The sequence below is a fragment of the Mercurialis annua genome, linkage group LG1-X (assembly GCF_937616625.2).
Source record: "Mercurialis annua linkage group LG1-X, ddMerAnnu1.2, whole genome shotgun sequence".
Lineage (NCBI taxonomy): Eukaryota > Viridiplantae > Streptophyta > Magnoliopsida > Malpighiales > Euphorbiaceae > Mercurialis > Mercurialis annua.
In genome coordinates, this window is record NC_065570.1 from 29338717 (window position 1) to 29403967 (window position 65251).

At 35.3% G+C, this 65251-nt stretch overlaps 1 protein-coding gene across 1 annotated transcript; it reads right to left on the bottom strand.

The window, feature by feature from the left end:
• Positions 1 to 26841: 26841 nt before the first annotated feature.
• LOC130015005 (uncharacterized) lies at positions 26842 to 56852 on the bottom strand. The gene is made up of 8 exons (XM_056104333.1): positions 56472 to 56852; positions 56322 to 56401; positions 41553 to 41871; positions 41271 to 41519; positions 41042 to 41201; positions 40953 to 40969; positions 40740 to 40898; positions 26842 to 26922 (listed from the first exon to the last, which is right to left on the bottom strand). The coding sequence occupies exons 1-8, from the start codon at positions 56850 to 56852 to the stop codon at positions 26842 to 26844; spliced, it is 1446 nt and encodes a 481-aa protein (XP_055960308.1).
• Positions 56853 to 65251: the final 8399 nt, after the last annotated feature.

Here is a 65251-nt window from a genome sequence, read left to right on the forward strand (position 1 = left end):
GCTAAGTAGCTTCTTAGCAGTACTGTGAGTTTAGCTGTTTACTTTTGAATATAAGTATTCAACTGTTTTAAATCCATAAATCGCAGTAGTATAAATTTAACCAAGAAAGGTCCATTGGAACGAGCTACCTATTGGGCAGCAATAGGGTTGCATGATCACCAACACTGATTTCTAGATGTACTTCTGTCGAGGTATAGAGGTATGTCTGTCGTGTAAGTTATTGGGAAAGTAGATGCCCTGACTTCACGGGTAAACCCTGAGACGACAGTAATACAGTTACGGTCGCGGGTCAAACCGCGATGGCAGTTTCATGATTACGGTCCAGGTACCGGAGATACATAAGTGGACGACAGTGACTCGGGTCACGGTCCTTATTCTGTTGTCTATAAGCTCGTAAGATAAGCGTGTCTGTTAGGACAATTGTGGACTAGAGTTTCATATGGATCGACATATTGGTAACATATTTTATATATATAACTGTTTTATATATATGATGCGATTTTGGTATTTACCTGTATACTGTTTACTCACTCAGAAATATTTATATTTCTGACCCCGTTGTTGTTTCCCATTTTTCAGGAAACGAGCTTTGAGGTTAGTCGAGCTTCCAAATCCCTTCTTCAGGAAAGCTCTTCTTTGGTAATGTACATAGGATTTTGTACTCTTAGTATGCTGCAATAGTACAAGTGTGATATGCCAGCAGCCGTGCCACTAGTCCTCTGTTTAGATACTCTGATAGGATCTAGTGCATGTGTATATCTTTTGGGTGGCTGCTTAGTGGCATATTGTATTTAGTTACCGAGTCGGCCTGTTGAGTTATGAGGGTTAAAAACATAATGTTTTTCTATACGCCGGCTATGTGTAACCGGTCCGCTGTGTATTTTAATGTGTTTAATACCACCGTTGCGAGACGCAAAGGTGTCCGCATTATTTTATTAAACATATTAACGGTGGCGTGTGGATTGGAACAGGGCTGCCTATGTGTTAAGGAAAGCGAGACATAAGTCCCTGGTTTCCATTGCTACCACGCCAGGTTTTCAGAAAGAAGCGAGGGTTGAGATAACGAGGTTATCCAACCAGTAATTTTGAAAACCAGATTTCGCTTATATGAATATTTTTAGAAATCGTGTTACGTTAAAAGAGAAAAGTTTTGACGGTATTTTCTGAAAACGGATCGTACGCGAGGTGCAATCTTCTAATAACATTTGCGAAAAATTTCTAGAGATTCTAGGCTTGCTACGGGTTTCGGAACAACCATTCCCATTCCCTAGCGCCGGTCGTGACTTGCATTAGGGTGGAATTCGGGTCGTGACAAACGTGGTATCAGAGCAACTTTTTGAGTACTCGACCATCCGAAGTACTGTTGCTGATACTGTTAAGTAAGTTGTGTCAGAAATTATGGGGATTCCTAGTAGACTATTGCAGCAACATAGGATTCGAGTCATGTCTTGATCAGTTTTCAGTTGTTGAAAACATTCAGCTATAAGTAGCAACTCGTATACGTCTGTAGAGTATATGTGATGTTTGATCAGGAACATATGAGATGTTCTTGTGTTTGAAACACGATACTAACAAGGGAACATGTGAGATGTTCCTGTGTTCGAGACGCTCTATTAGAGTAGTACGCAATGGTCAGATCAATTGACCAATATTTAAAGAAGTTGATTCTGTTCGAATACAGAACAAGGCGAAGATTCTAGAAGAATCGTTTGTTCGAGAAATAGTTATATTTCTCTGAACTATATGTGTAATTGTTGTGTGCTTTGTTCTATGTGTTCATGTTGTGTTACTTGTTATATGAAAAATGTGTTTTATTGAGAGATTTGTGAGAGGCTTGGGTCCAAAGTTCGAGGAACTGTTGGCGGAGCAATCTGACTCAGCGATGTATTTGGCTGGACGTGCCAGACAGATTGAGCAGCGATTGAGCTAGTCGCCTATGAGCTGCCGCCAAGTGGAACAACCCTTTCTCTGTACAACGAGGAGGGAAAGGAAAACTTGCGCGTAGATGCGGACAAGGAAAAAGGTTAGATGATTCGAGAGGCACTACCGCCTCGACAATCATCCTCAGGTAACATTTAGATATGTGTCTTATGTTTAAGTTAAGTACGTTTATGTGTTTTAGTATAAAATACTAAAACTAGAAAACATAAAGCACAGATAGAGAATATCCTTAAACAAGAACACACATAGCTAATGAATAATAATTGTTAATAAACAGCCTGATAATGAATAATAACATAAAATGTTGAATAAAGAATGATAAATCCTAATGTGAGGATTAGGAAACCTTGAAATGACACAGAGAAGTAGTTTGAAAAGAAACTTGTTAAAGTTTTATTTTACAGTTGAACGTATAATTGTGCTCAGATGCATTAAAGGTGCATGTTGCGAAAATCACTATAGAAGAAGCATACCTGAATTTTTTATATATGATATATATACATAAAATGATTTTGATTAGGGCATGCATCATATATATTGATATATCAGTATATCAATAAAAAGTGAATTGAAATAGCAACTCCTTGGGGATGAGAGGTGTCATCACCCTGAAGCACAATTGTATGAAAAAGTTTTGAACCGTGAATTTGAGAATTCACAATTTGTTTGAAAAGTGAGATTTAAAAAGGCATGCAGGCAGGACAAATTATAATTGTCTCAGATGAGATAAATTATATTTATCTACCAAATTGATTTGAAATTGTTGAGCGTCAGTGTACGCGAGACAAAACTGTATTTGTTCAAATAAAAACTCTGTGATAGTGACAAGGTAGATGGACAAAAAAGGAATAAGGAATAACGGTTTTTATTATAAGAATAAATAATAAAGATATAAAGTTCTAATGTTTCATACCGAGACATTGGAGATTAATGAAAGCATGGGAAAACTAGAAGAAGTGAGAATTTATATTCTTACTCAGGAATAGACTGATATAAGTCCAGTGATGAACTTTTATAGTAAGTAAAAGTTCGAGAGTAGACGATAGAAATTGTCGTGATTAAGATAAGAGAGAGTAGGATCTAATTGAACACGACTCGTTTTGTTTGACTTTAAGTAGCTATATGTGAACGAAGTCATACGTACGTGTTTAATTAAACGGATTGGAGATCAGTCCTACAGACAGAACAGATGTCAGTAATGGACATATCTCCTAAATCCATACGAGTGGTTAGATAGAACCAGAATTCATAAGTCTGAGAAGAGTAAACCTCAGCACTTAAACAATAAATAACAATGAAACATCTAAGAGAAAGATTATGAAAGGAAGTATGAGTATTTTCGGAACCGAGTAGATACACTACTAGTTCTTATATGAATGAAGAGGATCAATGAATATGTTAACGACTGATGTAGTTGTCAAGTCGTGTTAACAGATATTCATTAAGAAAATGATTAATAAAACAAATAATGACTAAATAATATACTTAAAAAGTATATCAAACCTTGAACCAACATTAGATGAAAATGTTATCAAGGTGTAACGAAGATGGAGATAGTAAATTGGACAAGTGAGTTTCAGAAGTTATCTGGAAACTAGCAGGGTATAGTAAAACCCTAATAACTTGTGATCGAGCCGTTAGATCGGTTTGATATTGGGATATGATAGTCCCAAGACGGTTGTCTATGTTTTAGCCGTTGCGATCAACGAATTACGGAGAGTTAGATGATGTTCGACGATGAAAGCATTGTTGTAAAACTTGTGTGAAATTTTGGCAGTAAGCCAAAAGTGCAAGTAACAACGATAAGAAGTATAAACTTTAATTAACTTGGAATTATCAATATGAGCTCCATATATGTTTGTAATGAGTTTGAAAACTGTGTTGAGACAGAAATTTCAAAAGAAGAAAATTCCGAGAACCGAGCCATATGATTGTGAGGTCTTGGCTGGCTGGTAACGGAATATACATGTAGTGGACATGTATTTTAAATGTCGAGCCAGAAAAAAATATAAAGTATGGCCGATTAAAAGTGGAAAATGTTTAATGAACATTTTGTTTTCAAAATGAAATGTTTTGAAACGAAGCTAAAGTTGATAATCAGTTAATTAAATACGATAGTAACAGCTAAAGTACAGTTATGATAATTGTTAGCTGTGAACAAGGAAGTAGATGCGTGTGGAAAAGAGGTTAAGAATTCTAATTAACCTTGAAAATACCGAAAGCTAGTAACGGGAGTATAGTTTTGCGTGATTGTGGAGTAAGTGAGAAGGTGTTTCACGGTGAGATAATTAGGTTGTAACCTACCCTTACACCTGTACGACCACATCATTAATGAGAGGAAACCACTAATTCAATCTATAACAGGAAGTTACTATGGATTGATAAGGAATTAGTAGACATTCTATACAAGATATAGAACCATGAGAAGATAAAAGATATTCTATACAAGATATAGAATCATAAGAGAGTGTAAAGGATGTTAAGGAAGAGTAGTCTGTTTATGGAACAGGATTTCCAACAGATGAAGATGGTAAGGTTAGAGATTGAAAATACTTAACCAATATTACCCTAAAACGAGTAAAAGATGTGAAACAAATTTATAATAAGATTAAAAATCTTAATTATAAAAGGTACTATAAAATGTACAACCAATAATTAATATTGAACTAGAAAGTTCAAAAAAAAATATTAAAAGAGAAAGTAAAAATTCAAAGGTGATATCGTAAAACTTGGTAGTAAGTTGATATCATTGAGATGAGTTGAAAACCTGTACTGTCTATAAAGAAGTAAAACGAAAAGGAAAAGTAATAAGATGTAATAAGAATACAAGTTTGGCTAGTAGCCAACTTCAAGGACGATTTCGGAAACCGAAAAGAGGTCGGATTACGTTCGACTCTTCACGGAAGTTGTAGATTGGATGTCAAAATATGGGAATTTGAAATAATATTTGAAAAAAGACTGGTTTAAATGCTTGGTTCATTGGCTTCAATAACAGCCATGACATCAGTTTTGCAGTCTTTCAAAATTAGATCGAAGAGGCAACTTTGAGGTCGATTTCCGAGACATTCGAGAAAGAATCTCAACTCGAAGTCTAAACGGAAGTTGTAGAACGCATTGTCAACTATAAGAATATCAAATTTATTTGGTAAACGGACGCTTCGAGATAAGCGATCCGGGTAGCCGAAGTAGGCTCAGAAAGAAGTAACATAAGGGAATAACCCGAGGTTAATAAATATCAAGACTTCTGATAACAGAAATTAAGGTTATAGGTTAGGAACCTATAAGCGAAATTACAGTAAGATGAGATGTAAAATGATTGAGAGATATGAGATGCAGTTAGAGGAGAACTGCAAAATGCTAATATCAGCATTTATATACTAGTAAAGGAAAGTATACGGTCTAAAAGGACCAGTAAAGCAGAAGTAGAAAAATTGATAGACAAAAGGTAGTAAGTTGACAATAGTGCACAACTGTGCAGTTGAGCCATAGACGACATCAACTGTGCCATAGATGGCAGCAGTTATGCCACAGACAACAACAGATATGTTTATGCTGTGAAAAGCATAGAACATGAAATGCAAGAGTATTCTTTTGTTGTATAAGTAAAACAAGAGTATAAGTAAATTCGAGGACAATTTATATATGGGGGAGAGAATGTAATACCCCGTATTTTATAAGGTACGTGTAAAATTTTTATTAGCCGGGAACACGTAAATTGAATTTAAGCGTAAATTGAATTTAAGCGTAAATTTAATTTAAGCGTAAATTTAATTTATAAGTATCCCTAAAAGTATATCGTAATAATAGAAGTTTAAAATTTAAATCGGGGATTTAAATTTTAATAAAGGGATATGAGCGGCATTAATAGAACAGAAAATACGACTGGAGTCGTAAGATAAGATTATATTGATAATTAATATATCAATATACCACTCTTATCGGAGAGTTTAATATTTCAGATAAAACCCCGATACTAAAATGTCGAAACTCGGAAGTCTCGACGTGTAGGTAACGAAAATAAGTTAAGATATATATATATAAATATATTATATATATATTAATAAAATAAATAAATAAATAATAAAAAAAATATAAGATGATAAAAAGAGAGTGAGCGTGAGAGTGGAGGTCACGGTAAGGAAAAAGGGCAACTTTAATCCCTAAATTTTTACTTCAATTAGTTATTAATTATAAACTAATTAAGTATTATTCGTTAGTTCAAATTAAAATAAAATAAATTATAAGTCCCGAGCGAATAATTTTGGTGTCATTATTCGCGAAATAATTTGACGAAGCTATCGTCAAAGTTTCATGAAATTTGGACGTAAAAAGTTTAATCAAGTGGGACTGATTTATACCTAATAAATCTTTAGAGATTTATTAAGAATAAAATATAAGTCGGATAAGAATAAAAATTATATTTTTATTCTTTTTATACTTTATAGGATTTTTGGATAAATTTTCACGAAACTCGAAAGTCGTTTCCGTTTGAGCTACGAAAGACTAGTTTAGAAGTTGGTTTAAAGTGCATGATTGAGCTAGTACTAAAGAGTACTTTAGCCAACATTATATATATAACATTTCATATGTAAATTAGGGCATCAGAGCCCATTCTTTCAAGTGAAAGAAAAGAAATGAGCAGCTTGCTCACAGTGGCGACGACGAAATTGAGTTTCGATCCGTTTCGTCCGTTTCTCGATTCTAACTCCGTTTCTTCAATGATTACTTGAGTAATCGAAGTATTAATCCCGTATTAAACGTTTATTTTAATATATTTTGATATATATCGAATATATACATTTATAAACGGTTACCGTATCGAATCGAACGTATACCTATTATTTTTACGTTTCGAATGTGAATTTGGATAGATTGGATTTTGTATACGTGTTAGGAGCGGAAAAACGAGGTTAAAAGCACGTCGGAATGGCCCGGAAATCGATTTCCCGGGGGCTGGCCTGCTGTGCGCCCGCACAGAAGAGGCTGTGCGAACGCACAGCCAGTCAGCTGTGCGAACGCACAGCCAGTCATGTGCGGACGCACAGTGACTTAGCGGCACGTGTGCGTAGGTACTTTTCCGGACTTTTTCGGCGGACTTTCGAAGGGCGATTCTGAAATGTTTTCGCCTAGTAACTCGATGTGTTGTCTGACCGAAACTAAAATATTTTAAATAAATATTTTTAAACCTAAGTCAAAGACTTTTAAAATGAGATTTTAAAAGTAAAGTTAAACGTTTGGAAAGAAATTAAAAAGAGTTAAAGTCGACGTTTAACCAGTTTAAAAGATTTAGCAAACGATGTTTCTAAATAATTAGTATACGACTATGAATTGTTTTGGCAATCAAGTCTATACTATTAAATGATTTTAATTAGGTATTGTTATACCTAAAAGGACTTCTAGAGTAAAGTTTAAATGTTTTCTTGAGATGAAAACAATTTAAATAATTTTAAAAAGAACGAGACCATACGTGTTAAGTGTTACATGTTAGCCTAAACCTAGGTTTCAGAACCTATATATTTATATTGGAAACAAGTATTGATGTGTTGTCTTGTGTGTTTTGTATGTTTGGTCCGACTAGCTGTCCAGCAGTCAGACCAGGACTCTAGGGAGTCTGTCACACATACGGCAGGACAAAGTAGTTACTTAGCAGTACTGTGAGTTTACCTGTTTACTTTTGAATATCAGTATTCAACTTTTTTAAATCCATAAATCGCAGTAGTATAAATTTAACCAAGAAAGGTCCATTGGAACGAGCTACCTATTGGGCAGCAATAGGGTTGCGTGATCACCAACACTGATTTCTAGATGTACTTCTGTCGAGGTATAGAGGTATGTCTGTCGTGTAAGTCATTGGGAAAGTAGATGGTCTGACTTCACGGGTAAACCCTGATACGACAGTAATACAGTTACGGTCGCGGGTCAAACCGCGATGGCAGTTTCATGATTACGGTCCAGGTACCAGAGATACAGAAGTGGACGGCAGTGACTCGGGTCACGGTCTTTATTCTGTTGTCTAGAAGCTCGTAAGATAAGCGTGTCTGTTAGGACAATTGTGGACTAGGGTTTCATATGGATCGACATATTGGTAACATATTTTATATATATATCTGTTTTATATATATGATGCGATTTTGGTATTTACCTGTATACTGTTTACTCACTCAGAAATATTTATATTTCTGACCCCGTTGTTGTTTCCCATTTTTCAGGAAACGAGCTTTGAGGTTAGTCGAACTTCCAAATCCTTTCTTCAGGGAAGCTCTTCTTTGGTAATGTACATAGGATTTTGTACTCTTAGTATGTTGCAATAGTACAAGTGTGATATGCCAGCAGCCGTGCCACTAGTCCTCTGTTTAGATACTCTGATAGGATCTAGTGCATGTGTATATCTTTTGGGTGGCTGCTTAGTGGCATATTGTATTTAGTTATCGAGTCGGCCTCTTGAGTTTTTATGAGGGTTAAAAACATAATGATTTATATACGCCGGCTTTATGTAACCGGTCCGCTGTGTATTTTAATGTGTTTAATACCACCGTTGCGAGACGCAAAGGTGTCCGCATTATTTTATTAAACATATTAACTGTGGCGTGTGGATTGGAACAGGGCTGCCTATGTGTTAAGGCAAGCGAGACATAAGTCCCTGGTTTCCATTGCTACCACGCCAGGTTTTCAGAAAGAAGCGAGGGTTGAGATAACGAGGTTATCCAACCAGTAATTTTGAAAACCAGATTTCGCTTATATGAATATTTTCAGAAATCGTGTTACGTTAAAAGAGAAAAGTTTTGACGGTATTTTCTGAAAACGGATCGTACGCGAGGTGCAATCTTCTAATAACATTTGCGAAAAATTTCTAGAGGTTCTAGGCTCGCTACGGGTTTCGGAACAACCATTCCCATTCCCTAGCGCCGGTCGTGACTTGCATTAGGGTGGAATTCGGGTCGTGACAAAAACAAACGTTTACAAACATTACGAAATAAATCCAAACGTTTCGCCTTTTTAGCAATTCAAGCCAAACGTTACAATATGAATCCAAACGTTTCGCCTTTTTAGCGATTTAAGCCAAATGTTTACAAACATTACGAAAAAAATCCAAGGGTTTCAGCTTTTTAGCGATTTAAGTCAAACGTTTACAAACGTTACAAAAAACAAATCAAACGCTTACAACTGTTATGAAACAAAACCAAACGTTTCACTTTTTTAGCTATTTAAGCTAAACGTTTACAAACGTTACAAAACAAATCCAAACGTTTCACCATTTTAGGAATTTTAGCCAAACGTTTACAAACATTACGAAAGAAATCCAAAAGTTTCCCATTTTACCAATTTAAGCCAAACGAGTACAAACGTTATGAAACAAATCGAAGTGTTTCACCTTTTTAACAATTTAAGCCAAACGCTTACAAACGTAACAAAACAAAACCAAATGTTTCACATTTTTAGCGATTTAAGCCAAACGTTAATAAACGTTACGAAACAAAGCCAAACATTTCACCTTTTTAGCGATTTAAGTCAAACGTTTGTAAATGTTACCAAAGAAATCGAATGGTTTCAACTTTTTAGCGATTTAAGACAAATGTTTGCAAACGTTACCAAACAAATCCAACGGTTTCACCTTTTTAGCGAATTAAGCCAAACGTTTACAAACGTTATGGAACAGAACCAAACGTTTTGCATATTTTGCGATTTAAGCCAAACGTTTACAAACGTTACGAAACAAATCCAAATGTTTCCCGTTTTAGCGATTTAAGCCAAACGTTTACGAACGTTATAATACAAATCCAAGCGTTTCCCCATTTTAGCGATTCAAGCCAAACGTTTACAAACGTTACGAAAAAAATCATAACGTTTCAAATTTGTAGCGATTTAAGCCAAACGTTTACAAACGTTACGAAACAAATCCAAACGTTTCACCTTATTAGCAATTTAAGCCAAACGTTTACAATCGTTACAAAACAAAACTAAACGTTTACAAACGTTACAAAACAAACCAAACATTTAACCTTTTTAGCGATTTAAGCCAACCGTTTACAAACGTGATGAAACAAATCCAAACGTTTCAGCTTTTTAGCGATTTAAGCCAAACGTTTACAAACATTACAAAAAAAACAAAACGTTACAAAACAGATCCAAACGTTTCACCTTTTTAGCAATTTAAGCCAAACGTATGCAAACGTTACGAAACAAATCTAAATGTTTCACCTTTTTAGCAATTTAAGCCAAACGCTTATAAACGTTACGAAACAAAACCTAACGTTCAAAACGTTACGAAACAACTCCAAACGTTTCACTTTTTTTAGTGGTTTAAGCCAAACACTTACAAACGTTACGAAACAAATCCAAGCGTTTCACCTATTTAGCAATTTAAACCAAACGTTTACAAACGTTACGAAACAAATCAAAATGTTTTTCATTTTTATCGATTGAAGCCAAACGTTTACAAACGTTACGAAACAAAACTAAATGTTTCACCTTTTTAGCAATTTAAGCCAAATGTTTACAAACATTACGAAGCAAATCCAAACGTTTCGCCTTTTTAGCAATGTAAGCCAAACATTACAATACAAATCCAAACGTTTCACCTTTTTAGCGATTTAAGCCAAACATTTACAAACGTTATGAAACAAATCCAAGAGTTTCACCTTTTTAGCGATTTAAGCCAAACGTTTACAAACGTTACGAAACGAATCCAAACGTTTCCCTTTTTTAGCGATTTAAGCCAAACGTTTACAAACGTTACAAAACAAATCAAATCGTTTCACCTTTTTAGAATTTTAAGCCAAACGTTTACAAACGTTACGAAACAAATCCAAACGTTTCCCCTTTTTAGTGATTTAAGCCAAATGTTTACAAACATTACAAAACAAATCCAAAAGTTTCACCATTTTAACAATTTAAGCCAAACGTGTACAAGCATTACGAAACAAATCCAAGCGTTTCACCTTTTTAGCAATTTAAGCCAAACGTTTACAAACGTTACGAAACAAAATCAAATGTTTCCCATTTTTAGTGATTTAAGCCAAACGTTAATAAACGTTTCGAAACAAAACCAAACATTTCACCTTTTTAGCGATTTAAGCTAAACGTTTGTAAACGTTAGGAAACAAATCCAGCGGTTTCACCTTTTTTTAGCGATTTATGGCAAACGTTTACAAACGTTACGAAACAAAACCAAACATTTTGCATTTTTTGCGATTTAAGCCAAACGTTTACAAACATTACGAAACAAATCCAAATGTTTCCACTTTTAGCGATTAAAGACAAACGTTTACAAACGTTACGAAATAAATCCAAGCGTTTCCCTATTTTAGCGATTCAAGCCAAACGTTTACAAACGTTACGAAACAAATCCAAGCGTTTTCCCATTTTAGCGATTCAAGCCATATGTTTACAAACGCTACGAAACATATCCAAACGTTTCACATTTTTAGCGATTTAAGCCAAACGTTTACAAACCTTACGATACAAATCCAAATGTTTCCCCATTTTAGCGATTTAAGCCAAACATTTACAAAGGTTACAAATAAATCCAAACGTTTAACCTTTTTAGCGACTTTATCCAAACCTTTACAAACATTACGAAGCAAATCCAAACGTTTCCCCTTTGAAGCAATTTAACCCAAACGTTTACAAACGTTACGAAACAAATCCAAATGTTTCACATTTTTAGCGATTTATCCAAACATTACAAACGTTTCGAAAAAAATCCAAGCGTTTCACCTTTTTAGCAATTTAAGCCGAACGTTTACAAACGTTATGAAATAAATCTAAACGTTTCACCTTTTTCTTGATTGCAACCAAACGTTTACAAATGTTACGAAACAAATGCAAACATTTTATGTTTTTAGTGATTTAAGCCAACCGTTTACAAAAGTTACGAAACAAATCCAAACGTTTCACATTTTTAGTGATTTAAGCTAAACATTTACGAAGGTTACAAAATTAAATCCAAGAGTTTCCCCTTTTAGAAATTAAAGCCGAACGTTTACAAATATTATGAAACAAATGCAAACGTTTAAACTTCTAAGGAATTGAAGCCAAATGTTTACAAACGTTAGGAAACAAATCCAAACGTTACACCTTTTTAGCGATTTAAGCCAAACGTTTCACCTTTTAGCGATTGAAGCCAAACGTTTACGAACATTACGAAACAAAACGAAACATTGAAAATGTTTCAAAACAAATCCAAACACTTTACCTTTTTTGAAATTTAAGCCAAACGTTTACAAACGTTACGAAACAAATCCATGCGTTTTACCTTTTTAGCAATTTAAGCCAAAGGCTTACAAACATTACGAAAAGAAACCTAACGTTTAAAACGTTACGAAACAAATCGAATCGTTGCACTTTTTTTAGCGATTTAAGCCAAACATTTACAAACGTAACGAAACAAATCCAAGCGTTTCACCGTTTTAGCAATTTAAGACAAACGTTTACAAACGTTACGAAACAAATCCAAACATTTCACAATTTTATCGAGTGAGGCCAAACGTTTAAAAATGTTATGAAACAAAACAAAACGTTTCACCTTTTTAGCAATTTAAGCAAAACGTTTACAAACATTACAAAACAAATCCAAATGTTTCCCCTTTTTAGCAATTTAAACCAAACGTTTACAAACGTTTCAAAGCAAATCCAAATGTTTCCCCTTTTTAGTGATTCAAGCCAAACGTTTACTATCATTACGAATCAAATCCAAACGTTTCACCTTTTTAGCGATTGACGTTAAACGTTTATAAACGTTATGAAATAAAACCAAACGTTTAAAACGTTACGTTTTTAGCGATTTATGCCAAATGTTTGCAAATGTTACGAAAAGAATCCAAGCGTTTCACCTTATTAGTAAATTAAGCCAAACGTTTACAAAAGTTACGAAATAAATCCAAACGTTACACCTTTTTATCGGTCGAAGCCAAACGTTAAAAAACGTTATGAAGCAAAACCAAACGTTTTACCTTTTTAGCAATTTAATCCAAACGTTTACAAACATTAAAAAACAAATCCAAACGTTTCCCTTTTTTAGCGATTTAAGCCAAATATTTACAAACGTTACGAAAAAAATCCAAGCATTTCATCTTTTTAGCAATTTAAGCCAAACGTTTAGAAACGTTATAAAACAAATCCAAACGTTTTCCTTTTTTAGCGATTCAAGCCAAACATTTACAAACATTACGAAACAAATAAAAGTGTTTCATCTTTTTAGCAATTTAAACCAAACGTTTACAAATGTTACGAAACAAATCCGAACATTTCATCTTTTTAGCGACAGAAGCCAAACGTTTACGAACATTTCGAAACAAAACCAAACGTTTATAAACGTTACGAAACAAATCTAAATGTTTAACCTTTTTAGCGATTTAAGCCAAACGTTTACAAACGTTACGAAACAAAACCAAACATTTCATCTTTTTTGCGATTTAAGCCAAACGTTTATAAACGTTACAAAACAAATCCAAACGTTTACCCATTTTATCGATTTAATCCAAACATTTAAAACGTTACAAAACAAATCCAAGTGTTTCACCTTTTTAGCAATTTAAGCCAAACGTTTACAAACATAACGAAACAAAACCAAACGTTTCACCTTTTTAGCGATTTAAGCTAAACGTTTATAAACTTTAGGAAACAAATCCAATCGTTTCCCCATGTTAGCGATTTAACCCAAACGTGTACAAACCCTGCGAAATAAATCCAAACGTTTCACCTTTTTAGCAATTTAAACCAAACGAGTACAAACATTACGAAACAAATCAAATCGTTCACCTTTTTAACAATTGATGACAAACGTTTACAAACGTTACGAAACAAATCCAAACAATTCCCCTTTTTAGCAATTTAAGCGAAACGTTTACAAACGTTACGAAACAAATCCAAACGTTTCCCCTTTTTTAGCGATTTAAGCCAAACGTTTACAAACATTTCAAAACAAATCCTAACGTTTCCCCATTTTAGCAATTTAGGCCAAACGTTTATAAACATTACGAAAAAAATTTAAATGTTTTCCCATTTTAAAAATATATGCCAAACGTGTACAAGTGTTACGAAACAAATACAAGTGTTTCACCGTTTTAGCTATTTAAGCAAAACGTTTACAAACATTACGAAACAAAACCAAACGTTTCCCATTTTTAGTGATTTAAGCCAAACATTAATAAACGTTTGGAAACAAAACTTAACATTTTACCTTTTTAGCGATTTAAGCCAAATGTTTGTAAACGTTACCAAACAAATCCAATGGTTTCACCTTTTTAGCGATTTAAGCCAAACGTTTACAAACGTTACGAAACAAATCCAAATGTTTCCCCTTTTAGCGATTAAAGCCAAACGTTTACAAACGTTACGAAACAACTCCAAGCGTTTCCCCATTTTAGCGATCCAAGCCAAACGTTTACAAACATTATGAAACAAATCCAAGCGTTTCCCCATTTTAGCGATTCAAGCCAAACGTTTACAAACGCTAAGAAACAAATCCAAATGTTTCACCTTTTTAGCGATTTAAACCAAACGTTTACAAACATTACGATACAAATCGAAACGTTTCCCCATTTTAGCGATTTAAGCCAAACGTTTACAAAGGTTACAAACAAATCCAAACGTTTAACCTTTTTAAAGACATTAGCCAAACGTCTACAAACGTTACGAAGCAAATCCAAATGTTTCCCCTTTTTAGCAATTTAAACAAAACATTTACAAACGTTACGAAACAAATCCAAATGTTTCATATTTTTAGCGATTTATCCAAACGTTACAAACGTTACGAAACAAATCCAAGAGTTTCACCTTTTTAACAATTTAAGCCGAACGTATACTAACGTTATGAAACAAATCTAAACGTTTCACCTTTTTCGTGATTGCAGCCAAACGTTTACAAACGTTACGAAACAAATGCATACGTTTCACCTTTTTAGTGATTTAAGCCAACCGTTTACAAACGTTACAAAACCAATCCAAACGTTTCACCTTTTTAGTGATTTAAGCCAAACATTTACGAACGTTACGAAACTAATCCAAGAGTTTAACCTTTTTAGAAATTTAAGCCGATCGTCTACAAACGTTATGAAACAAATCCAAATGTTTAAACTTTTTAGGGATTGAAGCCAAACGTTTACAAACTTTACGAAACAAATCCAAACGTTTCCCCTTTTTAGCGATTTAAGCCAAACGTTTCACCTTTTAACGATTGAAGCCAAACGTTTACAAACGTTTTGAGACAAAACAAAACGTTTAAAACGTTACAAAACAAATCCAAACGTTTCACCTTGTTAGAAACTTAATCCAAACGTTTACAAACGTTACGAAATAAATCCATGCGTTTTACCTTTTTAGCAATTTAAGCCAAACACTTACAAACATTACGAAAACAAACCTAACGTTTAGAAAGTTACAAAACAAATGCAATCGTTTCACTTTTTTTAGTGATTTAATCCAAACATTTACAAACGTTACGAAACAAATCCAAGCGTTTCACCTTTTTAGCAATATAATCCAAATGTTTACAAACGTTACGAAACAAATTTAAACGTTTCACCATTTTATCGATTGAAGCCAAACGTTTGAAAACGTTATGAAACAAAAATAAACGTTTCACCTTTTTAGCAATTTAATCCAAACGCTTACAAACATTACGAAACAAATCCAAACGTTTCCCCTTTTTAGCTATTTAAGCCAAACGTTTCACCTTTTTAGTGATTTAAGCCAAACGTTTACTATTGTTACGAAACAAATCCAAACGTTTCACCTTTTTAGCGATTGAAGTCAAACGTTTATAAACGTTACGAAACAAAACAAAACGTTACGTTTTTACCGATTTAAGCCAAATGTTTACAAATGTTACGAAAACAATCCAAGCGTTTCACCTTATTAGGAATTTAAGCCACGTTTAGATACAAAACAAGAGCAAACGTTTCCCCTTTTTAGCAATTGAAGCCAAACGTTTACGAAATTTACGAAACAAAACCAAACGTTTATAAAGGTTACGAAACAAACACAAATGTTTCCCCGTTTAGCGATTGAAGCCAAACGTTTACAAACGTTACGAAACAAATCCAAATGTATCCCCATTTTAACGATTCAAGCCAAACGGTACGAAACAAATCAAAATGTTTTACCTTTTAAGCGATTTAAGACAAACGTTTACAAACGTTACGAAACAAATCCAAATGTTTCCCCATTTTAGCGATTTACACCAAACGTTTACAAACGTTATGATACAAATCCAAACGTTTCCCCATTTTAGAGATTTAAGCCAAACATTTACAAAGGTTACAAACAAATTCAAACGTTTAACATTTTTGAAGACTTTAGCCAAATGTTTACAAACGTTACGAAGTAAATCCAAACGTTTCCCCTTTTTAGCAATTTAAACAAAATATTTCCAAACGTTACGAAACAAATCCAAATGTTTTATATTTTTAGCAATTTATCTAAACGTTACAAACGCTACGAAACAAATCCAAGAGTTTCACCTTTTTAGCAATTTAACCTGGACGTTTACAAATGTTATGAAACAAATCTAAACGTTTCACCTTTTTCGTGATTGCAGCCAAACGTTTACAAACGTTACAAAACAAATGCATACGCTTCACCTTTTTAGTGATTTAAGCCAACCGTTTACAAACGTTTCAAAACAAATTTAAACGTTTCACCTTTTTAGTGATTTAAGCCAAACATTTACAAACGTTACGAAACTAATCCAAGAGTTTCACCTTTTTAGAAATTTAAGCCGAACGTTTACAAACGTTATGAAACAAATCCAAACGTTTAAACTTTTTAGTGATTGAAGCCAAACGTTACGAAAAAAATCCAAATGTTTCACCTTTTTAGCGATTTAAGCCAAACGTTTCACCTTTTAGCGATTGAAGCCAAACGTTTACAAACATTATGAAACAAAACGAAACATTGAAAATGTTTCAAAACAAATCCAAACACTTCACCTTTTTTGAAATTTAAGCCAAACGTTTACAAACGTTACGAAACAAATCCATGCGTTTTACCTTTTTAGCAATTTAAGCCAAACGCTTACAAACATTACGAAAAGAAACCTAACGTTTAAAATGTTACGAAACAAATCGAATCGTTTCACTCTTTTTAGCGATTTAAGCTAAACATTTACAAACGTTACGAAACAAATCCAAGCGTTTCACCTTTTTAGCAATTTAAGCCAAACGTTTACAAACGTTATGAAAAAATTCAAACATTTCACCATTTTATCGATTGAAGCCAAACGTTTAAAAACGTTATGAAACAAAACTAAACGTTTCCCCTTTTTAGCAATTTAAGCCAAACTCTTACAAACATTACGAAACAAATCCAAACGTTTCCCTTTTTTAACTATTTAAGCCAAACGTTTACAAACGTTACAAAACAAATCCAAACGTTTAACATTTTTAGTGATTTAAGTCAAACGTTTATTATCGTTACGAAACAAATCCAAATATTTCACCTTTTTAGCGATTGAAGTTAAACGTTTATAAACGTAACGAAATAAAACAAAACGTTTAAAACGTTACGTTTTTAGCCATTTAAGCCAAATGTTTACAAATGTTACCACAAAAATATAAGCGTTTCACCTTATTAGGAACTGAAGCCACGTTTACATACGAAACAAGAACAAACGTTTCCCCTTTTTAGCGATTGAAGCCAAACATTTATGAATGTTATGAAACAAAACCAAACGTTTATAAAGGTTTCGAAACAAATTCAAATATTTCCCGTTTTAGCGATTGGAGCCAATTGTTTACAAACGTTATGAAACAAATCCAAACGTTTTCCCATTTTAGCGATTCAAGCCAAACGGTATGAAACAAATCAAAACGTTTTACCTTTTTAGCGATTTAAGACGGACGTTTACAAACGTTACGAAACAAATCCAAACATTTCCCCATTTGAGCGATTTAAGCCAAAAGGTTGCAAAGGTTACAAACAAATCTAAACGTTTCACCTTTTTAGCGATTTAAGCCAAACGTTTACAAACGTTACGAAACAAATCCAAACGTTTCCCCTTTTAAGTGATTTAAGCCAAATGTTTACAAATGTTACAAAACAAATCCAAATGTTTCACATTTTTAGCTATTTAATACAATACGAAACAAATCCAAGAGTTTCACCTTTTTAGCAATTTAAGCCGAACGTTTACAAACGTTAATAAACAAATCTAAACGTGTCCCGTTTTTAGTGATTGCAGCCAAACGTTTACAAATATTACGAAACAAATGCAACATTTCCCCTTTTTAGCGATTTAAGCCAAGCGTTTATAAATGTTACGAAACAAATCCAAACGTTTCAACTTTTTAGCGATTTAAGCCAAACGTTTACAAACGTTACGAAACAAATCCAAGAGTTTCATCTTTTTAGCCATTTAAGCCGAACGTTTACAAACGTTATGAAACAAATCCAAACGTTTAAAATTTTTAGGGATTGAAGTCAAACGTTTACAAACGTTGCGAAACAAATCCAAACGTTTCACCTTTTTAGCGATTTAAGCCAAACGTTAAAAAACAAATCCTAACGTTTCACCTTTTTAGCGATTTAAGCCAAACGTTTATGTAATACCCCGAATATTTAAAATAAATTATATCGTGTCATGTGTCGTAAGTTCCGACAGATGGATTTATTTTAATAATGTCGGAAATTTAGAATAATTTTATTGAACGAATTTAATGGGATTTAAGGAAAAACTTAAAAAAATTTATATAAAATAATAAATATATCCCGTGATAGAAATTATTTCGCTAATGTCCGTGAAATATTTTATAGTATCAATGGTAAAAGTTTCGTGTCAATTGGAGACTATTTAAAAGTTGGGCGCGGATAGGTTTTGGGCTAAATTGTAATTTTTAAAGAGTCCAAGGACAAAAGTGAAAATTAGCCATTATATATATAATGAATCATTCAGAAGATGACGGAAAAGAAATTGACGGAAAAATATTAATCCTTGTAGTCGTATTATTTATTGGATATAAATAATACGTACGTAATTGAGTTAAAGTGAATAATTAGTTGTTTGGTTAAAAGAATAAGTTTGAAAGAGAAATGGTTTAAGTTAAAGAAATGAACGACTAAAGTGGCTAATTAGCCAAACTATATATATATGAGAATCAAATGAATCAGATGATTCAGGAATAGGGTGGAAGCTTACATAAGAAAGAAAAACGAAGGAAAATGACGATCATTTCGATCCGCCGCCGTTTCGCCGTTTCTCGTCCGAATCGAGTAATTATCGCGCTGATGGATTAAGGATTTGATTCTCTATCATCTCTAAGCTTCGAATCCAGGTAAGAGTTGAAGTTTTAGGGCTAAAATCGATGAAATAAGGGGTGTATTGTTTATTCACTTTACGTTCAGATAGTATTCATCGTAACTAGGTCGATGTTGGTGTTTTCGGAAAAAACAAATGCGGGTATTGTGTAAAAGGATGTTTTGTGCGTGTAGGGATGTCGGAGCGGCCCGGAGAGCAAGGTGTGTGATCGCACACAAGGTTGTGCAAATGCACAGGGCCTTTTGTGCGCTCGCACAGCCAGCGAATTTGCCTGCTTGGATATTTTCGCCCCGTTACGACCTAGTATCCGACATTAAGAGTGTCGGACATTGAAAAGGAAACACGAACCCTGAAAATATGAAATTTGGATATCGAACATGACGTGTACGATTAGTGTTTTGATGTATAAGGAACCTATGATTGGAAATCGATAAAAAGGAAATATAACAAGTGTCTCGACTAAGTACAAGAACACGATTAAAGTAAAAAGATGTATTTAGAATAAGATCGTGTTAACCTAAGTTTGTAACTTAGGGTTTCGACGTGGAGTTTACATTTATGAATTAAGCGTATAAGTGACTTGAATTGGTGATTGACGTAACGACGAGCTACCAGGCCGATGAGATGGAATAGCTACGAGATCGAACGACGCATGGAACCTGCGCGATCGATTGATAATGTTGCGATTTTTGGGTTAGCGATTCCGGTAAGTTGCATTGTACTTTCGCTTATTATTTATAAAAGCTAATTTAATATATGATAAGTATTCCTGTCAAATACATCGCATTTATATGATTTGTTTGTATGGGATTTTGTTATGTTTGATTGCTTTGATATATCAACCTGGTGGTGAAGTTTATGGTCTGTATGAGATATGAGATTAGTTTGTGTGAGTTGAATCGGATACATCGGTTGGCTTCGCTATAAATATCAGGCATATAGGATACATCGGTTGGCTTCGCTATCGATGTCAAGCGGATGAGGTTAAGTATGATAGTTATGAATTGAAAAATCATGAATTATATTTTGAGTATTGCGATGTTATAATTTTAATTATAAAATTAATAATTTGCAAACTCACTCAGTATTTCCCAAAATATTGACCCCCTCACTCTGATGTTTTTCAGGTAGACAGTCGGATCAGACAAACCATCTTCGTTGTGCCAGAAGTCGATTGACTTGCACAGAGTATGAGTTCCTAGAGCTGCAGTAGTCAGTAGGTGTCAGTATAAGATTTGTGATTGATTTTAAACAGTTTACTTTGAATGTAAATTCTGATATAATATTTTAATATCTATAATTGTATTATCGAAAAGAGTTTTCTGAAAACATTTTATATATGATATTATGTTTTTATTTGCGAAATCTTTTAGTAGTTTTAGGCTTGCTACGGGTTTCGAAGCTACCACTCCCATTCCCTAGCGCCGGTCTCGGCCAATAAATTGGGTCGTGACAATTATGGTATTAGAGCAGTTGGTCCAGTTACCTCTGCTAAGATACGTTTTGTCGGTTAAGTAACCTAGGAACTATTGCAGATATAGAGTTGAGTTCTGTCTGATCCAAATAGTTTGTATTGTCTTTTTTGCGATAAGTGTGATAGGTTGGTATGTGAAATGATTGTCTTTTTTGCGATGTGCATATGCGACAGGCATATCTATATGAAACCATTAGGAGACGTAATGCCTCCTATGAATAGCATATAGTTGATATGGCTACGATTCGATAGTAAAACATATGTGCTTAGCATCGAATGACACGAGAGATGCTATTGAAGTCTATCGATTGAGACGTCAAAATGTGTATGAGAACTTTCCGGGTACAAAGTTTAAAGGTCTAGAGAACTTACAAAATTCAAAGTTTATAACTTTTTAAAGCTATTTTGTTTAAATGATTTTGAAAGCATAATTGTGCCTAGACCCGCGATAGACATTGATAATCGCAACAACATTGATAGAAATGCATCACTACATACATCAATACATGCATTAATAGGACATGCATCATATGAATTATGATCAGACAAATAGGTGAGATGTGGCAACTCTTTGGGGATGAGAGACGTCATCACCCTAGTGCACAATTTTGCTAAGAATTAAACAGAATTTTGAATTACATTTCAAAATGAGTTGTTTTATTTGAAAGAGTTTTCAAGAGTTTTGCTTTTAATGTGAGTATACCTAGACCAGAACTCTGTAACAGAAGTGAAAATTCTCTAGAGCAAATTGCGATCAAAGCCACGAGAAGAACGAATACGTATTAACGCGAGAACATAAAATCTATGTTTCTAGTATATGTAGTTAATCTTGATTGAGCGAGTTAAAATACAGTTAGAATAGCACATGTGTTCGGATAATAGTGCATATCAGAGTAGCAACAAGTTAAAACATAAACTCCCTTCTTGGTCGAGATGTCGAGGGCATCAAACTACGAGATAAGAGGAGAAGTATATATACAACGACATAAACGAAGTATTGACAGGTGTATATCATAGTACATGGGACATGCGTAGTTTGCTATGCATCGTCGTGATAAGCTTTAGATATGATCTACGAATTATGAAGGTTTAGTAAAACCGTGATAACTCCCTACTGAGCCGTTGGATCGAGTTTTCATTGAAACGCGATGTTCCTAAGACGGTTACCCGAGTATTAACCGTTGCGATCGTCAAACCGAGAACTTGAATTAGTTTTCGTAAGAGTATGAATGATGGATATATATGGATAAAATCGACGAGCCAAGAAGGCGTGCAATGAGAATATGAAATACAGAGTATAGAATTGGATTCACTTAGCATAGTTAATGTCAGTTTCGCATGGGAATTAAATAGTTTAAAGTGTAAGATCTGGCTTGCTAAGTACAGCTAACACCAACCCCGCATGACGATGAATAGTCTGAGAAATATGATAAGAAAGATCGAGAGATAAACGACAAGAGTTTCAACAAGGGAATTAAGAGTTGGAACTTCCATCGCAAGATTGCAATTATGAAATGGGTTAATAGACCACACGAAAGGTATATATGTAATGAATGTGTGTGGAGTGTTAATCTCAAATTTCAAGTTCAGCTAATAAAGAGTAAAACGCATGATACAATTAAGATGAAATATTGATAATAATCCTTGAAAGAAAATGTAGATACTGTTTGCGAACAGTTAAGAAGTGGTATACGGCATCGAACGTATCAAACATATGATTGAAGTTTTGTATATCAGAGTATTAAAGAGGATGTAAAGAAGGGACCGAGTATGAGAGTTGAGCCATACTGAAGGAAGTGATATCGGATAGACCGAAATAGAAGAGAAGAGATAAAATAAGATATATCAAAGGTATAACACATGTATGATAAGGTATAAGAATTCAAAGGTAGATTAAGAATACTAAAAGATCAGTTAAAGTAATAAGTATCAAGAAAGTACGAATAACATGCGTATGTCGCAAGGAACTCGATAAGAGTGATCGAGGAAAGAAAAAGAGAAAAGTCATGTGGCGAGTTGACAAAGAGATTAGAGGAATTGAACCCTATGTAGTCGCGGATGCATAGAAACAAAAAGGGATAAAGATGATACCAACATATGATCGGCTTTACTGACAATCATGAGTTAGCGCAAATACAATAGGACGTACGTATGCGATTGAGAACGCACTACATCGAGGGATCCAGGCGGAGTGGATTACAACTCTCTACCAATAATCGATGTTATGAGTACATCTAATAGATCAGAAGACATATAGAGTACAAAAGAAACATACGAATGTATTAGAAAATAATAGAAAAGTATGATAAGAGCATGAACATGGAAAACAAGAAGAGTACCATAGGATTATAGCATTAAGGCTATTAATCCTATCGGTTGAATAAGGACAAGAAGTCAAAGATGAAACGTGAAGAAATATATCTATGGTATGAATAAGAACAAAGGAGAAATGAGTAGAAATAGCGAGATTGAAGATAGTAAGATTATAGATAGTAATGAAAGGTAAACATAAGACCACATGACAGTAAACGGAGTCAATTGAAAAATGAAGAGCTAAAGTAAGATCGAATATTGGGAAGGAAAAATAAATCTGGGATAACTAGATTATAACGATGAATGCTAAAAGCATCTTTGAAGGTCGAAAGACGATCCACGTCGAGATGACGGTAAAAGAGAGAAGAGCACAGTTGAGATGATATAAGAAGATGAATAAAAAGTTAAAGACAAGTATAACCTAAGAGTTAATACCAAAGTTTAATATTGAAGTTCCAAAAGAAAATGGATCACGACAAGACGAATAGTGAGAAACTCTCTAAAAAGAGAAAGTAGTATCGAAGGAAAGTTAATACAGATAGATGATGAGTGCCAAATATGGCAACAAGGATTTGGGTATTGTAGTACCTACAAAGATCAACACATCGTAAAGGAAGTTTACGTTCATGATAAGGATAGGTAAAGGACTTCGCAAGGATGCGGAAATAAGTTTGGTTAGATAAGAGGATGGATTAATGAACTTGAAAATCAATGAGACACTGCCAATAGTAACATACTGTTGGTGCAGCGGGACGTGAGGGTCCGAATCGTATATTTCAATTCAAAATTGGAATTCCAACAATTCGGATCCAGAAATTGATCATATCAATAAAAAATGGATCGTCGTATCATCTAGTAATTAAAGCATGCATCTAGAAACCGTAAGAAGAATACCTATGTCGATTCTCCAACGATTCTTGTAGTCCCGATGGTACGGCGACCTCAAGCTCGTCCACACGAGTATGCGTCCGATTGAATCCTCGCCTTGAAGTAATCTGCAAGAGTTTCTCTTGCTGAGCAACCCTAAGCTCAAACTCTCGCCTCGATTACGTCTTTGCTGGGATGTATGAAAAACTTTCTCCAAGTTTTTCTGTGATTGATGACTACTTGAACTCCTTCAAATATGCTCTCTTATGTGTGGTGTGTTTAGAATGAGCAAAGGCAACCTCTATTTATAGGGTAGAGCTTTGCTTAAGAATGCAACACCTCACATGCTAGGTGTCACACGCCAAGCAAAGGTGTTGCCACCATTCGACACCTCACATGCTAGGTGTCACACACCAAGCATAGGTGTTGCCACCATTCGACATATCATATGCTAGGTGTAACACATCAAGCATAGGTGTTGCCACCTTCTGACACGTCGGATGCTAGGTGTCACGCACAGAGACATACATGACATCATCACGTGACATCATCAGATGACATCATCGTGACATCATCACATGACATCATCGTGACATCATCACATGACATCATCGTGACATCATCACATGACATCATCGTGACATCATCACATTAACTTGGATAAAATACAATTAGGTGCCTACTAATTTATAACTCTTACAAATTAGTCCCTAATTTATACTTGTTTTTCATCTTAGATTAATTTCCGAGATATGCTAGTATCTATATGAAATCGATCTCTCGTAAACTCAATCGGTTGCACACCCTATTGTGTGTGACTAACTAGGTTCACATCTATATGGCAACGAGAGTCATAAGAAACGCCTTTCTTATATTAAATAATTAAATCCCATTAATTATTAATTCTCGTAGATCGTGAGTGACGTCTAGCAACATATCACGACCCCCAAATAGATATGAATGTTTCGATACATTCTTTATGAACCAATGTTCATAATTACCGTACACTCAAAATTCCCTTCATCTAAGATTCCGATCTCGACTAGTGTCACGGTTAAGTCAAACACTGTTTGTCTTAATCATATGACCTCATCTCAGTTCTTATTCTTGATAAATATGACTTCCACTAGAAACAACTTTCTAAGTAAGTCATATACACCCGCACAGGTTTTATCATCCATCAAGAACAATTTGAGATAGCATAGAATCTTTTCTCCGTTCATCCGGAGTGATAAATCCTCTCTTGGTTAAACCCCTATCTCCATATACAACTAACTAGAGCCAACACATCCCGCGACCCTAGCTCATGAAAGATCTAGGGATAAGGAGTATCAAACTCTAATCACCTATATACAAGATAGTGTCACCGCAAGTCAAAGGACATATGTACAATTATGAACTAGATGACATTAAATTGACTTTGATGAAATACCATGTATAAGTCATCTAGCGTCACTTGTTCAACCCACTCAACATCTTGAGTGTCCACATGTTTATCCTGATCTCCATCAAGTAGTATGAGACTCACTACTTCCTATAATTAGTAACTCCTTACTAATCAGGAGAATAAACAGAGGTGACAATCTTTCCGGGATAATACGACGCCCTTATTTGTAGGACCCCATCGATCATGAACTGTTATTTAGATCACATGTATAATAAAATCTGTAACTCATATTCTTAACACCTTAAGAATAGATTCTACCACAATGTGATAAGGACAATACGTAATAAATGAACACTTAGTTGATGAGACACTTAGTTCAATTAGAACATATATATCTTTGCCATTGGGATTAGTTCTACAAATATACATGATCAAATGGCCCTAGGGCACATACTACTAACACATACGACGAAAAAAGTTGAGAGAATCAAGAATCCTCATTGGAAATGAGTAAAAGAGGTGCATCAAATGAATCGGAAGACGTGTAAAATACAAATAAGAAGATTGAGCATAGAATAAGTAACGGTGCCACTAGAGAACATTATAGTATGTGTAAATAAATAGAAAAGGATTGAAGAGTCTCAATTAAATAAGTGAGCAAGATAATTTAAGCATAAGAAGCTTATCAAAGTACTGATCACACCTTATCTTAATAAAATAAGGATCTAACGACTAATATAGCGACCCTATCTGGTTGTAACCAGATTGGTGAAACCGATCGATGTAAAGCAAAGAAAAGACTAGAAGTTTCAAGAACAGTGCGTCACGCTTAAGAAAAAGAAAGTAGATCAATGGATATACAACGAATAAAGAAGTATACGAGAAGTAAAGACGCAAGAAGAAGATCAATTCAGTCTCTACAAGGAAAGCAAAGACCATATAAGGGTACGCCATGAGAATTCATCTCAAGGATGACCATCGATGAACAACGAAAGTAAAAAGGGGGCTGTATAAGAAAAGTTAAACGACAAGACATAAGAGAATAGCGAATAACGGGACAAAGATCCCAACACAATGATAAATAAGGATCAGATCGCGATGATGGCCATACGAAAGAGACTACGTAAATAGTGAAGTACGAGTTATTCAAGTGTACACATCATCCAAATTAATAATAGGATTAAATGTGTTGGATAAAGGGAAGGAATCAAGAATACAACTAATATTGTCACAAAACACGATGTTGGAGATCAAGATCAAATCGTGACAACGACCAAACAAATAAGATTAAGAGATACGAGCTAATGGATTGTCTACATCATTCAACGACGAATGAGGAAGCCTAGTGACGAGGATTATCGTCCCTAGTGATAAAGTATCACTAGAGCGAACCACCATTGGTTATCAGTATTAAACTAAAAGTTTAATTAAAAGGATCAGGGTTCACGGTATTAACTATCAGACAAAGAACAGATAAAAGAGTGCGTATATAGGATAAAGAGAAGATGCAAGGAGGAGAAATCTAAGGTAATAAGTCATGTTGCACAAAAGGACAACCGATATGATTGTAGAAAAGACAATAATATGAAGGTCGTCAATAACAGTTCACGCCACTGCATTAGAAGTGCAAGAGCTAGAATGACGATTCCACGCGCCGAAAAGCGACGTAAGATGAATACGGTGTACCTATTATTAATGAAGTTCAAAATGTTAAGGGATTAAGATAAGTCAATGAGTTATATGAAGATTCGAGGACGAATTTTTATAAAGGGGGGAAGAATGTAATACCCCGAATATTTAAAATAAATTATATCGTGCCACGTGTCGGAAGTTCCGACAAATTAAATTAAGATGGATTTAATTTAATAATGTCGGAAATTTTGAATAATTTTATTGAACGGATTTAACGGGATTTAAGGAAAAACTTAGAAAATTTATATAAAATAATATATATATATCACGTGATAGAAATTATTCTGTCAAAGTCCGCGTAATATTTTATAGTATTTATGGGCTAAAATACAATTTTTGAAGAGTCCAAGGACTAAAGTGAAAATTAGCCATTTTATATATATATATATATATATATATATATATATATATATATATATATATATATATATATATATATATATATATATATATATATATATATATATATATATATATATATATATATATATATATATATATATATATATAATGAATCATTCAGAAGATGACAGAAAAATGTTAATCCTTGGAGTCGTATTATTTATTGTATATAAATAATACGTACGTAATTGAGTTAAAGTGAATAATTAGCCGTTTGGTTAAAAGAATAAGTTTAAGTTAAAGAAATTAAGGACAAAAGTGGCTAATTAGCGAAACTATACATATATGAGAATAAAATGAATCAGATGATTTAGGATTAGGGTGGAAGCTTACAGAAGAAAGAAAAAGAAAGGAAAATAACGATCATTTTGATACGCCGACGTTTCGCCATTTCTCGCGCGAATCGAGTAATTCTCGCGCTGATTGATAAAGGATTTGATTCTCTATCATCTCTAAGCTTCGAACCAAGGTAAGAGGTAAAGTTTTAGAGCTGAAATCGATGAAATAAGGGCTGTATTGTATATTCACTTTACGTTTATATCGATTTCATCGTAACTAGGTCGCTGGTGGTATTTTCGGAAAAAACTAAAATGCGGGTACTGTGTAAAATGATGTTTTGTGCGTGTAGGGATGTCGGAGCGGCCCGGAAATGGATTCTAGGGCTGTGCGTATGTGCGAGCGCACACAAGGCTGTGGGAACGCACAGGGCCTTTTCTGCGCTCGCACAGCCAACAAATGTGCCTGCTTGGATATTTTCGCCCTGTTACGACCTACTTTCCAACATTAGGAGTGTCCGGCATTAAAAAGGAAACATGGACCCCGAAAATATTAAATTTGGATATCGAACATGTAGTGTACGATTAGGGTTTCGATGTATAAGGAACCTATGATTGGAAATCGATAAAAAGGAAATATAACAAGTGTCTCGACTAAGTTTAAGAAAACGATCAAAGTTAAAAGACGTACTTAGAATAAGATCGTGTTAACCTAAGTTTGTAACTTAGGGTTTCGGCGTGGAGTTTACGTTTATAAATTAAACGTATAAGTGTCCTGAATAGGTGATTGACGTACCGACGAGCTACCAGGCCGACAAGCTGGAATAGCTACGAGATCGAACGACGCATGGAACCTGCGTGATCGATTGATAACGTTGCGGTTTTTGGGTTAGCGATTCCGGTGAGTTGCATTTTACTTTCACGTATTATTTATAAAATCTAATTTCATATATGATAAGTATTCTTGTCAAATACATCGCCTTTATATGATTTGTCTGTATAGGATTTTGTTATGTTTGATTGCTTTTATATATCAACCTTGTAGTGATGTTTATGGTCTGTATGAGATATGAGATTGGTTTGTGTGAGTTGAATCGGATACATCGGTTTGCTTCGCTGTCAATGTGAGGCATATAGGATACATCGGTTGGCTTCGCTATCGATGTCAGTCATATAGGATACATCAGTTGGCTTCGCTATCAATGTCAGGCATATAGGATACATCGGTTGGCTTCGCTATCGATGTCAGGTGGATGAGGTTAAGTATGATAGTTGTGAAATGAAAAATCTTGAATTATATTTTGAATATGGGATGTTATAATTTTAATAATTACATTTAATAATTTGCAAAATACTGACCCCCTCACTCTGATGTTTTTCCGGTAGTCAGAGTCGAATCAGACAAACCAACTTTGTTGTGCCAGAAGTCGATTGACTTGCACAGAGTATGAGTTCCTAGAGCTGCATTAGTCGGTAGGTGTCAGTATAAGATTTGTGATTGATTTTAAACAGTTTAATTTGAATGTAAATTCTGATATAATATTTTAATATCTATAATTGTATTATCCAAAAGAGTTTTTTGAAAATATTTTATATATGATATTATGTTTTTATATGCAAAATTGTTTAGTAGTTTTAGGCTTGCTACGGGTTTCGGAGCTACCACTCCCATTCTCTAGCGACGGGCCCGGCTCAATAATTTGGGTCGTGATAGTTTACAAACGTTACGAAACAAATCAGAGCGTTTTTCCTTTTTAAAAATTTAAGCCGAACGTTTACAAACGTTATGAAACAAATCCAAACATTTCACCTTTTTAGCGATTGAAACCAAACGTTTACAAACGTTACGAAACAAATCAAAGCGTTTCAAACGTTTGAAATCCAAGCGTTTGGCTTCAATCGCTAAAAAAGTGAAACGTTTTGTTTTGTTTCGTAACGTTTGTAAACGTTTGGCTTAAATAGCTAAAAAAGTGAAATATTTGGATTTGTTTCGTAGCGTTTTTAACGTTTGGTTTTGTTCCGCAACGTTTGTAAACGTTTGATTTAAATCGCTAAAAATGTGAAACGTTTAGATTTGTTTCATAACGTTGGTAAACGTTTGGCTTATATCGCTAATAATGGGAAATGTTTAAAACGTTTGGCTTAAATTGCTAAAAATGTAAGCCAGACGTTTACAAACGTTACGAAACAAAACCAAACATTTCACCTTTTTAGAAATTTAAGCCAAACGTTTACAAACGTTACGAAACAAAACCAAACGTTTCACCTTTTTAGAGATTTAAACCAAATGTTTATAAACGTTACGAAATAAATCCAAACGTTTCACCTTTTTAGCGATTAAAGTTAAATGTTTATAAGCGTTACGAAACAAATCCACATGTTTCACCTTTTTTGCGATTTAAGCCAAACGTTTACAAACATTATAAAACAAAACCAAACGTTTACAAACGTTACGAAACAAAATCAAACGTTTCATCTTTTTAGCGATTTAAGCCAAACATTTACAATCGTGATGAAACAAATCCAAATGTTTCACCTTTTTAGCGATTTACGCCAAAAGTTTATAATCATTACGAAACAAAATAAAACGTTTAAAACGTTACAAAACAAATCCAAACGTTTCCCCTTTTTAGCAATTTAGGCCAAACGTTTATAAACGTTACGAAACAAATCCAAGCGTTTTACCTTTTTAGCAATTTAAACCAAACGTTTACAAATATTACGAAACAAAACCTAAAGTTTAAAATGTTACGAAACAAATCCAATCGTTTCACTTTTTTTAGCGATTTAAGCCAAACGTTTAGAAACGTTAAGAAACAACTCCAAGCATTTCACCTTTTTAGCAATTTAAGCCAAACGTTTACAAGCTTTATGAAACAAATCCAAACGTTTCACCATTTTATCGATTGAAGCCAAACATTTAAAAAACGTTATTAAACAAAACCAAATGTTTCCCCTTTTTAGCAATTTAAGCCAAACGTTTACAATCGTTACAAAAAAAATCGAAACGTTTCACCTTATTAGCGATTAAAGTAAAACGTTTACAAACGTTACGAAACAAAACCAAAGGTTTAAAACGTTACGTTTTTTAGAAATTTAAGCCAAATGTTTAAAAACGTTATGAAACAAATTCAAGCGTTTCACCTTTTTAGGAATTTAAGCCACGTTTACAAACGTTATGAAACAAATCCAAACGTTTTACCTTTTTAGCGATTGAAGCCAAATGTTTACGAACGTTACGAAACAAAACCAAGGGTTTATAAACGTTACGAAACAAATCCAAACATTTCACCTTTTTAGAGATTGAAGCCAAACGTTTACGAACGTTACGAAACAAAACAAAATGTTTACAAACATAACGAAACAAATTCAAACCTTTCCCCAATATAGCGATTTAAGCCGAACGATTAAAACGTTACAAAACAAATCCAAGCGTTTCCCGTTTTTAGCAATTTAAGCCAAATGTTTACAAACGTTGCGAAACAAAACCAAACGTTTCACCTTTTTAGCGATTTAAGCTAAACGTTTATAAAAGTTACGAAACAAATTCAAACATTTCCCCATTTTAGCGATTTAAGCCAAACGTTTACAAACACTACGAAACAAATCCAAGTGTTTCAGCTTTTTAGCGATTTAAGTCAAACGTTACAAAAAACAAATCAAACGCTTACAACTATTATGAAACAAAACCAAACGTTTCACCTTTTTAGCTATTTAAGCTAAACGTTTACAAACGTTACGAAACAAATCCAAACGTTTCACCTTTTTAGGAATTTAAGCCAAACGTTAACAAACATTACGAAAGAAATCCAAAAGTTGCCCCATTTTAGCAATTTAAGCCAAACGAGTACAAACGTTATGAAACAAATCAAAGTGTTTCACCTTTTTAACAATTTAAGCCAAACGCTTACAAACGTTACAAAACAAAACCAAATGTTTCACATTTTTAGCGATTTAAGCCAAACGTTAATAAATGTTACGAAACAAAACCAAACATTTCACCTTTTTAGCGATTTAAGTCAAACGTTTGTAAACGTTACCAAAGAAATCAAATGGTTTCACCCTTTTACAATTTAAGACAAATGTTTGCAAACGTTACCAAACAAATCCAATGGTTTCACCTTTTTAGCGAATTAAGCCAAACGTTTACAAACGTTATGGAACAGAACCAAACGTTTTGCATATTTAGCGATTTAAGCCAAACTTTTGCAAACGTTACGAAACAAATCCAAATGTTTCCCCTTTTAGTGATTTAAGCCAAACGTTTACGAACGATATAAAACAAATCCAAGCGTTTCCCCATTTTAGCGATTCAAGCCAAACGTTTACAAACGTTACGAAACAAATCATAACGTTTCAGATTTTTAGCGATTTAAGCCAAACGTTTACAAACGTTACGAAACAAATCCAAACGTTTCACCTTATTAGCAATTTAAGCCAAACGTTTACAATCGTTACAAAACAAAACTAAACGTTTACAAACGTTACAAAACAAAACCAAACATTTAACCTTTTTAGCGATTTAAGCCAAACGTTTACAAACGTGATGAAACAAATCCAAACGTTTCAGCTTTTTAGCGATTTAATCCAAACGTTTACAAACATTACAAAACAAAACAAAACGTTACAAAACAAATCCAAACGTTTCACCTTTTTAGCAATTTAAGCCAAACGTATACAAACGTTACGAAACAAATCTAAATGTTTCACCTTTTTAGCAATTTAAGCCAAACGCTTACAAACGTTACGAAACCAAACCTAACGTTCAAAACGTTACGAAACAACTCCAAACGTTTCACTTTTTTTAGCGGTTTAAGCCAAACACTTACAAACGTTAAGAAACAAATCCAAGCGTTTCACGTTTTTAGCAATTTAAACCAAACGTTTACAAACGTTACGAAACAAATCAAAATGTTTCTCTTTTTTATCGATTGAAGCCAAACGTTTATAAACGTTACGAAACAAAACCAAATGTTTCACCTTTTTAGAAATTTAAGCCAAATGTTTACAAACATTACGAAACAAATCCAAACGTTTCGCCTTTTTAGCAATGTAAGCCAAACGTTACAATACAAATCCAAACATTCCACCTTTTTAGCGATTTAAGCCAAACATTTACAAACGTTACGAAACAAATCCAAGATTTTCACCTTTTTAGCGATTTAAGCCAAACGTTTACAAATGTTACGAAACGAATCCAAACGTTTCCCTTTTTTAGCGATTTAAGCCAAACGTTTACAAACGTTACAAAACAAATCAAATCGTTTCACCTTTTTAGAATTTTAAGCCAAACGTTTACAAAAGTTACGAAACAAATCCAAACGTTTCCCCTTTTTAGCGATTAAGCCAAACGTTTACAAACATTACAAAACAAATCCAAAAGTTTCCCCATTTTAACAATTTAAGCCAAACGTGTACAAGCGTTACGAAACAAATCCAAGCGTTTCACCTTTTTAGCAATTTAAGCCAAACGTTTACAAACGTTACGAAACAAAATCAAATGTTTCCCATTTTTAGTGATTTAAGCCAAACGTTAATAAACGTTTCGAAACAAAACCAAACATTTCACCTTTTTAGCGATTTAAGCTAAACGTTTGTAAACGTTACCAAACAAATCCAGTGGTTTTACCTTTTTTAGCGATTTAAGGCAAACGTTTACAAACGTTACGGAACAAAACCAAACATTTTGCATCTTTTGCGATTTAAGCCAAACGTTTACAAACATTACGAAACAAATCCAAATGTTTCCACTTTTAGCGATTAAAGACAAACGTTTATAAACGTTACGAAACAAATCCAAGCGTTTCCCCATTTTAGCGATTCAAGCCAAACGTTTACAAACGTTACGAAACAAATCCAAGCGTTTTCCCATTTTAGCGATTCAAGCCATATGTTTACAAACGCTACGAAACATATCCAAACGTTTCACATTTTTAGCGATTTAAGCGAAACGTTTACAAACCTTACGATACAAATCCAAACGTTTCCCCATTTTAGCGATTTAAGCCAAACATTTACAAAGGTTACAAATAAATCCAAACGTTTAACCTTTTTAGCGACTTTATCCAAACCTTTACAAACATTACGAAGCAAATACAAACGTTTCCGCTTTTAAGCAATTTAACCCAAACGTTTAAAAACTTTACGAAACAAATCCAAATGTTTCACATTTTTAGCGATTTATCCAAACATTACAAACGTTTCGAAACAAATCCAAGCGTTTCACCTTTTTAGCAATTTAAGCCGAACGTTTACAAACGTTATGAAACAAATCTAAATGTTTCACCTTTTTCTTGATTGCAACCAAACGTTTACAAACGTTACGAAACAAATGCAAACGTTTCATGTTTTTAGTGATTTCAGCCAACCGTTTACAAAAATTACGAAACAAATCCAAACGTTTCACCTTTTTAGTGAATTAAGCCAAAGATTTACGAAGGTTACAACATTAAATCTAAGAGTTTCCCCTTTTAGAAATTAAAGCCGAACGTTTACAAACATTATGAAACAAATGCAAACGTTTAAACTTCTAAGGAATTGAAGCCAAATGTTTACAAACGTTAGGAAACAAATCCAAACGTTTCACCTTTTTAGCGATTTAAGCCAAACGTTTCACCTTTTAGCGATTTAAGCCAAACGTTTACAAACATTACGAAACAAAACGAAACATTGAAAATGTTTCAAAACAAATCCAAACACTTCACCTTTTTTGAAATTTAAGCCAAACATTTACAAACATTACGAAACAAATCCATGCGTTTTACATTTTTAGCAATTTAAGCCAAACGCTTACAAACATTGCGAAAAGAAACCTAACGTTTAAAATGTTACGAAACAAATCGAATCGTTGCACTTTTTTTAGCGATTTAAGCCAAACATTTACAAACCTTACGATACAAATCCAAACGTTTCCCCATTTTAGCGATTTAAGCCAAACATTTACAAAGGTTACAAATAAATCCAAACGTTTAACCTTTTTAGCCAGTTTATCCAAAACTTTACAAACATTACGAAGCAAATACAAACGTTTCCGCTTTTAAGCAATTTAACCCAAACGTTTAAAAACTTTACGAAACAAATCCAAATGTTTCACATTTTTAGCGATTTATCCAAACATTACAAACGTTTCGAAACAAATCCAAGTGTTTCACCTTTTTAGCAATTTAAACCGAACGTTTACAAACGTTATGAAACAAATCTAAATGTTTCACCTTTTTCTTGATTGCAACCAAACGTTTACAAACGTTACGAAACAAATGCAAACGTTTCATGTTTTTAGTGATTTCAGCCAACTGTTTACAAAAATTACGAAACAAATCCAAACGTTTCACCTTTTTAGTGAATTAAGCCAAAGATTTACGAAGGTTACAAAATTAAATCCAAGAGTTTCCCCTTTTAGAAATTAAAGCCGAACGTTTACAAATATTATGAAACAAATGCAAACGTTTAAACTTCTAAGGAATTGAAGCCAAATGTTTACAAATGTTAGGAAACAAATCCAAACGTTTCACCTTTTTAGCGATTTAAGCCAAACGTTTCACCTTTTAGCGATTGAAGCCAAACGTTTACAAACATTACGAAACAAAACGAAACATTGAAAATGTTTCAAAACAAATCCAAACACTTCACCTTTTTTGAAATTTAAGCCAAACGTTTACAAACGTTACGAAACAAATCCATGCGTTTTACATTTTTAGCAATTTAAGCCAAACGCTTACAAACATTACGAAAAGAAACCTAACGTTTAAAACGTTACGAAACAAATCGAATCGTTGCACTTTTTTTAGCGATTTAAGCCAAACATTTACAAACGTAACGAAACAAATCCAAGCGTTTCACCTTTTTAGCAATTTAAGACAAACGTTTATAAACGTTACGAAACAAATCCAAACGTTTCACAATTTTATCGAGTGAGGCCAAACGTTTAAAAACGTTATGAAACAAAACGAAACGTTTCACCTTTTTAGCAATTTAAGCAAAACGTTTATAAACATTATAAAACAAATCCAAATGTTTCCCCTTTTTAGCAATTTAAACCAAACGTTTACAAACGTTACAAAGCAAATCAAAACGTTTCCCCTTTTTAATGATTCAAGCCAAACGTTTACTATCGTTACGAAACAAATTCAAACGTTTCACCTTTTTAGCGATTGAAGTTAAACGTTTATAAACGTTACGAAATAAAACCAAACGTTTATTACGTTACGTTTTTAGCGATTTATGCCAAATGTTTACAAATGTTACGAAAAGAATCCAAGTGTTTCACCTTATTAGGAAATTAAGCCAAACATTTCCAAAAGTAACGAAATAAATCCAAACGTTTCACCTTTTTATCGATCGAAGCCAAACGTTAAAAAACGTTATGAAACAAAACCAAACGTTTCACCTTTTCAGCAATTTAATCCAAACGTTTACAAACATTACAAAACAAATCCAAACGTTTCCCTTTTTTAGCAATTTAAGCCAAACGTTACGAAACAAATCCAAACGTTTCACCTTTTTAGCGATTTAAGCCAAATGTTTACAAACGTTACGAAACAAATCCAAGCATTTCATCTTTTTAGCAATTTAAGCCAAACGTTTAGAAACGTTACAAAACGAATCCAAACGTTTCCCTTTTTTAGCGATTCAAGCCAAACGTTTACAAACGTTACGAAACAAATAAAAGTGTTTCACCTTTTTAGCAATTTAAACCAAACATTTACAAACATTACGAAACAAATCCGAACATTTCATCTTTTTAGCGACAGAAGCCAAACGTTTACGAACATTTCGAAACAAAACCAAACGTTTATAAACGTTACGAAACAAATCTAAATGTTTAACCTTTTTAGCGATTTAAGCCAAACGTTTACAAACGTTACGAAACAAAACCAAACATTTCATCTTTTTAGCGATTTAAGCCAAACGTTTAAAAACGTTACAAAATAAATCCAAACGTTTACCCATTTTATCGATTTAAGCCAAACGTTTAAAACGTTACAAAACAAATCCTAGTGTTTCACCTTTTTAGCAATTTAAGCCAAACGTTTACAAATGTTGTGAAACAAAACCAAACGTTTCACCTTTTTAGCGATTTAAGCCAAACGTTTATAAACTTTAGGAAACAAATCCAATCGTTTCCCTATGTTAGCGATTTAACCCAAACGTGTACAAACCCTGCGAAATAAATTCAAACGTTTCACCTTTTTAGCAATTTAAACCAAACGAGTACAAACATTACGAAACAAATCAAATCGTTCACCTTTTTAACGATTGAAGACAAACGTTTAAAAACGTTACGAAACAAATCCAAACAATTCCCCATTTTAGCAATTTAAGCCAAACGTTTACAAACGTTACGAAACAAATCCAAACGTTTCCCCTTTTTAGCGATTTAAGCCAAACGTTTACAAACATTACAAAACAAATCCAAACGTTTCCCCATTTTGGCAATTTAGTCCAAACGTTTATAAACATTACGAAAAAAATTTAAATGTTTTCCCATTTTAAAAATTTAAGCCAAACGTGTACAAGTGTTACGAAACAAATTCAAGTGTTTCACCTTTTTAGCAATTTAAGCAAAACGTTTACAAGCATTACGAAACAAAACCAAACGTTTCCAATTTTTAGCGATTTAAGCCAAACATTAATAAACGTTTGGAAACAAAACATAACATTTTACCTTTTTAGCGATTTAAGCCAAATGTTTGTAAATGTTACCAAACAAATCCAATGGTTTCACCTTTTTAGCGATTTAAGCCAAACGTTTACAAACGTTACGAAACAAATCCAAATGTTTCCCCTTTTAGCGATTAAAGCCAAACGTTTACAAACCTTACGAAACAAATCCAAGCCTTTCCCCATTTTAGCGATTCAAGCCAAACGTTTACAAACGTTATGAAACAAATCCAAGTGTTTCCCCATTTTAGCGATTCAAGCCAAACATTTACAAACGCTACGAAATAAATCCAAATGTTTCACCTTTTTAGCGATTTAAACCAAACGTTTACAAACATTACGATACAAATCGAAACGTTTCCCCATTTTAGCGATTTAAGCCAAACGTTTACAAAGGTTACAAACAAATCCAAACGTTTAACCTTTTTAAAGACATTAACCAAACGTCTACAAACGTTACGAAGCAAATCCAAATGTTTCTGTCACGACCCATTTTCATGAATCGCGACCGGCGCTAGGGTATGGGTAATGTAGTACCGAAACCCGTAGCTAGCCTTTCATTTAACACATAAACACACAAACCTGCAGAAAACCAATGCTCGGGGGCAACCGAGACTTCAGCCTAAATCTAGCAGATATAATATACAACAATTAATATAACATGCGTATTCAATTCTGAGTCTAAAATAGTCATAACGTAAATAATCCGAAATAAATACATAACATGCCAGAGCAATATAACCAGTCAGACCAATCCGACAAACAACTATAACAATAATAAAGACGTCTAGTCAACTACTGCGGTCTAAGAATAAAATAGTTTGACAGTTTATCAAAATAAATGGAACCTCCGAGGAAAAGTAAATGCGGAGATCACCAGACTCTCTCAGATCATAACCCTGGGAAAAATTGGGAAAACAACGGGGTCAGATATACTGAGATGAGTTCATACCACTATTTACTTTTATTAAGTGGAAAACCTTTAAAACGTTTAAAACATTTAATAACGATATTACAGATAATAGTTGGAACCCTAATCCACAATTCTAAATAATAATCATAATCCAATAGGTCTGGTCCCGAGAGCTGAGCTACACCGAGTTACCACTGACCACACTTATACGAGAGTCCCGAGAGCTGAGCTACACCGAGTTACTCTACCTGGTCCCGAGAGCTATGCTCACACCGAGTTACCACATTTCCATATATACCTTACCCAGATCAATACCGGTGCGCATGCAGTCCTAATGATGCCCATTAGGTAGCATGTTCCAACTAAGAGCCATAATATAAAAACAGTTCGAAATATACGTACAGTATATATATTTAATATTAAAATAACAATTTACTTAATAAAGCGGTAAATAGTAAATATAAACTCACTGCTTGCTAATCCGCGTGAAATACCGGCAAGCAACTAACTCTGGTTCGCCTCTGAAGCACGAACAGTAGACGAGTCTAGACAAAATAAAATAATTATTAAAAACAGACCCTAACTCTAGAGAGTACTAGACACCACATAAGACTAGCACAATTAACACGTAGTAAATAAACAATCCAAAGTAACACAAATATATCCAAAAGGTAAATAAGCCCAATTAATATAAGTCTATTGAGTTCCCGCTTAAAATCCAATATATAAATATTATTTAATAACTTTAAATAATAAATAATTTCCAAATAGTGGGTTAGCCGAGTTATCACTAACTGCCAAGCTAACTTCACTTGTCGGATGACCCAAGTCTAATCCGACTCAAAACGTTTATCAAATATAAACCCGAGTTTATATACATAAAACAATTTAACAAAATAAAATCCATTTAAAAAGCGGAACTCAATAACTTCAATTCTAAGTAACCCAAGTTACAAATCAAAACTTAGTCATTTTAAGTGAATAAAAGTTTTAGGGACTAAATTGTACTTTAGCCAATCAGGCACTAAACTGTACTTTTGCCAAAAAGATATTTAAAATCAATTTAATCCCTTTTGTTTATAATCAAAACCAAATACTAAGCTATTAATCAAAATCCACTTAAACAAGTTATAAATTAAGTTTAAGGGCTAAATTGTAATTTAGCCAAATTTTTTACCAACTCGAAACATAACAAAATTACCCGAGTAATTATGTTAATTTAGATTATAAAAATATCGTTTACAAGTATCACTTATAAATTATAACGAAATCCAAGGTATTATCAAATCAATAGGTAAAGTTTAACTTAAGGAATTTATTTGATTTAGGCAAAACAATTGAGTGATCAAAGGAGTCTTTTCACCATCTTCCTCCTTTCAAAACAAAAGAAACCCGCCAACCTTAAACAACCAATTCACCATTTTTATGTTTCTGAAACTAAGTTCATTCATCAATCTTATCAAAACCAAAGCAACCTAATAGCCATAAATCAATCCAAATCAACATAACACAATTGCTACACACCCATAATCATCAAACACGAAGAACAAAACAAACGTTTACTGCCGACCCCAAACTCTCAATACGAAAATGGAAAATGGATTGATAACTCCACGAAATCATAAACTAACAAATAACTCAAGAGATATATAAGCCAACAATCAAATCCATGGCCAAAGGAAAGCAAAATGGTTCGGCAGAAACCAGAAAACTAAAACAGAAAATATAAAGCTTTAAAACGGAAACCGTACGGCGATTGAAACGAGATCGATTACGTACCGTTTAGCAAAACCGAGATAGAGAAACGTAGGGAATTGAGTCTAGAACGTCTGAGATCAAACGGTTTTGATTTCGACCTAGAAACGAATGAGAACGACTCAATTAACTGAAAGTCGTTCAAGAGCAAAATCTGGAAATCAAAAGAACTAGAAAACTTACCGAACAGCGATCTTTGGAAGATGATAACAGCTTTGATATACAGCGAAATAACAAGAGGAAAACGGCTAGGGTTTCAGTGATGAGTGGTGAAGATTTTCTGTTTAGAAGTCGAGCTGATATAACGAGAGGAAGTAGGTCGAAAACAGGTTGGAAGTGGGCCTGATGGGAGGGTTCACGAGAATGGCCTGGTCTCGAACGAGACCAGGCCTGCAGATGGATTCTCGTTCGAGAATCCTTGGATTCTCGAACGAGAATCAACATTTTTCTCAGGTCTCAATTGAGACCTGAGTCAAACGAAAGTGGTTCAACCACTTCGGTTGAACCACAACCCAAAGAAGGAATATTTTTTTTTTAAAACCGAACCAAAGATGAATCGAACCACAATAATTTACGAAACTACAAATACCCCTCAAAACACATCCGGAACCACGTCGGAAATTAACAAAATAAATTCAAAATTTTACGGGATATTACATTCTCCCCAACTAATTAAAAATTCGTCCTCGAATTTAACACGGTAAGTAAAAACACATCAGAATAACACGTAACACAAGTATAAACTATAAAAGTCACATAAATCAAGATATCGTACCTCACAGAAAAAGAAAAGGATAGCGACTCCGCATATCCAACTCGGTCTCCCAAGTACACTCCTCTACAGAATGATTGCGCCAGAGAACTTTGACCATCGGAATCTCCTTGTTCCGCAATTTACGCACTTGCGTATCAACAATCTCAAATGGCTGCTCCTCATAGGACAGCTCCTGGTCAATCTCAACACTCTGGGGTACAATCACGTGCGAAGGATCAGAAACGCACTTTCTCAACATAGAAACGTGAAACACCGGATGTACTAACGACATGTCTGGCGGTAGAACCAGACGATAAGCCACAGCTCCAATCCTCTCCGAAATCTCATAAGGACCAACATACCTCGGTGCCAACTTTCCCTTGACACCAAAACGAACCACGCCTTTCATAGGCGAAACCCGAAGAAATACGAAATCACCAACCTGGAACTCAATGTCTTTCCTCTTCGGATCAGCATAACTCTTATGCCGACTAAAAGCAGTCTCTAACCTCCGCTTAATCAACGGTACCTTCTCTGAGGTAATCTGAATAATCTCCGCTCCCGAGAGTTTACGCTCTCCGACCTCCTCCCAACAGATAGGAGATCTACACTTGCGCCCGTACAAAGCCTCATACGGCGCCATCTCGATACTCGCGTGGTAACTGTTGTTATAAGAAAACTCAATCAACGGCAAATGAGTATCCCAGCTACCCTGAAAATCGAGAACACACATCCTGAGCATATCCTCCAACGTCTGAATAGTCCTCTCAGACTGACCGTCAGTCTGAGGGTGAAAAGCTGTACTGAAATCCAACCGAGAACCCAAGGATTCCTGTAACGCTTTCCAGAACCTCGAAGTAAACACAGAACCTCTGTCTGAAACAATAGAAACCGGTACACCATGCAGACTGACAATCCTGTCGATGTACAACTGAGCCAACCTCGAAGCGGTATACGAAACCTTAATCGGAAGGAAATGAGCTGACTTGGTCATACGGTCAACTATAACCCAAATGGAATCGTACCCCTGTCGAGTATGTGGCAAACCAACCACAAAATCCATAGCAATCCGCTCCCACTTCCACTCTGGAATAGGTAGTGGCTGCAGATAGCCAAAAGGTCTCTGATGCTCCAGCTTCACCTGCTGGCAAGTCAGGCACTTAGAAACATACTCAGCGACATCCTTCTTCATCCCGCTCCACCAGTAGGTACCTTTAAGATCATGGTACATCTTAGTAGAACCCGGATGAACACTATAAGCAGACTTGTGCGCTTCTTCCAGAATCTGGTCTCTCAAACCATCTGAATCCGGAACACACAATCTCGAACCATGTCTCAGAACTCCATCCACAAAAGTAAACTCAGAATTCCCATCCTGCTGAACCTCCTCAATAATCCGTTTCAACTGTGGATCCTCAGCTTGTAAAGCTTTGATCCGATCAATCAAAACAGGTTGCACTTGTAACTGTGCTAACAAACAACCAGCCTGAGAAATCTGTAAACCATAGCCCGAAACTATCAAACTGTGCCACTCTCTAACCATGGGTCTACGCCCAATCTCATAAATATGAGCCAAGCTGCCCGAAGACTTGCGACTCAACGCATCGGCTACCACATTAGCCTTACCAGGATGGTATTGAATGGTACAGTCGTAGTCTTTCAGCAACTCTAGCCACCTCCTCTGCCTCAAGTTCAATTCTCTCTGATCAAAGATATATTTCAGACTCTTATGATCAGTGAAAATCTCACAAGTAGCACCATACAAATAATGCCTCCAGATTTTCAGCGCAAAAACCACAGCTGCCAACTCTAAATCATGAGTAGGGTAATTCACCTCATGCTTCTTCAACTGTCTGGAAGCATAGGCAATCACCTGTCCATGTTGCATCAGAACGCAACCCAAACCAATCCGAGACGCATCACAATACACTGTGAACCCATCAATGCCAGAAGGCAATGCCAAAACCGGAGCTGTAGTCAAAATCTCTTTGAGCTTCTCAAAGCTCGCCTCGCACTTGTCAGTCCACTCAAACTTGACACCCTTCTGTGTCAGTTTAGTCAAAGGTGCAGATATTCTGGAGAAATCTTGCACGAACCGACGATAGTAGCCAGCTAAACCCAGAAAACTTCTAATCTCGGTAACTGACCTTGGCCTTTGCCAATCCATGACCGCCTCAATCTTCTTCGGATCAACCTTGATCCCATCTTTCGACACCACGTGTCCTAGAAAGGTAACCTGATCCAACCAGAACTCACATTTTGAGAACTTAGCATACAACTGATGCTCACGCAACGTCTGTAGTATAGTCCTCAAATGGTAAGCATGCTCCTCCTCACTCAGAGAATAGATCAAAATTTCATCAATGAAGACGATAACAAATTGATCCAAAAACGGCTTGAACACTCTGTTCATCATATCCATAAACGCTGCTGGTGCGTTCGTCAGACCAAAGGACATAACCAGAAACTCAAAATGTCCATAATGAGTCCGAAAAGCAGTCTTAGGCACATCTGCATCACGGATCCGTAGCTGATGATACCCAGACCTCAAATCAATCTTGGAAAAACACTTCGCACCCTGCAACTGGTCAAACAGATCATCGATGCGAGGAAGAGGATATCTGTTCTTGACAGTAGCCTTATTCAACTGTCTGTAGTCGATACACAGCCGAAAGGAACCGTCTTTCTTCTTTACAAACAGAACTGGAGCACCCCACGGAGAAGTACTCGGTCTGATGAACCCGCTATCCAACAACTCTTGTAACTGGTCCTTCAACTCCTTCAGCTCTGCATGAGCCATCCGATACGGCGGTATCGAAATCGGAGCTGTACCAGAAACCACATCAATGCAAAACTCAATATCACGATCAGGTGGTAATCCAGGCAATTCCTCTGGAAACACATCAGTGAACTCATTCACTATCGGAACACTATGCATATCACCACTACTAGTCTCCAAATCACGAACCACAGCAAGAAAACCCTGGCAACCCTTGCCTAACATCCGCTTCGCCTTGATGGCGGAAATCAGATTCTTAGGTGTCTCTGCCTTTTCTCCCTGAAAGGAAAAAGGTAGATCACCTGGAATCCTGAACTCGACTGACTTCCCTCGACAGTCAATAGAAGCATAATGGCGTGACAACCAGTCCATCCCCAAGATAACATCAAAAGAAAGAACGTCAAGTACAATCAAATCAGTACATAATTCTCTACCCTGAATAACCACTGGACACGAAGGATAAACAACGTCCACTACTACACCTTCAGACATAGGTGTAGACACAGCTAGAGGTTAACTCAAAACAGATGGTGCCATACCCAATTTCCCAGCAAAACATGTAGATACAAACGAATGGGTTGCACCCGCATCAAATAACACTAAAGCATCTATAAAAGAAATCGGAATGGTACCTTGCACCACCGCATTTGATGCACGCGCATCCTGAGGAGTAAGTGCGAACACTCTGGCCTGACCCTGCGGCTGCTGCTGCGAACTCTGTCCGGTACCATAACCGTTGGAACCTCTACCGCCGTTACCACGGCCACCAAAACCTCTGCCACCAGAACCACGGCCCCGCTGGCCACCAAAAGATGCTGCAGGTTGAGAGTACCCTACAGACTGTGTAAACGCAGGTCTCTGCTGCTGATAAGATGACTGCGCCACACTGGAGTTAGACATCTGCTGCCCAGATGTCGGACACTCCCTAGAAAAATGACCCGGCTGGCCACAAGTGAAACAACCTCCAGGAGCTAACTGGCACTGACCATAATGCCTACGTCTGCAATTCTGGCAGAACGGAATGTTCGATCCACCACTGTACCCGCGTCCTGAACCACGGTTACTCCCACCGCTGCTAGAGCTGTACGGAGTACTCCTAGCACTATGCCTCCCTTTGTTGTGAGTCCGTCGACTCCCCCTGTTGGCCTGAGAAGAGCCACTGTAGAAATTCCCACTACTATGCTGCACTGGGGCCTGTTGCCCCCCACTAGGAAGATCACTCTTTCCCTTTTGATTTTGGAAAGGGTCAGAGATAGTTCCAAACTGAACCATCGAATTCTCCATCCGTCGCGCACTATCCACTAACTGGGCAAACTCCATGTTTGTCCCTATCAGCAAAGGGAGAAACTCCGAGCCTAAACCCCTAACATAACGGTCGTTCACTCGCTCTTGATCACCCTGTAGATCTGTAGCAAACCGCCCCAAACGTACAAACTCAGTAGTGTAGTCTGTCACTGATCTATCCCCCTTCTTCAAATTTAGCAGCTTTTCTCTGAAACTCTCAGTAACAGAGAAGGGTAGATAGTAACCTCTGAACCTGATCACAAAACCAGCCCAAGACAAGGTATCCATAACTGGTCTGATGTTATCGCGATACCAGTCCTTAGCTGGACCCTTCAGCGACATCTCCACAAGCATCATTAATTGACGATCAGAAGCTTGAATCCTCTGACTGTTGTACTCAAATTCCTCCAAAAAGTCAAGAGCATCCCCAGTACTATCAAAAGAAGTCGGATTCAACTTCAAGTAGGTCATCACCAACTCTCTGTCTGTTGGAATATGACCGACAACAGCAAGTCCACCAATACCAGCTACAGCACCAACCTGAGGTTGCTGTTGCTGCGTTAACTGACCCAGTATATTACACTGATTCTGCAGTAGAGCCTGATTGTTCTGCATCTCGACGACGCCAGCCAAGAAGGTAGTGAAGTCGAACGCTTGCATATTTGGTGCTTGTTGCACCTCTGGTGCCTGCTGCACATTCGGTGCCTGAACACCTGCTGCACCGCGTCCTCTAGCTCCACCTCTACCAGCACCAGCTCCTCTGCCTCTACCAGCACCTCTACCTCTGCCAGCACCTCCACCTCGACCCCGTCCAGCATTAGCCTGAACTGGTGGTACGTTCTGATCGACTTCCATGGAAATCGCATCATCAGCCACAGCTTCTTGCTCTGCCGCAGCACGAGCACGAGTACGAATAGCGTTGTTCATATCCTAAGGATTGAACAAGAACAATTTAAATACACAGATATTTCATACCCAAGTATGAACAAAACAAGCAACATATAGGATTCCCCAAGAAATCAACAGCAAAAACTATTCACCCAAGTGAAATAAAATTAACATTTAACGGCATCAAATCAACATACAATGACTGACTCGACGCAATCCTATTGGTGTAGGCAGAATGTTTTTAAAATCAAAAGATGACGTTTTTAAAGACATGACAGAATCCTATATCCGCAGTAGTTCCTAAGACACAACCATACTTAACAGAGTAAACACATAGCAAGCAATGGCCTTGGTTTGAAACCAAAGCTCTGATACCAAGTTTGTCACGACCCATTTTCATGAATCGCGACCGGCGCTAGGGTATGGGTAATGTAGTACCGAAACCCATAGCTAGCCTTTCATTTAACACATAAACACACAAACCTGCAGAAAACCAATGCTCGGGGGCAACCGAGACTTCAGCCTAAATCTAGCAGATATAATATACAACAATTAATATAACATGCTTATTCAATTCTGAGTCTAAAATAGTCATAACGTAAATACTCCGAAATAAATACATAACATGCCAGAGCAATATAACCAGTCAGACCAATCCGACAAACAACTGTAACAATAATAAAGACGTCTAGTCAACTACTGCGGTCTAAGAATAAAATAATTTGACAGTTTATCAAAATAAATGGAACCTCCGAGGAAAAGTAAATGCGGAGATCACCAGACTCTCTCAGATCATAACCCTGGGAAAAATTGGGAAAACAACGGGGTCAGATATACTGAGATGAGTTCATACCACTATTTACATTTATTAAGTGGAAAACCTTTAAAACGTTTAAAACATTTAATAACGATATTACAGATAATAGTTGGAACCCTAATCCACAATTCTAAATAATAATCATAATCCAATAGGTCTGGTCCCGAGAGCTGAGCTACACCGAGTTACCACTGACCACACTTATACCAGAGTCCCGAGAGCTGAGCTACACCGAGTTACTCTACCTGGTCCCGAGAGCTATGCTCACACCGAGTTACCACATTTCCATATATACCTTACCCAGATCAATACCGGTGCGCACGCAGTCCTAATGATGCCCATTAGGTAGCATGTTCCAACTAAGAGCCATAATATAAAAACAGTTCGAAATATACGTACAGTATATATATTTAATATTAAAATAACAATTTACTTAATAAAGCGGTAAATAGTAAATATAAACTCACTGCTTGCTAATCCGCGTGAAATACCGGCAAGCAACTAACTCTGGTTCGCCTCTGAAGCACGAACAATAGACGAGTCTAGACAAAATAAAATAATTATTTAAAACAGACCCTAACTCTAGAGAGTACTAGACACCACATAAGACTAGCACAATTAACACGTAGTAAATAAACAATCCAAAGTAACACAAATATATCCAAAAGGTAAATAAGCCCAATTAATATAAGTCTATTGAGTTCTCGCTTAAAATCCAATATATAAATATTATTTAATAACTTTAAATAATAAATAATTTCCAAATAGTGGGTTAGCCGAGTTATCACTAACTGCCAAGCTAACTTCACTTGTCGGATGACCCAAGTCTAATCCGACTCAAAACGTTTATCACATATAAACCCGAGTTTATATACATAAAACAATTTAACAAAATAAAATCCATTTAAAAAGCGGAACTCAATAACTTCAATTCTAAGTAACCCAAGTTACAAATCAAAACTTAGTCATTTTAAGTGAATAAAAGTTTTAGGGACTAAATTGTACTTTAGCCAATCAGGCACTAAACTGTACTTTTGCCAAAAAGATATTTAAAATCAATTTAATCCCTTTTGTTTATAATCAAAACCAAATACTAAGCTATTAATCAAAATCCACTTAAACAAGTTATAAATTAAGTTTAAGGGCTAAATTATAATTTAGCCAATTGTTTTACCAACTCGAAACATAACAAAATTACCCGAGTAATTATGTTAATTTAGATTATAAAAATATCGTTTACAAGTATCACTTATAAATTATAACGAAATCCAAGGTATTATCAAATCAATAGGTAAAGTTTAACTTAAGGAATTTATTTGATTTAGGCAAAACAATTGAGTGATCAAAGGAGTCTTTTCACCATCTTCCTCCTTTCAAAACAAAAGAAACCCGCCAACCTTAAACAACCAATTCACCATTTTTATGTTTCTGAAACTAAGTTCATTCATCAATCTTATCAAAACCAAAGCAACCTAATAGCCATAAATCAATCCAAATCAACATAACACAATTAGCCATTATATATATATATATATATATATATATATATAAAATAAATCATTCAGAAGATGACAGAAAAATGTAAATCCTTGGAGTCGTATTATTTATTGTATATAAATAATACGTACGTAATTGAGTTAAAGTGAATAATTATCCGTTTGGTTAAAAGAATAAGTTTGAAAGAGAAATGGTTTAAGTTAAAGAAATTAAGGACTAAAGTGGCTAATTAGCGAAACTATATATATATGAGAATAAAATGAATCAGATGATTTAGGATTAGGGTGGAAGCTTACAGAAGAAAGAAAAAGAAAGGAAAATGACGATCATTTTGATCCACCGACGTTTCGCCGTTTCTCGCGCGAATCGAGTAATTCTCGCGCTGATTGATAAAGGATTTGATTCTCTATCATCTCTAAGCTTCGAATCAAGGTAAGAGGTAAAGTTTTAGAGCTGAAATCGATGAATTAAGGGATGTATTGTATATTCACTTTACATTTAGATCGATTTCAGCGTAACTAGGTCGCTGGTGGTATTTTCGGAAAAAACTAAAATGCGGGTACTGTGTAAAAGGATGTTTTGTGCGTGTAGGGATGTCGGAGCGGCCTGGAAATGGATTCTAGGGCTGTGCGTATGCACAACATGGTGTGCAATAGCACACCAAGGTGTGCGAGCGCACACAAGGCTGTGGGAACGCACAGGGCCTTTTCTGCGCTCGCACAGCCAACAAATGTGCCTGCTTGGATATTTTCGCCCCGTTACGACCTACTTTCCAACATTAGGAGTGTCCGGCATTAAAAAGGAAACATGGACCCCGAAAATATGCAATTTGGATATCGAACATGTAGTGTACGATTAGGGTTTCGATGTATAAGGAACCTATGATTGGAAATCGATAAATAGGAAATATAACAAGTGTCTCGACAAAGTATAAGAAAACGATCAAAGGTAAAAGACGTACTTAGAATAAGATCGTGTTAACCTAAGTTTGTAACTTAGGGTTTCGGCGTGGAGTTTACGTTTATTAATTAAACGTATAAGTGTCTTGAATAGGTGATTGACGTACCGACGAGCTACCAGGCCGACGAGCTGGAATAGCTACGAGATCGAACGACGCATGGAACCTGCGTGATCGATTGATAACGTTGCGGTTTTTGGGTTAGCAATTCCGGTGAGTTGCATTTTACTTTCACGTATTATTTATAAAATCTAATTTCATATATGATAAGTATTCCTGTCAAATACATCGCCTTTATATGATTTGTTTGTATAGGATTTTATTATGTTTGATTTCTTTTATATATCAACCTTGTAGTGATGTTTATGGTCTATATGAGATATGAGATTGGTTTGTGTGAGTTGAATCGGATACATCGGTTTGCTTCGCTATCAATGTGAAGCATATAGGATACATCGGTTGGCTTCGCTATCGATATCAGTCATATAGGATACATCAGTTGGCTTCACTATCAATGTCAGGCATATAGGATACATCGGTTGGCTTCGCTATCGATGTCACGTGGATGAGGTTAAGTATGATAGTTGTGAAATGAAAAATCTTGAATTATATTTTGAATATGCGATGTTATAATTTTAATAATTACATTTAATAATTTGCAAAATACTGACCCCCTCACTCTGATGTTTTTCCGGTAGACAGTCGAATCAGACAAACCATCTTTGTTGTGCCATAAGTCGATTGACTTGCACAGAGTATGAGTTCCTAGAGCTGCATTAGTCGGTAGGTGTCAGTATAAGATTTGTGATTGATTTTAGACAGTTTACTTTGAATGTAAATTCTGATATAATATTTTAATATCTATAATTAATTTATCCAAAAGAGTTTTTTGAAAACATTTTATATATGATATTATGTTTTTATGTGCAAAATTGTTTAGTAGTTTTAGGCTTGCTACGGGTTTCGGAGCTACCGCTCCCATTCTCTAGCGACGGGCCCGGCTCAATAATTTGGGTCGTGATAGTTTACAAACGTTACAAAACAAATCAGAGCGTTTTGCCTTTTTAAAAATTTAAGCCGAACGTTTACAAACGTTATGAAACAAATCCAAACATTTCACCTTTTTAGCGATTGAAACCAAACGTTTACAAACGTTACGAAACAAATCAAAGCGTTTCAAACGTTTGAAATCCAAGCGTTTGGCTTCAATCGCTAAAAAAGTGAAACATTTTGTTTTGTTTCGTAACGTTTGTAAACGTTTGGCTTAAACAGCCAAAAATGTGAAATATTTGGATTTGTTTCGTAGCGTTTTTAACGTTTTGTTTTGTTCCGCAACGTTTGATTTAAATCGCTAAAAATGTGAAACGTTTAGATTTGTTTCATAACGTTGGTAAACGTTTGGCTTATATCGCTAATAATGGGAAATGTTTGAAACGTTTGGCTTAAATTGCTAAAAATGTAAGCCAAACATTTACAAACGTTACGAAACAAAATCAAACATTTCACCTTTTTAGAAATTTAAGCCAAACGTTTACAAACGTTAAGAAACAAAACCAAACGTTTCACCTTTATAGAGATTTAAGCCAAATGTTTATAAACGTTACGAAACAAATCCACATGTTTCACCTTTTTAGCGATTAAAGCTAAATGTTAATAAGCGTTACGAAACAAATCCACATGTTTCACCTTTTTTGCGATTTAAGCCAAACGTTTACAAACATTATAAAACAAAACCAAACATTTACAAACGTTACGAAACAAAATCAAACGTTTCACATTTTTAGCGATTTAAGCCAAACATTTACAAACGTGACGAAACAAATCCAAATGTTTCACCTATTTAGCGATTTACGCCAAAAGTTTACAATCGTTATGAAACAAAACAGAACGTTTAAAACGTTACAAAACAAATCCAAACGTTTCCCTTTTTTAGCAATTTAGGCCAAACGTTTATAAACTTTACGAAACAAATCCAAGCGTTTTACCTTTTTAGCAATTTAAACCAAACGTTTACAAACATTACGAAACAAAACCTAACGTTTAAAATGTTACGAAACAAATCCAATCGTTTCACCTTTTTTTAGCGATTTAAGCCAAACGTTTAGAAACGTTAAGAAACAACTCCAAGCATTTCACCTTTTTAGCAATTTAAGCCAAACGTTTACAAGTTTTGTGAAACAAATCCAAATGTTTCACCATTTTATCGATTGAAGCCAAACATTTAAAAATGTTATGAAACCAAACCAAATGTTTCCCCTTTTTAGCAATTTAAGCCAAACGTTTACAAACATTACGAAACAAATCCAAACGTTTCACCTTTTTAGCAATTTAAGCAAAACGTTTACAAACCTTTACAAACGTTACAAAACAAATCCAAATGTTTTACCTTTTTAGTGATTTAAGCTAAACGTTTACAATCGTTACAAAACAAATCGAAACGTTTCACCTTATTAGCGATTAAAGTAAAACATTTACAAACGTTTCGAAACAAAACCAAAGGTTTAAAACGTTACGTTTTTTAGAAATTTAAGCCAAATGTTTAAAAACATTACAAAACGAATTCAAGCGTTTCACCTTTTTAGGAATTTAAGCCACGTTTACAAACGTTATGAAACAAATCTAAACGTTTCACCTTTTTAGCGATTGAAGCCAAATGTTAACGAACGTTACGAAACAAAACCAAGGGTTTATAAACGTTACGAAACAAATCCAAACATTTCACCTTTTTAGAGATTGAAGCCAAACGTTTATGAACGTTACGAAACAAAACAAAACCTTTACAAACATAACGAAACAAATTCAAACCTTTCCCCAATATAGCGATTTAAGCCGAACGATTAAAACGTTACAAAACAAATCCAAGCGTTTCCCGTTTTTAGCAATTTAAGCCAAATGTTTACAAACGTTGCGAAGCAAAACCAAACGTTTCACCTTTTTAGCGATTTAAGCTAAACGTTTACAAAAGTTACGAAACAAATTCAAACATTTCCCCATTTTAGCGATTTAAGCCAAACATTTACAAACACTACGAAACAAATCCAAGTGTTCATCTTTTTAGAAATTTAAGCTAAATGTTTACAAACACTACGAAACAAATCCATGTGTTCACCTTTTTAGCGATTTATGTCAAACGTTTCTGAACGTTCCGATACAATTCCAAACGTTTCACATTTTTAGCGATTTAAGCTAAACGTTTACAATCGTTAAGGAACAAAACCAAACGTTTCACATTTTTAGCGATTTAAGCCAAACGTTTACAAACGTTACGAAATAAATCCAAACATTTCCCATTTCAGCGATTTAACCCAAACTCTTATAAATGTTACGAAACAAATCCAAGCATTTCGCCATTTTAGCGATTAAAGCCAAACATTTACAAATGTTGCGAAACAAATCCAAGTGTTTCACCTTTTTAGCGATTTAAGCTAACCGTTTAAAAACGCTACGAAACAAATCCAAACGTTTCCCCATTTTAGCGATTTAAGCCAAACGTTTACAAACAAATCCAAACGTTTCACCTTTTTTGAGATTTACCTGAAACGTTTACAAATGTTACGAAATAAATCGAAACGTTTCTCCTTTTTAGCAATTTTAGCAAAACGTTTACAAACATTACGAAACAAATCCAAATGTTTCACTTTTTTAGCGATTCAATCCTAACGTTTACAAACGTTACGAAACAAATCCTAACATTTCCCCTTTTTAGCGATTTAAGTCAAACGTTTACAAACGCTACAAAACAAATCAAAATGTTTCACCTTTTTAGCAATTTAAGCCAAACGTTTACAAACGTTACGAAAAAAATCCAAACGTTTGACCTTTTTAACGATTTAAGCCAAACGTCTACAAACGTTACAAAACAAATCCAAGCGTTTCTCCTTTTTAGATATTTAAGCCGAACGTTTACAAACATTACGAAATAAATCCAAACGTTTCACATTTTTAGCGATTGAAGACAAACGTTTACAAGAGTTATTAAACAAATCCAAACGTTTCCACTTTTGAGCGATTTAAACCAAACGTTTAAAACATTACGAAACAAATCCAAGCGTTTCACCGTTTTAGCAATTTAAGCCGAACGTTAACAAACGCTATGAAACAAATCCAAATGTTTCGCCTTTTTAGCGATTGAAGCCAAATGTTTACAACTGTTACGAAACAAATATAATTGTTTAACCTTTTTAGCAATTTAAGCCAAACGTTTACAAAATTACGAAATAAAACAAAACGTTTATAAACGTTTGGCCTAAATCGCTAAAATGGGGAAACGTATGGATTTGTTTCGTAATGTTTGTAAAGGTTTGGCTTAAATTCCTAAAAAGGTGAAATATTTGGTTTTGTTTCGTAACGTTTGTAAACGTTTGGCATAAATTGCTAAAAAGGTGAAACACTTTGATTTGTTTCGTAACCTTTGTAAACGTTTGGCTTAAATGGCTAAAATGGGGAAACATTTGGATTTGTTTCATAACATGTGTATATGTTTGGCTTAAATCGCTAAAAATGGGAAACGTTTGGATTTTTTTCGTAACATTTTAAGCGTTTGGTTTTATTTTGTAACGTTTACAAACAATACGAAACAAAGCCAAACGTTTCCCCTTTTTAGCAATTTAAGCCAAACGTTTACAAACGTTATGAAATAAAATCAAACGTTTCACCTTTTTAGCGATTTAAGCCAAATGTTAACAAACGTTACGAAACAAATCCGAACGTTTCACCTTTTTAGCGATTTAAGCCAAACATTTACAAACGTTACAAAACAAAACCAAATGTTTACAAACGTTACGTAACAAAACCAAACGTTTCACCTTTTTAGCGACATAAGCCAAACGTTTATAAACGTTACGAAAGAAATCCAAACGTTTCAGCTTTCTAGCGATTTAAGCCAAACCTTTACAAACGTAACGAAACAAAACCAAACGTTTAATACGTTACAAAATAAATCCAAACGTTTCACCTTTTTAGCAATTTAAGCCAAACGTTTACAAACGTTAAGAAACAAATACAAACGTTTCGCCTTTTCAGCAATTTAAGCCAAAAGTTTACAAACGTTACGAAATAAATACAAACATTTCATCTTTTTAGAAATGTAAGCCAAACGTTTACAAACGTTATGAAACAAATCCAAGTGTTTTACCTTTTTGGCAATTTCAGACAAACGTTTACAAACGTTACGAAATAAAACCTAACGTTTAAAACGTTACGAAACAAATCCAAAAGTTTAACTTTTTATAGCGATTTAAGCCAAATGTTTACAAACATTACGAAACAAATCCAAGAGTTTCACCTTTTTAGCAATTTAAGCCAAATGTTTACAAACATTACGAAACAAATCCAAATATTTCACCTTTTTATCGATTGAAGTACAGACGTTATAAAACAAAACCAAATGTTTCACCTTTTTAGCAATATAAGCCAAACGTTTAGAAACATTACGAAACAAATCCAAACGTTTTACCTTTTTAGCAATTTAAGCCAAACGTTTAATAACGTTACAAAACAAATCCAAACGTTTCATCTTTTTTGCGATTTAAGCCAAAAATTTACAGACGTTACGAAACAAATAAAAAAAATTCACCTTTTTAGCGATTGAAGTCAAACGTTTAAAACTTTAGGAAACAAATCCAAACGTTTCACTTTTTTAGCGATTTAAGCCAAACGTTTACAAACGTTGTGGAAAAAATCCAAGCGTTTCACCTTTTTAGCAATTTAAGCCAAACGTTTACAAACGTTACGAAACAAATCCAAACGTTTCCCCTTTTTAGCGATTGAAGCCAAACGTTTGCAAACATTACGAAACAAAACCAAATGTTTATAAACGTTACGAAGCAAATCCAAACGTTTCACCTTTTTAGCGATTTAAGCCAAATGTTTCCTAACGGTTCGAAACAAACCAAACATTTCACATTTTTAGTGCTATAAGCCAAACGTTTATAAATGTTATGAAACAAAACCAAACATTTCTCCTTTTTAGTGATTTAAGCCAAACGTTTGTAAACGTTACGAAACAAATACAAACGTTTCACCTTTTTAGCGAGTTAAGCCAAACTTTTACAAACCTTACAGAACGAAGCCAAACATTCCATATTTTTAGCGATTTTTTCCAAAAGTTTACAAACGTTACGAAACAAATCCAAATGTAACCGTGATAAAATAAATGACATGAATTGACCAGGCTCGACCTAGAATGAGTTCGATTTAACCGTGATATAATAAATGACCTGACTTGACCAGGCTAGACCTAAGATGGGTTCGATTTAACTGTGATAAATGACCTGGCTTGACCAGGCTCGACCTAAAATGAGTTTGATTTAACTGAAATATATAAATGACCTGAATTGACCAGGCTCGACCTAAAATGGGTTCGATTTAACTGAATAAAATAAATATTTCATGCGATGGTTCTCAAACATTGTGATGTATGATTTTTCTCCCATAAAATGAGATTTGTAATTCTCATATGCATGTGCAACATGAAAGGACGACAAGACTTATGTAAAAATATCAAATCATATTTTTTTTCTAAATTGCTTTAAAATGGTGCTCTCAAATATTTCATCTATGGAAAACAGATAGCTCACCACTTTCAGAAAGATAAAATAATTCCCAAGGGTTAGTGTTTTTAGGTGTATTTTATTTACTTTTATCTAGTTTTTTTTGTGTAAAAGGGCTTTCATGTTTGTAGGTTTTCGGCTATAAAATGTTTATAGAAAGTGGGTGTTATGTGGAGAGTCTTATCCGATATTCAGAATAAGTGATGAAGTTTTGATATGCTTAGAAAGTATAATGCTCCCGTACCATGAAGAAATTTTAGATCAATATCCAAATATGGTAATGTGGCCCCATTTATAGTCGGGTAGAGTGTCTTTGACATTTGATTTAATTTTCAACAATTGAAGGGTGACTCCATTTTATGGGAAGTTCTTAAATATTTTTCCCCCATATTATAAAAAGGTCTCAAAATTTATTGAAATTCTGTATGTATTGTGTTGAAAAAAAGAATGTGACGCATTTAAGCCAAGAAACCAATAGCAGTAATTTGCAAGTGAGCAAGTTTTTTTATTAGTACGCTTTGATTGTTGCTGGAGCCGCTTTTGTAAATTTTCGACTCCGCGAGATTTGCTCTAATTTTTGCCCGAGCCGTCCTTTACGGATTTTCAACTTGGCGAGCTCTTTTTTTTTAACTCATTCCAAAGGTGCCAGTTATTTTAATAGCTGACGCTCATTATTTTCAAGCAATAATCAAATTATAATAAAATACATTTCGAAAGATATGTCATTCATATGGTAAAAACTAAAGAATGCCTATTACCAATAGTTTTTCATGTTTGTAGGGGAATGAAACAAAGGTTTATTTTTTTAAAAGTTGGTTCGACTTGAACTCAAGAATTTGTGTTCTCAAGCGCCTACGTACCTGCAAGGCAGGATCAAAGTCCACGTAGTTCGTACAATGATTTTATTTTTGGTTAAGAAGATACAACGATTTTGTAAATACTATAGATGAATACATAAAAGTTTATATTAAAAACGGCTGGACTGGTTCTCAAGCATAGTATCTTTTGACCACATCAGCATTAATAGGACTGGGGAACTCTTCTCCGTCCATAGTAGTCAGGATTAAAAATCCGCCTGAAAATGCGTTTTTCACCACAAATGGACCTTCATACCTTGGTGCCCATTTACCTCTATAATCTGTATGTCTGGGAGAGTACTTCCTTAAAACCAAATCCCCTTCTTGAAATTCTCTAGGTCCCATTTTCTTAGCATGAGCCTTTATCATCCTCTTCTGATATAATTGGCCATGGCATAAATCAGCTAATCTTTTTTCTTCGATGAGATTTAGCTGATCATAACGAGCCTTCACCCACTCCGTATCATCCAGTTGGGCGTCCACTACGATCCTTAATGAAGGAATCTCAACTTCAATTGGAAGGACTGTCTGCATTCCATATACTAAAAAGTATGGTGTAGCTCCTGTGGAGGTTCTTACAGAAGTTCAATACCCATATAATGCATAAGGGAGCATGTCATGCCAATCTCGATAGGTTTCCACCATCTTTTGAATGATATTTTTGAGATTTTTATTTGCCGCTTCGACTATGCAGTTCATTTTCGGCCGGTATGGGGACGAATTATGATGAATAATCTTAAACTTTGCGCATAACTCAGTCACGGCCTTATTATTGAAATTTTTACCATTATCGGTGATCAATCTTTCTGGTAGCCCATATTAGCATATGATGCACCGTTCCAAGAATTTTATCACCACTCTGGTTGTAACGTTGGCAAATGATGCGGCTTCTACCCATTTTGTGAAGTAGTCTATGGCTACCAATATGAAGCTGTGTCCGTTAGATGCTTTTGGTTCTATAGGGCCTATGACATCCATTCCCCACATTGCAAATGGCTAGGGTGAAGCCATAACATGTAGTGAGGAAGGTGAAACATGTATCTGGTCGGCGTATAATTGACACTTATGGCATTTTCTAACAAAATCGATGCAATCGCTCTCGATTTATGCCAGAAATATCTTACAGAACAAATCCAAACGTGAGCCTGATTTAGCATTTTCATGAGCGCATTACGATGTGATTCTGATGATAGAATAAGTGTCAACAAAGATATCCGAGCTGGAGTTTTATTAAGCTGATGATCTTGAACTCACTTTGTCTAATTATTTTTAGAAACTCACAAGCCTCTTCCTCAGTGACATTCTTCTTGTACTCTTGGCTCGTTGGAATTTGCACTTTTTCATCAAGGCGAATCTCATTTTTATAATTAATTGCGCCTTCATCTACCTTATTTTTTCCTGTAAGATTTCTCTCAATTTCTTCTTTTCTTTGTTTTTCAATTTCTTCAGGGGTATAACATCTTCCACTTCTCGTCATCCCTCCTACCACTGTGATATCAATGGAGGGTTGAACATTGACTTCTCTCTGAACTGAGTAGACATAATCATACCTCCACGGGACTGCCTTGGGATCTTTACAGGGCAATTGACTCGGTGGATCAAAAACTAGAGTAGATATACTGCTGGGCGACGTGCAGTACTCAATTTCTAGAACTGATGGAAGCTTTGGTGTTGCTTTTATTTCCCCCTTTCACTCAACTTCTATAGTGATGGGTTTCCCACTATTTGATAGTGTATTAATTTTTTCATCTCCCTCTGTGCCCCCTTCCGAAGGAACGATTAACTTGATAGGGATATCAGATGACGGTGGCTTAGAGAAGAAAGCTTTATAGTCATCTTCCCCGAAGGTTGTCCGAGTATGTCTTCCACTTTATCACTATTTTCCTCTATTCCCCATCCCAAAGGGACTATCGACTCGATAGGGATGTCGAATGACGGTGGTTTAGAGTAAAAAACCTTATAGTCAAACTTTCCTGATGGTTGTCTGAGTAAGTCTTCTACTTTACCATTATCTTCCCCAATTCCCCATCCCGAAGGAACTATTGACTCGATAGGGATGTCGAATGACGGTGATTTAGAGTAGAAAACCTTATAGTCAAACTTTCCAGAGGGTTGTCCGAGTAAGTCTTCTACTTTACCTTTATCTTTGTCTGTTATCGCACTGCAATGTCCGTAATCTACTCCATCTTGTTTATTATCCCCAATCAAAATTAGCTTAGAATCCATTAAGCCTTGAATCAATTGCCTATATTGAGGACATTCGTCAATATGATGATCTTCCATTCCTGAATGGTATTCGCAATTTATGTCCCCGTTTTTACAACTTGCTGCATTACCAAAGAGGGGGTCAATCGTCCCAGCTCTTTTTTGGCTATAAAATAAATTCCTCAACGGCATTTTAACATCATCTACAGAGACATTGTACCTTTCCGCACATTCAATCGCGTTTACACCCTCGACTGCATGGGCAGGTAAGGGGTTATTCTTGACATTTGGTACTGGGTTCTTTTGGTTAAATTTTAACCAACCTGCTTTGATGAGTGATTGTACCTTTCTTTTAAAAGAAGTACAATTTTCCATGGAGTGCCCAGCTATTCCCGCGTGATAATCACATTTGGCATTAGCATCATACCATTTCGGAAAGGGTGGCTTCATTGATTCCAATGGTACAAGGCTAATCTGACTAGCTTGAAGTAATTGCGGGAAAAATTCAGTGTATGTGATTGGGATAGGATCAAATTGTTCAACTAGTCTTGCGCGATTGCCAAAATTCCTATCATTAGAGGTAGGTCTAGGAGTATTACTCAATTGAGGATTGGGAATGCCATGTGACACATATTGTTGTGTTTGTGGTATCTGAGATGTGTTAGCCACGTACGGAGATTGATAATTTGGGGAATATCTCTGGGATTGATATTGAGGAATTCTAGGAACATACCCGCTAATCGTTTGGGTCTCTCCTTCCTTTTTCCTTCCAACATACTGATTTTGGGAGCTGTAGCCTCTACTTGCTTTATCATCAATCTTCCCCTTTTAATCCCCTGTTCAATACTTTCACCAGCCAATACCAAGTCGGAGAAATTATTAGAAGTATTAGCCAATAACATGGAATAGTATGGTTGGCTTAAGGTGTCGATAAAATTTGTTACCATTTCCTTTTCATTTAAAGGGGATAAGACTTGTGCCACTTTATCCCTCCACCTTTGAGCATATTTCTTTAGGGTTTCATCCTTCTTTTTTTCCATAGACCTTAAGTCATCTCGACTGGGAGCCATATCTATGTTGTGCTTGTATTTCTTGATAAAATCATCAGCCAAATCCCTCCATTTTTTAACATGAGCCTTTTCAAGTTGCATATACCAGCGTAATGCAGGCCCAGTCAAGCTTTCTTGAAAGATATGTATTAATGATTTTTCATTATTGATATGAGCGGCCATCCTACTATAATACATTTATAAATGGCTCTGAGGGCAAGTTACCCCACTATATTTTTCAAAATCCGGTGCCTTAAATTTTGGGGGAACAATTACATCAGGGACTAAACAAAGTTGAGAAGCATCGATTGCTCCGCCACTGTTGGTCCCTTCCAGGGCTTTCAATATTTCTTCCAAAAGCTCAATGGGATTAGGATGTGGGACCTTTAATTCGGTTTGTACTTTAGGGTCATCGAGATCGGGTACTATGACTGTATCCATAACCGGAGTGGGATATTGGGTCATGGGATAGGCCGGTGCTACAAAGGTGGTCCATGGTTTAGAAGAGGATTCATGATGTGTATTTGGTTGAGAAGTCGGTAATTGAGGATTAAATTGTTCCAGAACACCCTTCCCTTTGAGTAAATTTAAGATCAGACAAACTTGTTCTTTAATTTCCGGAATCCCAGAAATTTGTTGCTTCATTTCTTCCATGTCTGTATTAACGTCGTCGACTACTTTCTCCATCTCATCAATCTTAGAATGGGTTAGATATTGATCTGTGGGGTATTTGGTCTTCGGATGGCGCGCTATCTTGTATTTTCTATTAGATAAAATATTTCAAATCATATTATTATTTTGTAATAATTGTTTGATTAAATGAATTTATGTGTATGAATGTATGACGTGTCATGTCAAACAAAATGTATGAAAATTAATATACACAAACCACACAATATTATTATTAAACAAAACATTCATAGTTTACTTTATTTTACAACAAAACACAAAAGAGCTTTCACAACTTATCATCGACCCTTCTAGCGAAACTGCCCATAATACTCGAGATCGCGATATAGGTCCTCCAAAAAGAACATAAGGCTTTGTCCGACTGTCCCTACCGGTACATACTGCTCTTTCAAACGCCATACTAGTTTAGACATGTCATGAGCTCTAGCGGTTATTTTCCTTAACTTTTCAGTTGCATTGCCGATTTGATCCTTCGTCTTTACCCACTCTTCATGCAATTCACTATATCGATTTCGGCTAAAACATAAATTCCGTTGACGATCTTCTTTTTCTTGTTGAAGTTTGATACTTTCAGCCTCTAGGTATTGTACTTCCATTTGATATTCGTGGATCATTTCCTCCAAAGCTGTAATCCTATCTTGTTGTCTCGACTCACTACTAAGAGATGTGGCGGAAACATGCTCAGTAGTAATTCGAGACCTTTTTGCTTGGTTCAATTCTTCCAACACCCTTTCCAATTCATTCCTTAGCTGAATATTCTGTTGTTCTAGATTTATCTCAGAAGAAGGATAATCAGTCGCAACTTCCTTTTGCTTCCCCTTACCTCCTGAAGAAGATGCTTGTCGATCATTAGCAAAAATTGGTGGTATAAAGCCCTTGCTTCTTTGTGAATGCCAAAGATGATACTCAGGCGTGGTTCCATACGACTCATCAACGCTACGAACCTTTCTTATGTTTTTCCAGGCCTCGACATAGGATAGGATTATTTTTGCAGTATCCAGATCATTATAGGAAAAGGTTGCCTATGATAATCCCATTGTTTGGGGAATAAATTGCAAATTCCCAAATTGTCTTTTAAACATATTTGGTGCATAAGCAGTCCCGCCCCATGGCCCTAGCAATGGAACCCATGCCATGTCTCCACATGCATAAATGATTGATTGATTTCGGCTTTTGGGACACAACCATTCCACATCCTGTTTAGTAATGCCTAAGAGGAATCTGATCCAATGCTTCTTAGGCGGACTCCGCTCTGGCCAGCGGATTCCTACAAATTCGGTCACATAATTCTTCATTGTCGTGTAGCAAGGTCTGTAATCTGGGCGAGGAATTTTGAATGTATGAGGACATTTGAAATGGTTCAAAGCCCAAATGATCAACAATTGTGCACATCCAGTAAACTTTCTTGATTTACCTTCCCTGCAGCTGGTAAGTAACCTTAATGTTTATGCTAGAATTGGCATAGTCGGGTCCAGACCATGATTTATATTCATTAAAAAGTACGACAACCCTTTTATCAATAACTCGATCTCTTTTTGGAAATATGATCTCCCCATATATCAAGAGAGCCATCATAGTTAACTTGCTTTGAGGATTAGGTGTTTCTCTTATTAAATTTATGACTGGTGCTATTTTCATATCCTTGGAACCCTGGGCCTCCCATGATGTTACATTTCCCGTCGAGACACCTATTAACCTGGCCAATTGTCTCTTCCCTTGATTATCCTTATTGTGCGCGTACATTTTTACACCCGGTTCAGTATTAATGAGTTGCCTGTACTCTTCCACAGTGGGACACATGTCAATTTCCCCGAAGGTGAAACAGCTATATGACGGGTCGCAAAAGTGTAACATAACTGTGAGCAGGCTGCTTATCATAGGAACATATGCCAACTGTGCAATCCATCCATATCTATTTTCAAAGTCAGTTCTCTGTATGACAGACATGCCGAACCATAATTCTCTTAATTAGGTCAGATCATTAAATTGACCGAAATCGAGCTCACCTATATGAGGGAATCGTATAATAGTATTTGGCGGGAGAGAATCCCTTTGGAGCTTTTGGGCTGCCTCTGATCTTCTTCTGACGATCAGTTCTGATTACGATAACACGCGATTTGCCGCCATAAAGGATCGACGACTATTGTCAAGCTCCTCTGTATTCGTTATAAAATAATAAAAAAACAGCAAATGAAAAGAGTAATTAGTGATTGAATATATGAGACGTTAATGCATGTTATGCAATAATTGCTGCAAAATAAAATTTTTGAGCTGGAATTCATCTGATAAGATCACGCATTATATTAATTATGAGGTGATTTGTAAAAACTTTCCCCATAGTTGCATACTACTAAAAAACGATGACAAGTTCCCCTAAAACAAAACCCGAAAACGGTTCAGATAATCATGGTTGAAGTATATCGAACACTCCTATGCTAGTAAGGTGTGAACCCCACTCCAACCCACAAAACGTTCATCTATATATTTACAACCATCCATATATTTACAACCTTTTGACTTTCCTAAAACCAAATCAATAAAAGGCAAAAGAGAGCTTCACATCATCCATCATCTCAATATTTCAGGGATGTTAAAGACTCCCAAATCATCATGCACTATTGCTAAGCTCGTCCATGATACACCTTAGCAACATTTTGGTAGTACTCAATTATTTCTGCAGGTAGGGTCGAGACCATCCACTTAATCCTTCCATCGCTATGATATCCATCACATGACATCAGAGCTGGTGGGGCCTCCGCAGGATCTATCCCGTTGCTCAGACATAAGATCTCTTTGATAACCTGCCATTCAGTCTGGTATTTTTCAGCGTGTTGGAGAACATTCTCGGGATAAGAAAAATTTGTTTCTACATGAAAGAAATCATTATGCATTATCTCTCCGTTTTCAGCAATAAAGTTGTCACCACCGTGGAACATTGCGAAGATATAAGGTCGCTCTAGGGACATCCCAACTACCTGATTCCAAAATTCATGGTCTCCAAACTGATATAACCATTTCCCAAAGTATGAGATGGATTCTGGAGTCTCCTCCCATTCATGCATACATCTTGTAAGCTAGACCTTATCCAATATAAAGCCAATATGATATATCTTAACAAGATCCATAAAATCAGGCATGCCGCTTGTGGAAAGGTTTTTACTGCCTCCTCTGGTACATAAAGGCAGTTGAGGAATGGATAGTTTGGATGCCAGTCGAGATACTTTATTGGTGTATTATGGATCCCATAATCTTGATGGAGTATCATGAGAGAACCTACAAGATGTTCCATATTGAAGAAGGAGGTAGCCTTTTTAAGTATTTCAACCTTAACATCCTCGGGGAGGAGGGGAAAGTACTGGTTACTAAATTGTTCTGCATTGCCCATTTCTGATGAATTCCAACAGCAATATTTATATTTTGCAGCAGTTGCAGTGTATGAACATGCAAGGGCAATCAAATGATTAGATTTAAGGTATAATTAGGACTATAATACTGCAAATAAAGAATTAACAAGGCATGTATGTCTAACACAAAGTATAAAAAGATACACGCAATATTTGAATACATATATTTTCTAGGGTTATTATCTTCTTATATCTCCGGTCATTTAGTTGTCTTCCTAATATGATCACATAAAAATTATTCTATCTAATAGGTGGAACAATGGGCTGGTTCATTGGGTACCAATCCATAAACCTTTATAAAACTAGAATCCTAGCTAATAAAGGCTCCTATTTGACTTAATCAAGTCAGGGAAGGTTTGGGTGGATACTTTCACGTACTACTTCAGGCTTCCCATGAAGGTATCGCTACTCGTTCCGGCTATCCTAATGCAAAGTGACAAACCGAATCCGGCTCGTTTAGTGGATGAAAGTGAGTATGTGATGCAAACAATCGTAATATAATATAGTAATCATACACAATTACACAAACAAAATTAAGAATTAACAAACAACATTAATCTAATAAATATTCCCCAGTGATTAGCCAGCTGTCGCGGGGCCGGCGAAAAATAAACTTTTCTTATAATTAATAAACATATAATGAAGCCTCGCGAACAGGACTAAGAACTCCTTTCGTTTATTCACTTTTTAGTTGTTCATTTCGAATTGGAGTCGCCACCAATCTATTAAGTGGGATTGGGCCACCTTCGTAACTGGTCTGCATTTTAGGTCCGAATTTTACGCGTAGGGAAAGCAATCGCTATCCTAACACACCCATTGCTGGAACTTGTATTGTGTACGATTATTATTATTATTATTATCTAGTGATTGATTATATTTTGAAATATTTATTTATTAATTTCATTTGGTGATTTGGTATTAAAAATATATTTCATTTTTTAATATTACTAAAGTACCTTATCCAAGGCACCATAGTGTATAAAGTTTAATTTAATTTTTGGACAGAAAATGGAATGCAGGATAATACAATATTTTATTTGCTCTAAAAATACTGAGATAAATAAATGAATCGTAACAATAAAAATTAATGTATAAAATAATACTAAGGCATTTAAATAAATAACATAATGTAATAAATAATGCGATAAAAATACATAATAAGAAATGAAAATAAGCGATTTCGACAAATTGGACTTGAACCGGAACTTAGAATTCCGACTACCTATGTACCCGTAAAAAGGGATCAAAGTCCGCGTAACTCAATTGGAATTTGAAAAAAGTGATTTTAATCTTTGAAAGTTATAAAAACAATTGATTTAAAATATTTTTATAAGATGAATTGAATCGATCTCAGACATAATTTTTTAAAAATAAACATTAAATTAAATTAAACTAAGTTTGAATAAAATTTAAGCAAATAATATAAAATGAGCAAATAAAGTTTTAAAAGAAAGGTGGACTTGATTTCGAAATTGATCCAAAAGCCTACGTACCCCCTTGACGGGATCAAAGTCCGCGTAGTTTGAACGACATTTTAAAAAGTAACTTTTATCTTAAACAAGATTTCAAATATTTTTATTAAATT

Excerpts from the sequence above, each read along its gene's own strand:
- LOC130015005 (XM_056104333.1), bottom strand. The coding sequence starts at position 56,852 with ATGCAGACAGTCCTTCCAATTGAAGTTGAGATTCCTTCATTAAGGATC. Across the intron at positions 56,402-56,471 it reads GTCCTATTAATGCTGATGTG|TATTTACAAAATCGTTGTAT; the intron begins GTCAAAAGATAC and ends ATTCATCTATAG. Across the intron at positions 41,202-41,270 it reads CTCCTATCTGTTGGGAGGAG|CGGAGGTTAGAGACTGCTTT; the intron begins GTCGGAGAGCGT and ends CCGTTGATTAAG.